This window comes from Mobula birostris, chromosome 15, assembly GCF_030028105.1.
Source record: "Mobula birostris isolate sMobBir1 chromosome 15, sMobBir1.hap1, whole genome shotgun sequence".
Classification (NCBI taxonomy): domain Eukaryota; kingdom Metazoa; phylum Chordata; class Chondrichthyes; order Myliobatiformes; family Myliobatidae; genus Mobula; species Mobula birostris.
In genome coordinates, this window is record NC_092384.1 from 85,065,301 (window position 1) to 85,137,389 (window position 72,089).

General features: G+C 41.4%; 1 protein-coding gene across 3 annotated transcripts; it reads left to right on the forward strand.

Moving 5' to 3' along the window:
- The first annotated feature begins 2,186 nt into the window (after nucleotides 1–2,186).
- On the forward strand, nucleotides 2,187–34,293 carry fbxo31 (F-box protein 31). Of its 3 annotated transcripts, XM_072280057.1 has the most exons (10): nucleotides 2,187–2,461; nucleotides 6,089–6,160; nucleotides 7,271–7,357; nucleotides 12,711–12,787; nucleotides 14,174–14,341; nucleotides 17,219–17,293; nucleotides 24,582–24,691; nucleotides 27,253–27,406; nucleotides 29,514–29,866; nucleotides 33,293–34,293. In XM_072280057.1, exons 1-10 carry the CDS (start codon nucleotides 2,230–2,232, stop codon nucleotides 33,513–33,515), a joined length of 1,551 nt encoding a protein of 516 aa, XP_072136158.1. In that variant the 5' UTR covers nucleotides 2,187–2,229; the 3' UTR covers nucleotides 33,516–34,293. The 3 variants fall into 3 exon arrangements, with proteins under 3 accessions (XP_072136158.1, XP_072136159.1, XP_072136160.1); XM_072280058.1 differs by lacking the exon at nucleotides 17,219–17,293; XM_072280059.1 differs by lacking the exon at nucleotides 7,271–7,357.
- Nucleotides 34,294–72,089: the final 37,796 nt, after the last annotated feature.

Here is a 72,089-nt window from a genome sequence, read left to right on the forward strand (position 1 = left end):
TCTGGATGATAATGTGGTAAATTGGATCAGCAAGTTTGCTGATGATACAAAGATTGGAGGTGTAGTAGACAGTGAGGAAGGTTTTCAGAGCCTACAGAGGGACTTGGACCAGCTGGAAAAATGGCAGATGGAGTTTAATACAGACAAGTGTGAGGTATTTCATGTTGGAAGGACAAACCAACGTAGAACATACAGGGTTAATGGTAAGGCACTGAGGAGTGCAGTGGAACAGAGGGATCTGGGAATACAGATACAAAATTCCCTAAAAGTGTCGTCACAGGTAGATAGGGTCGTAAAGAGAGCTTTTGGTACATTGGCCTTTATTAATCAAAGTATTGAGTATAAGAGCTGGAATGTTATGATGAGGTTGTATAAGGCATTGGTGAGGCCGAATCTGGAGTATTGTGTTCAGTTTTGGTCACCAAATTACAGGAAGGATATAAATAAGGTTGAAAGAGTGCAGAGAAGGTTTACAAGGATGTTGCCGGGACTTGAGAAACTCAGTTACAGAGAAAGGTTGAATAGGTTAGGACTTTATTCCCTGGAGCGTAGAAGAATGAGGGGAGATTTGATAGAGGTATATAAAATTATGATGGGTATTGATAGAGTGAATGCAAGTAGGCTTTTTCCACTGAGGCAAGGGGAGAAAAAAACCAGAGGACATGGGTTAAGGGTGAGGGGGGAAAAGTTTAAAGGGAACATTAGTGGGGGCTTCCTCACACAGAGAGTGGTGGGAGTATGGAATGAGCTGCCAGACGAGGTGGTAAATGCAGGTTCTTTTTTAACATTTAAGAGTAAATTGGACAGATACATGGATGGGAGGTGTATGGAGGGATATGGTCCGTGTGCAGGTCAGTGGGACTAGGCAGAAAATGGTTTGGCACAGCCAAGAAGGGCCAAAGGGCTGTTTATGTGCTGTAGTTTCTATGGTTCTATATCTTATGATCTATAACCTCATCCTTAACAATTGACTCCAACATCTTCCCAATCACTGAGGTCAGGCTAACTGATCTATAAGTTCCTTTTTGCTGCCTTCCTCCTTTCTTAAAAAGTGGAGTGACATTTCTTCACTTGTAGATCCCAGTATCTTCAGCAATATCCTTCTCAACCTGCCTTTGGCCATGTGAATTCCTCTCTTGATATTTTCATAAGCCCTACAGTTAACATCATTACTATTTTTCTATGTTCCTTATATAGATGTCTTTTCTTCAATAATTTTTATGTAAATCTTTATTCATCCATGTAGTTGATCTTTATTGCTTCTCCCAATCTTGGGTATGAGCATTACCTGCACTGTGTGTATTACCTCTTTAAAATAACCCCACTGTTCCTCATCTGACTCGAGCAGTCCCTTCCAGTTTACCTTCTGGGGTCTTTGCCACATCTGCACAAACGTTGCCTTTCTGAAATTCTATTATAATGGCTTTGGTTTTTATTGATATGCTCTCCCAAAAACTTTGAGACTAACAATGTTATGATCATTTGTTCCTAAAGGCTCAACAACTTTGGTATTCAAAATTCTACACTGATTGTTACAGCATCAAATCTAGACAGGCCTACCCTCTTGTTATTGCATTAATGTACTGGGTCAAAAAACCATTCTTCAATAACTGAATGAATTCACTTTCCTGTAACTCATTAGTCAATATTTCCCACTTGATATTTGGGAAATTAAAGTCCCTCATAATTATAACATCACCCTCAGAACTCAACTGAAATCAAATTAAGTTTTTCATGTACATACCCAGTAAGAGTATTTGGATTATCAAAAGGTTCCATACTACAGGCTGTGAACAGAGTTAGAGTTTCAGTCACACTTCAACCCCGGACACATCACAGCCCTGGCCTCAGCTCACATCTTAATCTTGACCACTGCCCCAGATCCTGTCCCCTGGACACACACAGGTCCTGACACCTGACCCTGACCATTGACCTGTAAGGCACACCCAGGTCGGACCGCTGATCACATCACAGCCCTGGCCCTGACCACTGGCCTATGACTATGAAGCAACTGGCTCTGACCCCTAGTTACACTGCCGCCCTGACCCACATCCTAACCCTGTCCACTGGCCACTCCACGGCACCAATGGCCAACTATGAGGCACGGAACAAACGTACCCGCTCTCGATGATGACGTAAAGAGGCCGCGGGCGCGGTTTTGGAGAACACATTCGCGCGCACGGGTGTGACGTCACGGCGCGGCGGGCGCGCTCCCGAGACAGTACCGGGATGGAGCAGAGGGCGGCGGTGGGCCCCAGATCGGTAGCGGCTACTTCGGACTCCCGGTCCTCGGCTCCGGGCGCCGGGCCGCCACGCAACGTGCTGGATCTGCCGCCGGAGCTGTTGGTGGAGATCTTCTGCTTCTTGCCCGGGGTCAGTCTGCCTGGCCTGGCCGCCGCCTGCAGGAAATTCCACCAGATCCTCAGCACCGACACCATCTGGAGGAGGCGGTGCCGCGCAGGTCCGGGCTGGCGGGGAGAAGACGGTGGGACAGTGTCGGGGCCGGCCCGGGGAGCTGGTGGGAGAGGGTCGGGTCCGGGCCGGGGGGAAAGCAGGGGAGCTGCTGGGAGAGTGTCGGGGCCGGGCCTCCCGGAGTGGGAGCGGGTCCGTGGGGATGTTGTTGGGTCGGGAGAGAGGGGTTTTGGTGGGGAGCGGCAGTGATTTTTGGGGAGGGACGTGTTGGGTGGAGGTGGGGAGGGAGGAGCTTTTTCAAGTTTAAATGTCATTCACCCATGCACGAATATAGGCAAACAAAACAAGATTTGCAGGTGGTGCGAACCGAAGTGAAGAGACAGAGGATGGGGCGGTTGGCGCATAAGTAGAGACAGCTTGTAGGGAGTTTGTGAGGAAGGATAGACAGATGATAGAGCAAAGATGCACTAGCCAGGGAGTTTGAGATGTGTCTAGGAGCATCATAAGCAGGGATGATGAACTTCAAGCGTGGATCAGTACGTGGAACTATGATGTGACCATTACATAGACTTGGATGTCTCAGGGGCAGGAATGGCTGCCGAGTGTGCCGGGCCTTAGATGAGCACATAGGGAAGCAGACTCTGGAACGGTGCAAAAATAACAGGGTTGTTATCATGGGTGATTTTAACTTCCCTCATATTGATTGGCACATTATTAGTTCCAAGGATTTAGATGGGGCAGAGTTTGTTAAGTGTGTCCAGGATGGATTCCTGTCACAGTATGTGGACAGGCCGACTAGGGGGAATGCCATACTAGATCTAGTACTAGGTAATGAACCGGGTCAGGTCACAGATCCCTCAGTGGGTGAGCATCTGGGGGACAGTGACCACTGCTCCCTGGCCTTTAGCATTAACATGGAAAAGGATAGAATCAGAGGGGACAGGAAAATTTTTAATTGGGGAAGGGAAAATTATGAGGCTATAAGGCTAGAACTTGCGGGTGTGAATTGGGATGAAGTTTTTGCAGGGAAATGTACTATGGACATGTGGTCGATGTTTAGGGATCTCTTGCAGGATGTTAGGGATAAATTTGTCCAGGTGAGGAAGATAAAGAATGGTGGGGTGAAGGAACCATGGATGACAAGTGAGGTGGAGAATCTGGTCAGGTGGAAGAAGGCAGCATACATGAGGTTTAGGAAGCAAGGATCAGATGGGTCTATTGAGGAATATAGGGTAGCTAGAAAGAAGCTTAAGAAGTGGGCATGAGAAGGCCTTGGCGAACAGGATAAAGGAAAACTCCAAGGCATTCTTCAATTATGTGAAGAAAAAAAGGATGACAGGAGTGAAGGTAGGACCGATTAGAGATAAAGGTGGGAAGATGTACCTGGAGGCTGTGGAAGTGAGCGAGGTCCTCAATGAATAGTTCTCTTTGGTATTCACCAATGAGAGGGAACTTGATGGCGATGAGGACAGTATGAGTGAGGTTGATGTTCTGGAGCATGTTGATACTAAGGGAGAGGAGGTGTTGGAGTTGTTAAAATACATTCGGACAGGTAAGTCCCCGGGGGACTGACGGAATATTCCCTGGGCTGCTCCAAGAGGCAAGGGAAGAGATTGCTGAGCCCCTGGCTAGGATCTTTATGTCCTTGTTGTCCATGGGAATGGTACCGGAGGACTGGAGGGAGGCGAATGTTGTCCTCTTGTTCAAAAAAGGTAGTAGGGATAGTCCGGGTAATTATAGACCAATGAGCCTTACGTCTGTGGTGGGAAAGCTGTTGGAAAAGATTCTTAGAGATAGGATCAATGGGCATTTAGAGAATCATGGTCTGATCAGGGAGAGTCAGCATGGCTTTGTGAAGGGCAGATCGTGTCTAACAAGCCTGATAGAGTTCTTTGAGGAGGTGACCAGGCATATAGATGACGATAGTGCGGTGGATGTGATCTACATGGATTTTAGTAAGGCATCTGACAAGGTTCCACACGGTAGGCTTATTCAGAAATTCAGAAGGCATGGGATCCAGGGAAGTTTGGCCAGATGGATTCAGAATTGGCTTGCCTGCAGAAGGCAGAGGGTCGTGGTGGAGGGAGTTCATTCGGATTGGAGGGTTGTGACTAGTGGTGTCCCACAAGGATCTGTTCTGGGACCTGTATTTTTCGTGATTTTTATTAACGACCTGGATGTGGGGGTAGAGGGGTGGTTTGGCAAGTTTGCAGATGACACAAAAGTTGGTGGTGTTGTGGATAGTGTAGAGGATTGTCAGAGAGTGCAGAGAGACATTGATAGGATGCAGAAGTGGGCTGAGAAGTGGCAGATGGAGTTTAACCCAGAGAAGTGTGAGCTGGTGCACTTTGGAAGGACAAACTCCAAGGCAGAGTACAAAGTAAATGGCAGGATAGTTGGTAGTGTGGAGGAGCAGAGGGATCTGGGGTTACGTGTCCACTGATCCCTGAAAGTTGCCTTACAGGTAGATAGGGTAGTTAAGAAAGCTTATGGAGTGTTAGCTTTCATAAGTCGAGGGATAGAGTTTAAGAGCCACGGGGTAATGATGCAGCTCTATAAAACTCTGGTTAGGCCACACTTGGAGTACTGTGTCCAGTTCTGGTCACCTCACTATGGGAAGGATGTGGAAGCATTGGAAAGGGTACAGAGGAGATTTACCAGGGTGCTGCCTGGTTTAGAGAGTATGCATTATGATCAGAGATTAAGGGAGCTAGGGCTTTACTCATTGGAGAGAAGGAGAATGAGAGGAGACATGACAGAGGTGTACAAGATGTTAAGAGGAATAGATAGAGTGGACTCTATACAAGAGGACATGGCTTTAAGGTAAGGGGTGGGAAGTTCAAGGGGGATATTAGAGGAAGGTTTTTTACTCAGAGAGTGGTTGGTGTGTGGAATGCACTGCCTGAGTCAGTGGTGGAGGCAGATACACTAGTGAAATTTAAGAGACTACTAGACAGGTATATGGAGGAATTTAAGGTGGGGGTTATACGGGAGGCAGGGTTTGAGGGTCGGCACAACATTGTGGGCCGAAGTGCCTGTACTGTGCTATTCTATGTTCTATGCTCTATTTCTATGTTCTATGTTAATCCAGAGGTAAGGTGTAAAACACAGTACCAATAGTCTCTCACAGCACAAGGCACACAGAGCACATACGGTATAAGACAGCAAGCGAATATGAGAAAATCAGTAAAATACAGTCACTCACAAATATATATAGTCCAAGCCCCAAGTTGGGGATTTGGCTGCCAGGAGTTCTCCCAGGATGTAACCAGTGGTTGGATGAAGGAAACCAGGGAAGGTATGGATTTCCAGCAGCTCCTTGCTTTTTGAATGAGAGGAGGCTATACGGCCTAGCGAGTCAATGATCGTGCCACAGTGATCCTTTGACGATGGATTTGCCTTGATCACCTCCCCCAAAAATAACCAGGGAAGAGCAAGCAGAACAGTTAACAATACTGAAGGGTCTCGGCCCAAAGCATTGACTGTACTCTTTTCCCACTGATGCTGCCTGGCCTGCTGAGTTCCTCCAGCATTTTGTGTGTGTTGCTTGGAATTCCAGCATTTTGTGCTGATTTTCTGTTGTTTTTAAAAATACATTTCATCGTAGTAGCTCTTAGATGGTATAACTGTGAGACACTTCCAGACAATTTTAATTTCACCTGTAAACTTTTTATAGAATATGGAGTTTCGGAAAATCTACGGCAGCTGGAGACAGTGGGGATCGCTTGCCGTGACTTGTACATTAAACGTAAGTAGTGATCAAATCTCATTTTAAGGATTGGTTCCTCTGAATACTTCCTGAGCCTGAGGCAGTGGACATCTTGACATCTTCCAGAGCACGATGACCATTACCTTGGCCTGATTACTCTAGGTCTAGTATGGCAATTGGCTGTCAAATCTTTCGAAGCTGACGAGTGAGGGAATGTGGTTAAATTTGTTGCTTTCTGTTACATTGAGGATTGGAGAAACCCTAAATCCTTTGGTCAGTTCTACCAAGACTATCCTGAGTGACCTTGTCGTGTCGAGTCGAGCTGAGAGGGTGGTTGCATTGTGAGTTCACTGCTGGAGGTGCAGGAGGCTGGTGCTCTCAACATCAGACCGTCACTTCAGGCACCCAGGCTCGGTAGACTTAGTGCTGGGGAATGGGGTGAGTGTAGCTGGGTACAGGATGGTTAGCATAGAGATGGTGTGCTGAATGGCCTGTTACTGTTTTGTGTGATTTGATAAAACATTTACTTCAAAAATGTAGCAGAAAATAGCCACTGTTGCTTCCTTCCGTAAGTCACATAGATGTCTAGTGATGTGGCAAAAGGAAACAGTTCTCTTTTTGGTTTGGATATTCTCTGAGCTATTGGATGTCGTGATCATAATGTATATGGGTCTTCATATCCGAAAGTGCTTCATGAGGCAGTGTAGTGTCCCGTTCAGTCCACTTGGTCTATGTCGACAAGTTGTGTCAAATGCTTGGTCCTCATGCTGACAGGTCTGTGATTGAATGACTGTAGTATGAATGTTATTGTCCACACCTGGGAGATAGTAGGGTGCAGTTGCTTCTGCTTTCCGCCAAGTTTATTTTCTTAGCTCTTGGTTGTAGAGCATGTGTTTCTGAAGATGTAGTGGCATGGAGAGCCCATGACCTTTCACCTTCACTTTGAGTTCAGCTTTGTTACAAGTGGTATTGTGGAAGGGTGAGTTATTTCAGACCTTCTGAGGTGGAGCTTGCATCAGCTTTTGAAGAGAATTTCTCGAGGTGTTTGAGTGCAAGTATGCTGAGTTTGTGGGTTCAGTAGTTTGACTGGAGATGTGAGAATGTTAGTGGAACAGAGTTCAGTCTAGTCTCATTAACCTGTGTGTTTAGGTGTTGATCCGCGGCTCAAATCGGCAAGGTTCGTCAAGTTGCTTCCTGACTGTGTGAAGGTGGATCACCGCGATGTGTACACTCACTGTATGTACCATAGTTTCATTGGTTAATGAGCACTGCATGACAGTTAGTCATCCTGTTTCACTGCTGTGTGTAATGCTGCACTAACAGTAGATGCATGCAGCAAGACTTCCCTCTCTCAGATACTGGGCAGGATACCTGATCCGAAAGAAAGGCACTAACCCACCGGTCATTGCAGTTGTTCCAAAGGTGCCTTTCTGTACAGCCCACTGTTCCATCAAGGCGCCAGTCTTCACCTCTCATTGCGACTTTGGGCGGTAACAGGTCTATTATGGGGTGGTTGAAGATAGTGATCTCCACTCTTCCTGTTGGAGCAGGAGAAGGCATTAAGGCATTCATCATCATCATCAGGTGCTGTACCCAGTTTGAGCTTTGACTGCCATGACCCATACACTCCTGTTTCGGGTCAAGTGGATCAATTCATTGGTATTCATTTCCAGTTCTCTGGCTGCTGTCTCCATCACCATTTGTTGTTGTCTTCCTCTTGCTTTCTTCCCTTCAATCTTCCCCATAATTACCGTGCATTCTAACTCCTCTTTCCTAATCACATGTCCAATGAAGTCACGTTGCCTTTTTTTCATGTTTGCTCTGTTCATGACATCCTCATCAGATATTCGTTTCATCCATGAAATTCTTTGCATCCTCCTCAAAAACCACATCTCTGCTGCTTCAATTCATTTCCTCATGTTACTAGATATTGTCCAACATTCTGAGCCATATAACATAACTGGATAAACGTAACATTTCAGTACTCTAAGGCGGGTTGTCATGCCTAGTTTAGTATTGGTCAGTATGGTCTTCATTCTCGTAAAGGTGTCTTTTGCCATCCCTATTCTTCTTTTGATGTCCATGTCACACCTGCCATCTGATGTCACCCAGCTTCCTAAGTAGCAGAAGTTCTGTACTTGTTTTATGTCTTTCCTGTTTATTCTCAGCCTGCAGATAGGATTCTCCTTCTTTTTGGATATCACCATACATTCTGTCTTTGCAATTGATAGATAGACCCATTTTTGCACTTTCTTCAACAACTACATCAATTAAGTTTTGTAGTTCTTCCTTAACTTGCAATTAACACAGTGTCATCTGCATGTCTGAAATTATTGATGTTTTCACCGCTAACTTTGATTCCCAAGATGTCTCTTATTTTTTGTAATATTGTTTCATTGTACACATTAAATAAATCAGGGGAGAAAACACACCTTTGTCTAATGCCTCTCTTGATTTTCGTAAACTGACTCACTTCTCCATCTATTCTTACAGCGGCAGTTTGTTCCCAGTACAGATTTCTGATTAGGCGGAGGTCTTTCGAATCTAGATCTAGAGTTTTCTGTAATATTTCAAATAACTTATTGTGCTTCACTTTATCAAATGCTTTTATGTAGTTGATAAAGCAAACAAATCTTTTTGCACTTGAATAGCTTGTTCTGATAGTATTGTTAACATCAATATTGCGTTTCTTGTACCTTTGTCTTAAACAAAACCACGTTGTTCTTTACCTATTTCAGCTTGTATCTTACTTTTAGCTCTTGTCATCAAAATTCTTAGAAGTATCTTGGTGATATGACTCATTAAACTTATGGTCCTATGTAATTCACATTCTATTGCTCCAGCTTTCTTGGGAAGATTGATAAATGATTTTTTTCATCTCTTCTGGTATTATTCCTGTCTCAAACATCATTGATTAAATCAGTAAATTTTTCAATTCCATAATCTTCAAGGGCAATAATTTGTTCTATTACTAATTCATCAGGACCTGCTACCTTTCTTTTCTTCATCTTATTTATTGCATTACGAACTTCAGATTTAAAAATACTTGGACCTTCAATGTTTTTCTTAATTTCTGGTTTTTCACCTCGATCGTCTTCAAACAATTCCTGAATATACTCAGTCCATCTGTTCATAATCTCATCTTTTTCCATGATAATGGTACTGTCCTTTGCTTTCAAACATCCACCTGAAGAACAGAGGAGCTTTTTACCAGTGATATTCTTGATTTGTTGATGTAACCTTTTTGGATCAGTAATAGGGATTCTTTCTATTTGCTCACATTCCTGGTTTAACTGTTCTTCTTTGACTTTTTGACATAGGCTTTCAACTTTTTTATCTAATGACTTATATTCCATAGGATTTGCTTTCTTCCGTCTCCTTTCTTCCATTAGATTTTTGATTTCATCTGTCGTCCATTTATTCTTTGTGCTTTTTTCTTTTTTAGGAATCACTGACTTTGCTGATTCTACCAAGGCATCTTTCAGAGAGTTAAATTTCATTTCTACATGAGTGCTATCATCTTCAACAGATTCTATTTCTAGACTTTGAAATCTATTCCATACTCCAATTGTAAATTTTTGTCTTAAGTTTTCTTATTTAATTGCGAGTAGTCAAGGGATTGTTCAGATTTTTGCTTCTTTAGTTTTTTAAGTTTTACTTTTACATGACATACTACTGGGTTATGGTCACTATTACAATCTGCACCTGGATATGTTTTAATAGAACATAGAATAGTATAGCACAGTACAGGCCCTTCGGCCCACAATGTTGTGCCGACCCTCAAACCCTGCCTCCCAGAAAAGCCCCCACCTTAAATTCCTCCAAATACCTGTCTAGTAGTCTCTTAAACTTCACTAGTGTATCTGCCTCCACCACTGACTCGGGCAGTGTATTCCACGCACCAACCACTCTCTGAGTAAAAAACCTTCCTCTAATATCCCCCTTGAACTTCCCACCCCTTACCTTAAAGCCATGTCCTCTTGTATTGAGCAATGGTGCCCTGGGGAAGAGGCGCTGGCTATCCACTCTATCTATTCCTTTTAATATCTTGTACGCCTCTATCATGTCTCCTCTCATCCGCCTTCTCTCCAAAGAGTAAAGCCCTAGCTCCCTTAATCTCTGATCATAATGCATACTTTCTAAACCAGGCAGCATCCTGGTAACACACATGAAAGTTGCTGGTGAACGCAGCAGGCCAGGCAGCATCTCTCGGAAGAGGTGCAGTCGATGTTTCAGGCCGAGACCCTTCATCATCCTGGTAAATCTCCTCTGTACCCTTTCCAATGCTTCCACATCCTTCCTATAGTGAGGTGACCAGAACTGGACACAGTACTCCAAGTGTGGCCTAACCAGAGTTTTATAGAGCTGCATCATTACCTCACGACTCTTAAACTCTATCCCTCGACTTATGAAAGCTAACACCCCATAAGCTTTCTTAACTACCCTATCCACCTGTGAGGCAACTTTCAGGGATCTGTGGACATGTACCCCGAGATCCCTCTGCTCCTCCACACTACCAAGTATCCTGCCATTTACTTTGTACTCTGCCTTGGAGTTTGTCCTTCCAAAGTGTACCACCTCACACTTCTCCGGGTTGAACTGCATCTGCCATTTCTCAGCCCACTTCTGCATCCTATCAATGTCTCTCTGCAATCTTCGACAATCCTCTACACTATCTACAACACCACCAACCTTTGTGTCGTCTGCAAACTTGCCAACCCACCCTTCTACCCCTACATCCAGGTCGTTAATAAAAATCACGAAAAGTAGAGGTCCCAGAACAGATCCTTGTGGGACCATTGAGTCACTGAGTTTCTAAATCTTTGGTTTTGATTTCTGGTGCTATCACCTGGACTTTTCCAGCTCTACAAGCATCTTGGATGGTTTTCAAAGTAGGTATTCATAATGACTTGATTATTCATCTTGCACCATTCTACCCATTTCTCACCTCTTTCATTTCTTTCCCCAGTCCAAATTTTCCTGTGGTATTTCCATCAGCACCTTGTCCTACTTTAGCATTTAGATCTCCCATGACAATAACAATATCTTGAGATTTGCATTCATTCTTTGCTTGTTCAAGCTCTTCATAGAATTTATCTATATCCTCATATGTTCCATCTGTTGTGAGTGCATATACCTGTATAATTGCTAAATCAAATGGTTGTCCTGTGAATCTAACAAGGAGCACTCTTTCTGATATTGCCCAATGTCCTAAAACACTTTTTGCCATGTTTTCATCCATATGAATTCCTACTCCATTAGTATGGGATGTTCCACAAGAATAAATTAAGTGTTTTATTTCTATTCTGACAGGTTCCAGCACCTATCCAACGAACTTTGCTAATTCCCATGATGTTAATCTTTAGTCTTTCCATTTCATTTATCACATTGTCCAATCTTCCTGCTTGATATTGGGTTCTTACATTCCAAGAGGCAATAATTTTCTTTTGTGTTACTTGAGCTAAGGCATTACAGTGACTTTAGTTCCCCTTGAGTTTAAAAGTCAGCTTGGCTGCTTGTACGCTGAGTGATTTTAGGGGATTTAGGTTGAGGGAATTGGATTAACTGTTTGTGCCCAGCTCTTTTGCTGACCGTTTTCCACTGTGTGTAATTGCAGGAAATCACCCTTTGCTGATTCTGTTATCTCCAAGGATATGCTGGATGCAGTGTTGTGGTGTGGGTGCTCCCTGCACTATTGTGACAGGGAATACCCAGGGACTGTGCTGGGTGTAACTGAGAAAGATATTGGTGGGGAGAGAGCTCGGTGAACAGGGCGGTGGGGAGAGAGCTCGGTGAACTTGGCATTGCAAGTAAGTTGGGTGCAGCTTGACACTCTCCCTATCAGCAGGCTCTTGAAGATCTTTATGTCTTGTAATCTCCCCAGATGGCAAGGAGCAGGAGCAATCAAATTCAAAATAAATTTATTATCAAAGTGCATATATATTATCAAAGTCAGATACATTTTCTTGCAGGAGCTTATAGGAAAAATACAGAAATAAAAAAATTCCTTAAAACTATACATAAACAAAAGACTGACAAACAACCAATGTGCAAAAGAGGATAGACAGTGCAGATTAAAAAATAATACTGAGAACAAGTTGTAAAGAGTGAGTCTGTAGGTTGTACTCTGAGTGGTGATTGAAGTTACCCACACTAGGCAGCCAATCACGTTTGCTGAAAGACTCTCGTTGGGTAATAAGTGCTTTGTGATTGGATGAGGAATTGGTGATGTGCTCCCATTGCCAAGCAACAGTGCATCCTGCAAAACATTGAAGATTTAAGCTGCATCCTGTCATATGGTAACTGTTGAGGTTGAATTAAGTTCTTAGTGATACTAAACCTTAAACTTACTGGCAGCTTTGCGCAGAAATAACCATTAGTCCAATTAACAGCACGGAAGGCATGGCCCAGGGCTGAGGGCCTAAGCTAATCTGCACAGAGCTTAGTGCCTGTGACAAAATCCCACTTCACTGACGGTGCCAATCAGACCTGATTCTAGTGCATTTCTCCTTGCTGGCTCCAGTTAGTGATATGTGACCGGGTGCATCGTAGGTTTGGTGAGTTCTGGGGCCACTCTTTTGTGTTTCAGTGCTGCATCCGTACCGGAACATCCTGGGTCTGTGGCAGCCGGACATCGGACCATATGGAGGGCTACTCAATGTCCTTGTAAGTACATGATTTCACATCTTATCACCCAGTTCTTGATTTCAATCACAATCCTTTCAGAATCAGTTGAATTGTTTCTTTATAGAACATTGACCAGCACAGCTTAGTACAGACCTTTTGACTCATAATGTTGTGCTGACACTCTAACCTGCTATAGGATCAATCTAATCCTTCCCACTTACATAGCCCTCATCCATGTGCCTATCTCCTTAATGTATTTGCTTTTACCACTACCCCTGGTAGGGTGTTCCACGCACCCACCACTCTCTGTGTTTATAAAGAAAAAACTTACCTCTGACATCCACCTGTACTTCCCTCCAATCACCTCATAATTAGCCATTTCCACCCTGAGGGAAAAAATTCTGGCTGTCCACTCTATCTCTCCAATTCTAAGATCAAAATTCTTGTTGAAACTCATCCATGCACATTTGCCTTAAATTTGTACATGTTACAGGCATACTCTGAGGTGATTTCAGACCACGTTCCATGTAGCTTCACTGTTCCTGCAGGGATTACAGATAAAATCTTCAGACTGGGAGACTGACGAGAAATCATCTCGTGCTCACTTCCAGTTTTCAAATTGGTATTCCCTCTTTCTAATCGGCTCTCTGTAGTCTTCCTAGATATTCCACTCTCTCTGGAGTCATGATCGTTCAATAACCCATTTCCCCCATCACTAATCCCACTCTTCCCATTGTACTTGTTTTCCTTTCTGTATAAGAGTCTGAGCTTCTTGATCACGTATCTAATATTTCTCTGTGGTTTAGTGACAAATTTAGTCAAAGGCTGCTTTGAACCATTTTCACCTTGTTTTTGGATTGCACCATGGTTTGCCGTAACATTCTGTCTGCTGAGCTCTCTACAATTCTACTTCAACGACTCTGTGGTTGGCAGTTGTACTCTTGGCTGACAAGATCCTCTACTAGTTGAGCAGAAGCAGAGATAAGATATAGCAGCAGAATCAGGCCATTCGCCCCATCAAATCTATGCCATTTCATCATAGCTGATCCGTTTCCCCCTCAGCCCCAATCCCCTGCCTCCCCCCCCCACCCGTATCCCTTCATGCCCTGACTAATCATAACACCCTGCGTTAGATGTGGGGCAGTTGGTTCCCCCTCTGATCACTGTAGTGGTCTTGCTGTAGTGTGTATACATTGAGCAATTAATGCATTGAGTTTGAATTTGCATTTGCTTTTGTCTTTATGTGCTGTACTATTTGACCAGATTTAGTGGTGAGATTAGAGGACAATTAGTACTTGTGGCCTGAGACTGGGGTGGGAATGTGGGTAGTGTGTTTATAGACTGAGGTGATAAGTAACCATGCCAGGGACGGGGACAATATAATGTCATGGGATTCTGACTGCAGTTTGTCTGATGAATTCGCAGGTCGATGGGTTGTTTATCATTGGATGGATGCATCTGCCTCCTCATGATCCCCATGTCAACGACGCCATGCGTTGTAAGCCCTTGTTTCGAATTCACCTGTGGGAAAAGAATAAGGCGCAAGTGGAATGTATGTACGGTCACAAAGGTTCTCACAAGGGAGACATACAGGTAGGAGTAAAACACAGTGATTGCCAACCTCTTTTTGTTCATGCATCCAAACCCTTCCTGTTCTAACCTCTCCTCAGCCCATCTCATAGAGAATTGGGAGTTCTGTATCTGAACAGAGAAGGTGGTGACTTGGTTATGTGTGATTTAGGAGCAGGAGGAGGCAGCTAGGTCACTTGAGCCTGCTTTACCGTTCAGTAATATCATAGTATCTAACTGTATTCCTCTTTCCTCAGTAACCTTTCACCCCTTTGCTTATACAGAATCTATCTGCCTCTTTCTTTAAAGTGCACAAATTGTTGTCTTCCACTGCTCGTTGAAGAAATCCTCTAGTTCTGGATTCTGTACTCCCCCCGATCCACCCTGCCGGGATCCACAAGGATCTTGAACACTTCAGCCGAGCCCGTCCAATCTTCCCTCATGAGGCAGCATGGCCATTCCAGCTGTTAAGCTTCACTTGACTGATCAATTTTATTTGTATTAAATTTTCAACTGTTTGTATTGAGCAGCACAGGAGTGTAGTGGTTAGCACAATGCTTTGCAGTGGCAGTGACCCGAGTTCAATTGCCACCTCTGTCCGTAAGGAGTTTGTATGTTCTCCCCATGACACCGTGGGTTTCCTGTGGGTGCTCTGGTTTCCTCCCACGTTCCAACAATAGATTAATTGGTCGTTGTAAATTGTTCCATAATTAGGAAAGGTTTAAATCAGGGGTTGCTGAACAGTGCAGCTCGTCGGGCCAGAAGGGCCTATTTGGCAGTATAACCCAATCAAATAAAATAAAATAAGACATAGCAGCAGAATTAGGCCATTTGCAACCAATAGGTATTCTTATACTAATTTTACCATTACCATGCACTCTCGATGGCCACCTGGTGCCTCCTGTACCTAATAAAGTGGCCACCGAGTATATGTTCGTGATCTTCTGCTGCTGTAGCCCGTCCAGTTCAGTTGTGTGTTCAGAGATGCTCTTCTGCACACCACTGTAATGCATGGTTATTTGAGTTACTGTCGAATTCCTGACAGCTTGGACCAGTCTGGCCCTTTTCGGACCTCTGTCATTGAGAAGGTGCCTTCACCCACAGAACTGCCACCCACTAGATGTTTTATTTTGTTTTCTGCATCATTCTTTGTAAACTCTGTGCATGAAAATCCCAGGCGGTCAGCAGTTTCTGAGATACTCAAACCACATCATTTGGCACCAACAATCATTCCACGGTCAAAGTCACTTAGATAGAAACGTAGAAAACTTACAGCACAATACAGGCCCTTCAGCCCACAAAGCTGTGCCGAACATGTCCTTACCGTAGAACTACTTAGGCTTACCCATAGCCCTCTATTTTTCTAAGCTCCATGTACCCATCCAGGAGTTTCTTAAAAGACCCTATCGTATCCGCCTCCGCTGCCACTGGCAGCCCATTCCACGCACTCACCACTCTCTGCGTAAAAAACTTACCCCTGACATCTCCTCTGTATCTACTTCCAAGCACCTTAAAACTATGCCCTCCCGTGCCAGCCATTTCAGCCCTGGGTAAAAGCCTCTGACTATCCACGTGATCAATGCCTCTCATAATCTTATACACCCCTATCAGGTCACCTCTCATCCTCCGTCACTCCAAGGAGAAAAGGCCGAGTTCACTCAACCTGTTCTCATAGGACATGCTCCCCGATCCAGGCAACATCCTTGTAAATGTCCTCTGCACCCTTTCTATGGTGACATTTCTTCCCCATTCTGATGTTTGGTCTGAACAACAACTGTACCTGTTCAGCATGTCTGCATGCTTTTATGCATTGCGTTGCTGCCACATCATTGGCTGATTAGATATTTGCATTAACGAGCAGGTGTACCTAATAAAGTGGCCACAGAGTGTGTAACAACTATTAGTGGGGATAGTGTTAGGTGTTGCTCAGTGAGGTTATATGGGTAGAACAAATTCAGGGTATGATCACTTTGGGATTGTACTACGCACCCTCCCACACGAATCTGCAGGAACAAGACATACAAATACATAGGAAGATGAGGTAAGGATAGATGTGGGAATAATATGTTTGTAATAGTAGATGATTTCAACTTCCCTTATTTTGACTGGGATATTTGTAGTTCAGAGTCTTGGCTGGGGTGGAATTGGTGTAGATGACCCAACAAGAGAGGAGGTAAAGGTGGGACAAGTGATTGAGAGTCACAGGGAGAGCTCTTTGGGGCCAGTGGCCATAATTCTATTAGTTTAAGAAAAAGATAGGACTGGTCCACAGATTAAAATACTGATTTATGCCAAGGAAATGGTGAAAGCATTCAACGGGAACTTGCAAAGGTTGATTGGGAGAGGCTGTTTTTTTTAAGTAAAGGGACAGCTGATAAGTGGGAGACTTTTAACGATAAGCAGAAAGATTGGTGTTTCAGCCCTTCCTGATCCAGGTTCTCCCATTGATTAGAAGAGGGGAGAGAGAGAGAGAGAAGATCCCAGCAGCTCCAGACAGTACACATGGATTTCACAGCAAAGTCTTGGTAAATGGACCAAATAGTATGCCTAGCTCGTTCCTTAGTCCAGTTATTCCTCTTTGTTACATCCCCAATAATAGATCCAACCAAAGTTCATGTGAACTGACTACCGTTGATTGAATCATAAATCTGCCTGCGCACTCCATCATATCATTAACTAACTGTTATACGAACCCATGTCTTGGCCACTCTTTGGCACAAGGGCGTTCCTTGGTCTCGGGCCACTCATTCTTTGCTTTTTTTTTCTGTTATAGCCTGTTGTTTCCTGACTCTAGAATAGGGGGGTCTTTTGTTGACCTGTGTTATATGATGTGAACAATTGAGGGTACCTTTTCTGTCAGTTCCAGAATACTGTATCCAACAAATATTCTTCTGTTTGCAGATAGTGAAGAAAGATGAGTTTTCTACTAAGTGTGATCAGACAGATTTTCACCGGATGTCTGGAGGGAGGCAGGAGGTAGGTGTTAGAACATAGAAATCTACAGCACATACAGGCTCTTTGGCCCCAGTGTTGTGCTGACCATGTAACCTACTCTAGAAACTGCCAAGTCTCTACCCTACTGCATTGCCTCTATTTTTCTAAGCTCCATGTACCTATCTAAGAGTCTCTTAAAAGATCCTACTGTATCCCCCTCCACCACTGTCGCCGGCAGTGCATTCCACGCACCCATCACTCTCTGTGAAAAACTTACCTTCGACGTCCCATCGGTACCTACTTCCAAGCACTTTAAAACTATGCCCCGTTGTGTTAGCCTCTAGCTATCTACATGGCCAATGCCTCTCGTCATCTTATACACCTCTATCAGGTCACCTCTCATCCTCTGTCGCTCCAAGGAGAAAAGGCCAAGTACTCTCAACCTATTCTCATAAGGCATACTCTCCAATCCAAGCAACATCCCTGTAACACACATCAAAGTTGCTGGTGAACGCAGCAGGCCAGGCAGCATCCATAGGAAGAGGTGCAGTCGACGTTGCAGGCCGAGACCCTTCGTCAGGACTAGTCTGCCTGGCCTGCTGCGTTCACCAGCAACTTTGATGTGTGTTGCTTGAATTTCCAGCATCTGCAGAATTCCTGTTGTTAACATCCCTGTAAGTCTTCTCTACACTATCTCTATAAGCATCCACATCCTTCCTGCAGTGAGGTGACCAGAACAGAACACCGTATCCAAATGGAGTCTGACCAAGATTTTATATAGCTGTAACGTTACCTCAGGGCTCTTGAACTCAATCTCATGGTTGATGAATGCCACACACACCATACGCTTTCTTAACAACACTGTCAGCCTGTGCAGCAGCTTTGAGTGACCTATGGACATGGACCCCTTGATCCTCCACACTATCAGGAGTCTTGCCATTAATATTCTGTCTTCAAATTTGACCTACCAAAATGAACCACTTCACATTTATCTGGGTTGAACTCCATCTGCCACTTCTCAGCCCAGTTCTGCATCCTATCGATGTCCCGTTGTAACCCCTGACAACCCTCCAGAGTATGCACAACACCCCCAAGATTTGAGTCATCAGCAAACTTACTAACCCACCCTTCTACTTCCTCATCCTGGTAATTTAGGAAAAAGCACAAAGAGGAGAGGTCCCAGAACAGATCCCTGCAGAACACCACTGGTCACCGTTCTCCGTGCAGAATACAAACCATCTACAACCACCCTTTGCATTTTGTGAACAAGCCAGTTCTGGATGCACAAAGCAAGGTCTCCTTGGATCCCATGCCTCCTTACTTTCTGAATGAACCTTACATGGGGAACCCTATCAAACGCCTTACTGAAATTCACATACACTACATCCACTGCTCTACCTTCATCAATGTGTTTTATTACATCCTCAAAGAATTCAGACTTGTAAGGCACGACCTGCCCTTGACAAAGCTATGCTGGCTATCCCTAATCAGATTATGTCGCTCCAAATGCTCATAAATCCTGCCCCTCAGGATCTTCTCCAACAACTTGCCCAACACTGAAGTAAGACTCACTTGTCTATAATTTCTTATGCTATCTCTAGTCCCTAATCCTCCAATCCTCCGGTACTTCTGCCGACCCTGTTGCTGCAAAGATCATCGCCAGAGGCTCGGTAATCTCTTCCTTCATTTCCCTCAGTAGCCCTAACAGGGGGAAGCTGCAGTGACCGGGCCTCTGGCTCTGTGGCTCAGAGGGGAAGGGAGTAGAAGAGCCCTGCTGTAGTGATAGGGAAGTCCATAATTAGAGGACATAAGATTCTCTGGACGCAAGGGAGACCCGGATGGCATGTTTCCTCCCGGGTGCCAGGGTCAGGCACATCTTGAATCAGGTCCATGGCATACTAAAAGGGGAGGGTGAACAGCCAGAAATCTTGATGCCTATTGGCACCAATAACATTGGTAGAAACATGGAAAACATACAGACCCTTCAGCCCACAAAGCTGTGCTGAACATGTCCCTACCTTAGAACTACCTAGGCTTTACCCATAGCCCTCTATTTTTCTAAGCTCCATGTAGCCATCGAGGAGTCACTTAAAAGACCCTGTTGTTTCTGCCTCCATCACCACCGCCAGCAGCCCATTCCACACACTCACCACTCTCTGGATAAAAAAACTTACCCCTGACATCTCCTCTGTACCTACTTCCAAGCACCTCAAAACTATGCCCTCTTGAGCTAGCCATTTCAGCTCTGGGGAAAAGCCTCTGACTATCCACATGATCAATGGCTCTCATCATCTTGTACATCTCTATTGGGTCACTTCTCATCCTCCGTCGCTCCAAGGAGAAAAGGCTGAGTTCACTCAACCTATTCCCATAAGGCATGCTCCCCAATCCAGGCAACAGCCTTGTAAATCTCCTCTGCACCCTTTCTATGGTTTCCATGTCCTTCCTATAGTGAGGCGACCAGACTTGAGTAGAAAAAGTGAGGAGGTCCTGAAGACAGAATATAGGGAGTTAGGCAGAAAGCTGAAAAACAGGACCTTCAGGGTAGTAATCTCTGGATCGCTACCTGTGCCACATGCAGATGTGGCTAAGAATAGGGTGTTTTGGCAGATGAATGCATGGCTGAGGAACTGATGCAGGAGACAGGGTTTCAGATTTCTGGATCTTTGGGATTTCTTCTGGGGAAGGTATGACCAGTACAAAAGGGATGGGCTACAGCTGAACACAAGGGGGAACCAATATACAGGTTTGCTAGAGCTGTAGGGGAGGATTTAAAGTAATTTGGCAGGGAGGTGGGAACCAGAATGATGGGGCTGAGGACAGGGCAGTTGGTGTACAAGCAGAGGCAGTGTGTGGTGAGACTGACAGGAAGGACAGGCAGATTGCAGTCAGTGGGATGAGTTGCAATGTAAAAGTGACAAAATCAGAAAGGGTGATGAATACAAGGCTGCAGGTGTTGAATGTGTGCAGTGTATGGAATAAGGTAGATGATACTGTAGTGCAGTTAGAGATTGGCAGGTATGACACTCGACATCTGTGTCATGGCTGAATCATTATTATAGTTGGGAGCTTAACATCCAAGGATGCACCTTCACTTGAAAGGACAGGCAAGTAAACAGAAGGCATGGGGTGCTCTTTTGGTTACAAAAAATATAAAATCAAATCCTTTGAAAGAGGTGACATGAGATCAGAAGCTGTAGAATTACGGAAATGCAAGAGGCCTCCAAACAGCCTCCAGGATGTGGGTTGCAAATTACAATGGGAGATAGAAAATACATATCAAAAGGGTAATGTTATGATAATCATGGGCTATTTGAATACGCAGGTAGATTGGGAAAATCTGTTTGGTACTGGATCCCAAGAGAACTTCCTCTGAACTCTCTCCAATTCCAGCAATTCTTTCCTCAGATGAGTCCAAAACTATTCAGAATACTCAAGGTGAATCCTCACCAGTGCCTTATGAAGCCTCAGTATCACATCCTTGCTGTGCACTCTAGACCTCTTGAAATGAATGCTAGTATTGCATTTGCATTCCTCACCACCAACTCAACCTGCAAGATAACCTTGAGGGCGTTCTGAACAAGAACTGCCAAGTACCTTTGCATCTCAGATTCCTGGATTTTCTCCCTACAAGAAAATACTCTGCACATTTATTTCTACTACCAAAGTGCATGACCATGCATTTTCCAACATTGTATTTCATTTGCCACTCTCTTGCCCATTCTCCTAATCTAAATCCTTCTGCAGCCTACCTGTTCCCTTAACTATACCTGCACCTCCTCCAATCTCTGCATCATCTACAAACTTGGCAACAAAGCCATCTATTCCATCATCTAAATCATTGATATACAGCATTCAAAGAAGCGGTCCCAACACCGACCCCTGCAAACACCACTAGACACAGGCAGCCAACCAGAAAAGGATCCTTTTATTCCCACTCGCTGCCTCCTACCAATCAGCCAATGCTCTAACCATGCTGGTAACTTTCCTGTAATATCATGGGCTCTTAACTTGGTAAGCAGCCTCATGTGTGGCATCTCGTCAAAGACCTTCTGAAAGTCCAAATATCCAACATCCACTGCATCCCCTTTATCTATCGTATCTGCTCAAAGGATTCCAAAAATGTTCGTCAGGCAAGATAGAAAGTGGTAGTTGACTTTGTCTTGTCCTGGCTCCAAGTACTCCATAACCTCATCCTTAACAGCTGACTCCAACATCTTTCCAACCACTGAGGTCAGGCTAACTGGTCTATAATTTCCTTTCTACTGCCTTCCTCCTTTCTTAAAGAGTGGAGTGACATTTGCAATTGTCCAATCCTCTGGCACCATGCCAGAGTCCAGTGATTTTTGAAAGATCATTACTAATACCTCCACAATCTCTGCCACTACTTCTTTCAGAAAGAACCCTAGGGTGCATTTTATCTGATCTGGGTGACTTGTGTACCCATAGGTCTTCCGGCTTTTTGAGCACCTCTCCTTTGTAATAGTAACTGCACCCACTTCTCTTCCCTCACACCCTTTAACACCTGGCATTTTGTTTGCTTGCATCAGTCTTCACCATGGAAGACACGAGCAGTATGCCAGGAGTTTGAGTGTCAGGGAGAGAAGTGAGTGCTATTTCTATTACTAGGGAGAAAGTGCCTGGGAAATTGCAAGGCCTGAAGGTGGATAAGTCACCTGGACCAGATGGACTACACCCTAGGGTTCTGAAAGAAATAGCTGTGGAAGATTTTGAAGGTATTAGTAGTGACCTTTAAGAATCACGAGAATCTGGCATGGTTCTGGATGACTGAAAAATTGCAAATGTTACTCCTCTCTTCAAGAACGGAGGGAGACAGAAGAAAGGAAATTATAGGCCAGTTAGTTTGACCTCAGTGTTTGGAAAGATATTAAGATCGATTGCTAAGGATGTGGTTTCGGGGTACTTGGACGCATGTGATAAAATAGGCCGAAGTCAGTACCGTTTAAGGGAAAATCTTAACAGACAAATCTGTTGGAATTCTTTGAGGAAATAACAAGCAGGATAGACTGATGAGAATCAATTGATGTTGTGTACTTGGATTTTCAGAAGGCCTTTGACAAGCTCGTGCATGACGCTGCTTAACAAGATGAGAGCCTAAGGTATTGCAAGAAAGATGGGAGCATGGATAGAGCATTGGCTGGTTGGCAGGTGGCAGTGTGGGTATAAATGGAACCTTTCTTGATTGGCTGTATGGTTCGGTGTTAGGACTGCTTGTCAATGATTTGAATGATGGAATTGATGGCTTTGTGGCCAAGTTTGCAGATGATACAAAGCTAAGTAGGGACAGGTAGTGTTGAGGAAGCAAGTAGGCTGCAGAAGGACAAACGGGTTGGGAGAATGGACAAAGAACTGGCAGATCGAATACAGTATCGGAAAGTGTACATTGGTGGAAGGAACAAAAGCATGGACTATTTTCTAATCGGTGAGAAAATTCAAAAACCTGAGGCGTATATGGATTTGGGAGTCCTCTGCAGGATTCCTTTAAGGTTACGTGCAGTTTGAGTCGGTGTTGTGGAAAGCAAATGCAACATGAGCATTCATTTTGAGAGGGGTAGGATATAACAAGGATGTAATGTTGAGGCTTTCTAAAGCACTGGTGAGTCCTCACTTGGAGTATTGTGAGCAGTTTTGGGCCCCTTATCAAAGAACAGTTGCACTGACATTGAAGAGGGTTCAGAGGAGTTTCATGAAAATGATTCTGGGATGGAAAGGCTTACATGAGCAGCAATTGATGGCTCAGGGCCTCGACTCACTGAGATTTAAAAGAATTGGAAAAGAGGAGGGAGTGATTTAATTGAAACCTATTGAATGTTGAAAGGCCTAGTCACAGTGGATTTGGAGAGGCTGTTTCCTATAGTGGAGGAGTCGAGGACCAGAGTACACAACCTCAATAGAGGAACGTCCATGAGGAATTCCTTTAGCCAGAGGGTGGTAAATCTGGAATTTGTTGTCACAGGCAATTGTGGAGGCCAGGACAGTGGGTATATTTAAGACGTAGGTTGATAGATTCCCAGTAAGTCAGGGCATGTAAGGTTACAAGGAGAAGATCAGCCATGGTGAAATGGCAGAGCAGACCGGGGCTGAATGGCTCATTCTGCTGTGATGTCTTGTGGTCTATATTGGAGCACCCCGACTCCTCCACTGCACAGTTGTTTCTCTTCAGAATTTCAGCCAGTTCCCTAATGGGCTCAACAATGAGCTGCTGCTAAAAGCCACCTTGTAGCATTCTAGAAATTACCCCTCTTGGAATCCAGCATCAACCTGATGTTCCCAATCTACCCGGCATATTGAAGTCCCCATGACTATTGTGACATTACCCTTTCGGCATGCATTTTCTATCTCTCGTTGTAATTTGTAGGGCACATTCTTACTACTGTTTGGGAGTCTGTATACAACGCCCATCATGGTCTTTTACCCTTGAATTCCTTAGCTCTATTCACGATGATTCAACACCTTCTGATCCATGTCGCCTTTTTCTAATGATTTTTTACCAACAGAGCAATGCCGCCCCCTCTGCTTTCCTTACTATCCTTTTGATACAATGTGTAACCTTGGACATTAAGCTCCCAGCTGTAATCTTCCTTCAGCCGTGATTCAGTGAATGCTACAACATCATACATGCAGTCTGTAACTGTGCTACAAATTCATCTGCCTTATTCCATATACTGTGCACATTCGGATACAATACCTTCTCTCCTGTATTCACCCACTTCGATTTTGTCCACCTTTTAAATTGCAACTCATCCTGTTGACTGCCCTATCAACGGCATCTCTTCACTGCACATTGCCTCTGTTTGTAAACCAGCTACCTCATCTTCAACACTATCATCCACCTTTGCTACGATACTTCTTGCATTGATATATACGCAGCTCAGGACACTAGTCGCCCCATGCTCAACTTACTGATTCCTGACTTTGAGGTCTTACTGACATCTGCCTCCACAACCTCTCCACTAACTGTTCTAGCACTCTGGTTTTCATTTCCCTGCAACTCTTGTCTTGTATACCCTCAACCTCATGGGAAAAATTCTGTTCATCTCCCTCATAATTCTCTATACTTGTCATGATCTTCTGCACTTTCAAATCTCCTCTCCCCAGATGTTGGCTGTTTGTGCTGTCTCTGACTTCACTGAGTCCATTGTTTCTCTCCTCCTCTTGCAATGTCGTACAGGTGTGGCCGTGCTTCAGAGCAGCCCCTTTGTTCCTCGAGAACCAGATTGGTAACGTCTTTCCCTCGGAGAGTAGGTTGTCCTTGGATGGATCGTGTACATCTCAGGATGTCTCTGGTTAAATTGTCTTCTTCTCACAGGAATTCCGGACCTGGCTAGCAGAGGAGTGGGGTCGGACCCTGGAGGATATTTTTCATGAGCATATGCAGGAGCTGATCTTGATGAAATTTATCTACACCAGTCAGTACGAGTGAGTTTCTGTCCAGGGAGAACTCCAGTATGCCTAGCATGACTGCAGGAGTATGCAAAGATCTGCCCTACTTCCACTGAGTCACCAGCTGAGGAGGGAGTGAGTAATTGGGAAGGGCTGTGATATGGCAGAGGAAGGGGATGCTGGGGAGAAAGGCAGGTACCTGGGTCATTGAGAGACCTAAAATTATTGCTAAGTGCTGGGGGTTTGGCTCGTTTCTTGGTGCTGACCAGGAAGTTAAAATAAGAACTAATGGGCACATCAGCTTCTTGTCTGTTGGCAAGATGCTAGAGTTTATAATCAAGGAAGTAATTTGGAGATGCTGAACACAATCAAAACAAGCAAATTTAGTTTTTCAAAATGTTTGTAAAATCTGCTTGAGTTTCACGAGGATATAAAGAGAAGAGTTGATGAAAAATGAAGAAGCGAAATACAGAACCCAGTGGCCTGTAGCATCAGGAGGACACATCACAGGCAAACAGCTGGACTGTTCCGGCAGTACAGCACATCCCAGGCAAACATCTGCTCAGCCAGTCCAGCTGTTTGCCCTGGGATGAGCTCTACTGCTGTAACAGTCCAGCTGTTTCCCTGGGATGAGCTCTACTGCTGTAACAGTCCAGCTGTTTCCCTGGGGTGAGCTGTACTGCTGTAACAGGCCAGCTGTTTCCCTGGGAAGCACTCTACCGATGTAACAGGCCAGCTGTTTGCCCTGAGATGTGTCCTACTGCTGTAACAGGCCAGCTGTTTCCCTGGGGTGAGCTGTACTGCTGTAACAGGCCAGCTGTTTGCCCTGAGATGTGTCCTACTGCTGTAACAGGCCAGCTGTTTGCCTGGGATGAGCTGTACTGCTGTAACAAGCCAGCTGTTTGCCCTGGGATGTGTCCTACTGCTGTAACAGGCCAACTGTTTCCCTGGGAAGCACTCTATCGATGTAACAGTCCAGCTGTTTGCCCTGAGATGTGTCCTACTGCTGTAACAGGCCAGCTGTTTGCCTGGGATGAGCTCTACTGCTGTAACAGGCCAGCTGTTTGCCTGGGAAGCACTCTACTGATGTAACAGGCCAGCTGTTTGCCTGGGATGAGCTCTACTGCTGTAACAAGCCAGCTGTTTGCCTGGGATGAGCTCTACTGCTGTAACAGGCCAGCTGTTTGCCTGGGATGAGCTCTACTGCTGTAACAGGCCAGCTGTTTGCCTGGGATGAGCTCTACTGCTGTAACAGGCCAGCTGTTTGCCTGGGATGAGCTGTACTGCTGTAACAAGCCAGCTGTTTCCCTGGGGTGAGCTGTACTGCTGTAACAGGCCAGCTGTTTGCCCTGGGATGTGTCCTACTGCTGTAACAGTGCAGCACATCTCAGGGCAAACAGCTGGACTGGCTGAGCAGACATTTGGGCCACCCAGCCTCTGGAGTGTGTGTGCTGATGATCATCAGAGGTACAAAGTTCAGGTCCTGTCTTTGCGGCTTGGATATACCCTGTATGAATGGCTAAATGTGGTGAAAGATCCAACTGAGGAATGGAATTAGGAAGGCATTGACTAGGAGTGAACCCATACTTGGTATGGCGGGGGGGTGCTAAGGAGTATGGCTATGAGCCCCGAGCCATCTCCGTCCTTTTTGTTCAATTGTTCAATAAAAACTCTTGGCTTGCACCTTGGCAGGCAGTACCGATATTGGCCACTGAATGATCTAAAACAATGAGCTAGAATACATTTGATAAGGTGCTGCGTGAAAATCTGGTGCCTAGGATTAGATATTGGAGAATTGAGTTATTGTGGATTGAGGATGTTAGAACAGGTCATCTTCAGACTAGAAGATTGTAACAACGGAGAGCTCCAGGATTCAGTTCTTGGTCCACAATTACATCAATGACTTGGAGAAGGAAACAGGAGGGTAGGGTGTCTACATTTGATAATATCTGGGAAAATAGGTGGGAAGGCATGGGGCAGGGAGGATATAGGGTTCTGTAGGATATGGGTAGATCCAGTGAGTGAGCAAATAGTTTAACGTGGGAAAGTGTGAGAACTTGCTGTATAGTTTGACAGAGGAGAATATTGTTTAAATGTAGAGAGACCGGAAATGAGTGATGTACAAAGTGTTTATGTGCATAAATTACAAGTTAGCAGGCACGTTCAGCTAGTGGTTAGGAATGCAAATAGTCTTTTATTGCAAGAGGGTTGGCGCTCTAAAGTAGAGAAGTATTGTTAAACTTAGTGAGTCTGCACCCTGTCAAGTTTTAGTCCACTTCTTCAAGGAAGAAGTTAGACTAGATTGAAGGTAGTCCAGAAGAGAGTCATTGAAGTAGTTGCTGGGATAAGAAGTAGTCTTATAATAGCTGAATAATCTGGGTCCTTTTCTTCAGTGATCAGAATGAGGGGTGATCTTATTGAAACACGAGGAGATCAGTTATGTGCCAAACACGAGCAAATGGGACTAGCTTCAATGGACATCTTAGTCGATGTGAGCCAGTTGAGCTGTTTCTGTCTTCGCTGTGGTGTTTCTATCTGTTTGGCTTTAAACAGACAATAGCTGCACTTTCATCTCTGGTGTTTGCCTTGTGTTTCAGTAACTGTCTGACATATCGTAGGATCTACCTCCCACCCTCCAGTCCCGAGGATCTGATCCCACCAGGCCTCTTCAAAGGAACCTATGGGAGTCATGGCCTGGAGATTGTGATGTTGAGTTTTCATGGAACCCACATTAAAGTGACAAAGATTACTGTAAGTTTAGTCATCTAGAAACAGTTGTGCAGAGTGAGTGGAGATGCTGGCTGCTGGAATTCACTGCTGTTGAAACAGCGTGCAAAGTCTGGAGTATTGGTATAGCCTCTCACTCCTCAGTGTAAAAGCCAAACATTTGCAAGTTGTTCCGACAGTTTGTCCATCACTGGGAGATCTCTGTAAAGTGCCCAGAGTGCAGTGCCATGTTGATGGCAATACCAGAAGCCTGCTCTTCAACCCACCAAATCTGTACCAGCCATCAGCTGCCCATCTGCAGTAACCCCATTTTATTTTCCCCACGTTCTCATCATCTCACCCACACCCCAGGCAATTTCTGATGGCCAGGCTTGGGTTGTGGGAGAAGTAGGTGCAAGTAGTGGAAGCTCACGCGGCCGCGGGGCGAACTCGGGGAGACAACTCGGCCGCGGGGCGAACTCAGGGAGACAACGCGGCCGCGGGGCAAAGTCGGGGCCACAGGGCAAACTCGGGGAGACAACGAGGCCACGGGGCGAACCCGGGGAGACAACGGAGCCACAGGGCAAACACGAGGAGCCCGCGGGGCGAACACGAGGAGACAACGCAGCCGCGGGGCGAACACGGGGAGACAACGCGGCCGCGGGGCAAACACGGGGAGACAACGGGGCCACGAGGCAAACTCGGGGAGACAACGGGGCCACGGGGTGAACCCGGGGAGACCACGGGGCGAAAACGGGGAGCCTGCGCGGCTGTGGGGCCAACTTTGGGAGACAACACGGCCGCGGGGCGAACTCAGGGAGACAACGGGGCCGCAGGGCAAACTCGGGGAGACAACGGGGCCACGGGGTGAACCCGGGGAGACAACGGGGCGAACACGGGGAGCCGGTGCGGCCGCGGGGCGAACTCGGGGAGACAACGGGGCCGCGGGGCGAACTCGGGGAGACAACGGGGCCGCGGGGCGAACACGGGGAGACAACGGGGCCGCGGGGCGAACACGGGGAGGTCGCGCACAGAGCAAAGGTCAAGGTTGAAAAGTGGTAATTGGCACTGCAAGGTACCAGTTCTACCAGATGTGCCACCCACAGTGGTAAATTTCATGTTTGCTTTAGATTTAAGGGATATGATCTGTGTTGCGTTTTAGAAGTCCTCAGTCCTGGGACATATTAGCCCATGTCTGTTGAAGTGGACCGATCTCATCTACAGGGACAGAAGGGAATGTGGAGTTGGCATCACAGCTATGATAGCACAGAATTATTCAGCATAGGAACAAGCCCTTCAGCCATCTTGTTAATGCCAACCTTAATCCTAATCTTGTTTGCTCCTGTTAGGCTGTATCCAGCTATGCTATTCCTATCCAACGACTTGTCCAAACACCTTCTAAACAGAATTGTATCTGCTTTTAGCATCTCATCCCAGATAACCATACCTTCTGTGTGGAAAAACCTACTTCTCACATTCCCTGTAAATTTCTGCTGTCCCATCTTATACCTCCATCTTGACTCTCTACCCATCAATTCTGCTCTGCCATTTTGTCATGGCTGATTTAGTTTCACCCTCAACCCTATTCTCCTACCTTCTGTCATAATACTTGACACCCTGACTAATCAGGAAAGGCTAAGTGACCTGCTACTTCGGGTGTTTATATTCTTAGTGGAGAAATAAGACCATAAGATATAGGAGCAGAATTAGGCCCTTTGGCCCATCCAGTCTGCTCCACCATTTCTGCAAGGCTGATCCATTTTCCCTCTCAGCCCCAAGCTCCTGTCTTTTTTCCATATCCCTTCATGCTGTGACTAATCAAGAATCCAAAGAGGATGTGTACCTGGTCTTAAACTCCCCTACCATAGGGAACATCCTCTCCACATCTATCAAAGCCTTTCAACATTTGACGGTTTCTATGAGATTTTCCCCCTCATTCTTCTGAATTCCATTATGAGTGTGGAGTGATTGAGTGCTCATTCTGTAGTTAGTGCTCAGATTGGTTTTCCTCATTGTCTGTGTGACAGATTGAGTACTGTGGCTTTTTGGGTGCATTGGCAGATGAAATTAAGGAATGATCTATTTGGTGTGATCGGTAATGGCTCTGAAGAAAACATAGAAACTAATGAATTTGTTGTTCACATGGATGTAGGGAGACCCAAATGTTCCTGCCGGACAGCTGACTCTGCACATCGACATGACCCGTCGTGTTCACTTGCCTGACATTGAGCACTTGCAAAACTTTGACAAACTTTCTCGAATCATCCTGGAGATTCACCAGCAGGTGCAGTGTGCCGACACACAACACCATGAGGACGACTCACAGCCCGCGTGTAACGGTGTGCCGGAGCTGAAGGACCAGGGGGCAAATGCTGCAGGGATGAATAGACACGCTGAGGCAGAGGGAGCGGCTGCAGGGGAGCCTGCTGTAGAAGGGCAGCCCTTTGTGCTTCCTCTGGGAGTAATGGCTCGAAACGAGGTTTATCCAAGGACTTGTCATGCCTGGTAAGTGAAGCAATCGAATAACAGCAACTTACTGTCTCCTGTGCAGTTCAGAATAACAAGTAGTGTGAAGGCAGAGGTGGAGGGGTATTGGCAGTATCACTTGTGAACTCTGATTCTGTGAAGGTTGAGGCAAGTGGATTTTGTGTTAGAGCAGAGGAATGGGAAAAGATACTGAGGTGGGTTAAATACCCTGACATCATTAAAGTTGGAACCATTCTGAGGAAAGATCACTAATGTGAAGCTTGAACTCATTATAAGGATTAGGAGTGGGAGTCGGCTGTCTGGCCCACCAAGCCTGCTCTGCCATTCAATAAGAACATGAGGACTAGAAGCAGGAGTTGGCCATCTGGCCCGGCAAACCTGCTTGAACATTAAATAAGAACATAAGGACCAGAGTCATAGAAAAGTACAGCAGAGACACAGGCCCTTTGGCCCATCTAGTCTGTGCTAAACCATTTAAACTGGCTACTCCCATGGACCTGCACTGAGAACATAGCCCAACGTGCCCCTACCATCCACATACCTATCCAAGGTTCTCTTAAATGTTGAAATTGTGTTTGCATGCACCACTTGCACTGGCAGCTCGTTCCACACTGATAGGACCCTCTAAGTGAAGATGTTTCCCTCATGTTCCCCTTAAACCTTTCCCTTTCACCCTTAACCCATGACCTCTAGTTGCAGTCCCACACAACCTCAGTGGAAAAAGCCTGCTTGCATTTACCCTATCTATGCCCCTCATAATTTTGTATACCTCACCTCAATCTTCTACATTCCAAGGAATAAAGTCCTAACCTATATTCAATCTTTCCTTATAACTCAGGTCCTCCAGACCCAGCAAGCTCCTTGTAAATTTTCTCTGCACTCTTTCAATTTGCTTTTCATCAGCCAAAGAACTCTTCCATCTTCCTGATGGAATCAATTCTGTCCAGATGTCTTGCTATTTTTTGTTTAATGATGGCTTTAAGCATTTTCCTGAGTGCAGACGTTAAGCTAACTAGCCTATAGTTACCTACCTTTTGCCTAAATCCTTTTAGAAACAGTAACTGTGACATTTGCTGTCTTGCCCAGAGTGCAGAGAATTTTGATAAATTATCACAAATACTTCTGCTATAACTTCCAGTATTTCTTTCCGTACCCTGAGATGCATCCCATCAGGATCAGGGGACTGACTTGTCTACATTCATGCCCACTAGTTTGCCCATCACTACTTCTTTAGTGGCAGTAATTGTATCAACTTCCTCACTTCCCATCGCATTCAGAACATCTCTCTCTGACATGTTGGACATGTCCATCACTGTGAAGACTGACACAAAATAGCCGTTCAAGGCATGGCCATTTTCACATTACCCACTGTTAATTCCCCCTTCTCATCTATGTCCACTGTAGCTACCCCTTTTCTGCTTGATTATAACAGCTTTTTCGTTTAGTTTTAAATTTCTTTGTTAGCTTACTTTCATAATCTTATCTTCACTTTTTTTGTTGTTTAGTACAGCGATCCCCAACCACTGTGCTACTGGGCCGTGAGGAAACGATATGAGTCAGCTGCACCTTTCCTCATTCCCTGTCACGCACTGTTGAACTTGAACATAGGGTTGCCAACTGTCCAGTATTTGCCGGGACATCCCGTATATTGGGCTAAATTGGTTTGTCCCATACAGGACCGCCCTTGTCTCGTATTTCCCCCGCTAAGGTAGAACGCTCCTATGAAACCGTTCGTGCCGAAGTGGCGTAAAGCGCAGAAACAATTTCCATTAATTTATATGGGAAAAATTTTTGAGCGTTCCCAGACCCAAAAAATAACCTACCAAATCATAACAAATAACACATAAAACCGAAAATAACACTGACATATAGTAAAAGCAGGAATGATATGAAATATACAGAGCCTATATAAAGTAGAAATAATGTATGTACAGTATAGTTGGGAAGATTAAGCCAAAACCAATTTGTGGGAGAAAAATCGGCACGTATGCGCATGCGCACACAGGTGCCCACGCGAGGCTTCATGGTCATGGTAGTCTTTCCTGGGGTAAACACAAGTGTCCTGGGATTTGACTGCTACTTTTGTCCCTTATTTGGGAGTGAGAAAGTTGGCAACTCTAACTGTAAAAGACATGCTGAGGTGAGTTTAACCCTACTTGAACACCCCTGGCCGGTCCGCAAGAATATTGTCAATATTAAACCGGTCCATGGTGCAAAAAAGGTTGGGGACCCCTGGTTTAGGATTTCTTTGTTGCTGTTTAAAGTTTTCCCAATCTACCAGTTTCCCATTGTTCTTGGTGACTTTGTATACACAAGTTTTTAGTTTGATACCTTCTTTTATTTCCTTCATTACCCAAGGCAGACTGTCCCTATACTCAATCTCATTTTACAGATTAGTGTATCATGTGATAACAGAAGCTGTGATCACAATCACCCAACCTTTGGATATCAGAATGGTGGGTGAAAGAGAGGTGGGAGCGGGAATACACTCAGACTAGTCAGCCTAACATGAGTGATGGGGAAACTGAGGAATCCCTGTCCATGAAACCATTAGTCCATATGGAAGAGCATGGGACAGGCAGCACAAGATTGTTAAAGGCAAACTGTAACCGATCTGGTTGAAATCAGTAGACTTTCAATAAACTTGAGATTAGAAACATGTATGTTAATGGGACATCAGCACACAGAGTCTGTGGAATAAGTTACTACTGGAGAATAGTTGAAACATATAAAAAAAATGCTAGAAATACTCAGTAGGTGTTGCACATCTGCCTGTATTTGCCCATCGCCCTCTAAACTTCTACCTACCTACTTGCACGTTATCAATGTGTTTACCTCATTACAAATACCACCTTTTTGAGGAAACTTCCCTAATGTCTTTATTATTTAAACCTCTGCCCTTTTGTTTTTAGCACCCCCTCTTCATGGGGGGCGGGGGGGAATTGTGCTTTCACCGTATCTCTGACCTCTTGATCTTGTATACCTCCATCAGGTCACCCTTTAATCGCCTATATTCCAGAGAATAAAATCCTGGTGTACATCACCTCTCCTTGTGACTCGGGGCCCCAGGTCCAGACAACTCCCTGGTTTCAAGTTTAATAACATCTTTCCTATAACAGGGTGACCAAAACAGTACACAGTACTCCAAGTGGCGCCTTGTATAACTGCAACATTATGACCCAAATCCTGTTCTCAGTGCCTTGACTGCTGAAGGCTAGTGTGCTACACAGCTTTCTCCACCGTCCTCTTTACCTGTGAGGCCCCTTTCACTGAACTGTGCACTGTTCCCTAACACTCTGCAGAGCTGGCCCGTTCACCGTATCGTTTAGCTGTTTATCAATGTTTTGTAATCCAGTGTGTTTACATCGATGGATTGTCACGTAGAGTGACTTTGCTCAGCTGCTTGCAGTGATCAGAATGTCTGTGTTTCTGGTCTGGTGCTAGCTTCTATGGCACTGGGCTGATTGCAGGGCACGGCTTCACCAGTCCTGAGAGGACACCTGGTCTCTTCGTTCTCTTCAATGACCAGTGTTTTGGTTTCATCTGGCTAGACCTGAAATCCTTCAGCCTGTACAGTCGAATTGAAGACACACTGAAAAATGCGCAAGCCCCTCACAGAGAAGCTTTCGAACTGATGCTGAAGAACATGCAGTCATGGACATCCTGATCGATGTCCGCCCTGAAGGAATGGAGCGCTCAGAACCGTAGGTCTGCAGTTCCTCCTCGCCCACTGAAGCAGGCCTGTCAATGTCCGCCCCCAAAGAACGGAGTGCTCAGAACCGCAGGTCTGCAGTTTCTCCTCACGCCCACTGAAGCATGCACGCTGGGAAAGAAGGACCAGAACCATGTAATGGCTCCTGCTCACCTTGGCCCCTCTCCCTCTCACCTGAGCTACTACCTTAAGTAATCTTGTTGCAATGGTTTTGTAATAGTTTCTTTTCAATGCACTTGGTGTGGTCAGAGCAGAGAATAGAGCCTAAAGAGGAGTATTGAAAGCCTCCCGGCATTTTGTGGAAGGTAACAAAGAATGACGATTGGAAGAAGCTTTAACTTTACGCACTAATGTTTGACTGTGCCCTGTCTTTAAGGGAGTTTGTTTAATTCTGTTGAAAATCATTGCACACGTTTAATTTTGTGTTGTTTAGAATGGAGTAGAAAGAGGAAAAAAGTGATAGTAATTCATATCGCAGAAAGCAAACCTTATCTGGGCTGAATGTATAATAAACCTTCTCACCTTCAAACTCTACACCAGCCAGCTGAGGCAGTGAGACAATATCAGGAAATAAAGTATTATTTAAATTTGAGTTTATATGGTTAAGATTGAAAGATTTTAATATTTATGTTAAGAAAATTTATAAAGAGATTTTCAGTTTATTGTTTTATGTTTGAAAAAGAATAATTTAAGTTTTATGATCTTGAACTTGATTAAAAGAAACTTTTGGAAATGGTGTGTTTTCTTTTTCCCTGACAACATTGCAAACCGAGTGGGTCCCAGATGCTTTGGCCAGAGTTGCTCTGCATAGGCTGTTCGTGAAGCAGACCTTCTACAGATGTGGCAGGCAGTGGTCACAGGAGGGACTGACTGACAGAGAGGGTGGGGGGAAGGATTGCACAGTATGGGAGCATGTGACTCATCGCAAGCTGCTGTCTGCAGATCTTCACATTTATTTGGTGCAGCACAACGTATTGTCCATCCCTCATTGCCCTCAGCCAAACGTGGTGGAATGGACTAGTAGTGTCAGTCAGACTGGGGCGGGGGGGTGGGGTTCATAGCAAGCAAAACTCTGTCATTTTAAATTTTAATGAATTCATTGTGAAAACAAATGAGATTCTGCAGATGCTGGAAGTTCAGAACAATGCACACAAAATGCTGGAAGAAAGGAATAAAGAGTTGATGTCTCAGGCCGAAACTTTAAAACTTGCTGGGATTTGAGCATGGAATTTCAGGATTATCACACTGCCAGAATCTTGTTGGGGGAAGAGCTTAGTGGTTGTGGTCATGGTTATTACAACCTATCAGAAGAGCTGAGAAATTCCAAGTGGAAAGAGCCACATTTCAGGCTATATAAGAGTATCCAGATAAGAGCTTCAAAACCCACATGGCAGCACAATTGATGTTGGGGAAATGGAAATTCCTCCTTGCAGTATTCACAACTTTGTCTTACATGGAAGAAAATTCACTCTCTCAGATTGTGGGGGAAATAAAAACTAATGTTCTGGATCAGAATCAGACTTCTTGTCACTGACAAAAAATGACAAAATTTGATTTGTGGTAAACTTGTTTCTTGATGCTGAGGCAGCTCTGCAGTTTTACATTATGTAGAAGTGTGCTGCAGACTGTTAACAGTGCTGCTCAAACTGCAGGGTCAACTGAATTAGTTCTGAGGTTCTGGAACAGACTTCACACGACCACTGTGTCAAGCGATGCGTATGTTTCCATGGTTCTTTAGCGGAAAACGGGTGAGAAGAGTCACAGGGTTAACTTGGCTCTCGGCAAGATGGGCAGCATCCGTGGGGGGAAATATAAATGATCTGCTGAGTTCCTCCAGCATCTTTTGTGTTTGAGTTAATTTGGCAGCTGTTTTTCTAATTTATGAGTACCATCTACTGGCTGTCTTCAGTTGATCAATGAGTGCAGTCTTTGGAAGAGGGACTTGTGCTATCAAGGGTGCAGCAAGTTCTCTGCACTGGGAACTGGTTTTCACCACACCGGGCGGGTCCTGAAAAGCATTCCTGTTGACTCAGCTCTGTGGTAGGTGGTAAATCAACAATATCCAGAAATAAAAAGACTTGTTTTTGCCAACCCATCTGTGAGAATATTGATAGGAATGATCACTTTTTAGTTGTGGAGGCAAAGTCCATCTTTACATGAAAGGATGCTTTACATAATTTGTGGCGTTACCATCGTCTTACAGGGATATTCAGATGTCTGACTTGGGCCATCCAAGCAGCGGTGCTGTGTATATCACAGCATTGCTGTTTGACAGAGACCTTATCGTGTGGGTTCAGGCAAGCTAGGTAGTGTATATCCTGCTATGACAAGGTGCTTTCCTGGGTACAACAGTAGTGATTAACAGATTATCACACAAGATTCTGCAGGATGGAAATCTTGAGCAATACACAAAATGCTACAGCACAGATGGTTTAAACTTCAGGGTGGGCATATCTCAAAAAGACTTCACATAAGAGCAAATCATAGACACAGGATCCTGCAGATGCTGGCAATGTATAAAGTTTTGTTTTGCTTTATAAAGATAAGATGTTGCAATATTTAGAAACAATATCAAAACATTGATTTTAATAAAGAAGAATTTGTGTATTTCAGTGAGAAATATCTTAACATCACAATAGAAGTTTTTATAAGTATCAACAAAGCTGGTTGCAGGGCTTTGGTGAATTTTGAACAGGAAGGGACACTTAACTGGACAATGATAAAAACTGGAACATCAGGTTCAGAGACCATGCAGTCCATTCCCACTTTTATCAACATTTATCAGAATATCAATTTGGAACCAAAGGAGACAAATATGCTTGCTATCCAATGAAATAACATCAACACTAATGTAATTGTAATGTCAACTCCAAATTCCCAAATATGTTTTCGTAACCTTTCACAGCTGGATCAAGTATCTAACAACCAAAAACAAAAAAAAACTGCTACCGTTATCGTTTGAACAATGGAGTTTCCAAAGTTAGATTTCACCCGTGAGGGTCTGGACGTTTATGAGAATGATGCAAAGAATGAAAAGGTTGATGTATGAGGAGCTTTTGATGATTCTCGGCTTCTACTGAGTGAGTTTAGAAGAATGGGGGAGGGGAATCTCACTGAAACCAATTAAATATTGAAGAGTCCAGTCAAAGTGGATGTGTCCTATACTGAGGTAATCATAGACGAGATAGCACAGCGTCAGAATACAAGAATGCCCTTTTAGAAAGTTCAAAGTAAATGATATCAGGGTACATAAATGTCACCAAATACATATGGGCATATGCAACAAACCTACAGAATACTAACTAGAACAGGATTCAAGGAGAGAGGGAACGGTGACTAACAGAATTCAATGAGACAAGGAGTAGTGACTGTAACAGGATTCAATGAGATGGAGCAGTGACTGTAACAGGATTCAATGAGAGAAGGAAAACTGACTAACAGGATTCAATGAGAGAAGGAAAAGTGACTAACAGGATTCAATGAGATGGAATAGTGACTGTAACAGGATTCAATGAGATGGAATAGTGACTGTAACAGGATTCAATGAGATGGAATAGTGACTGTAACATGATTCGATGAGAGAAGGAATAGTGACTAACAGGATTCAATGAGATGGAATAGTGACAGTAACAGGATTCAATGAGAGAACGAATAGTGACTGTAACAGGATTCAATGAGATGGAGTAGTGACTGTAACAATTCAATCACAGAAGGAGTACTGACTAACAGGATTCACTGAGAGAAGGAGTAGTGACTGTAACAGGATTCAATGAGATGGAATAGTGACTAACAGGATTCAATGAGATGGAGCAGTGACTGTAGCAGGATTCAATGAGAGAAGGAATAGTGACTGTAACAGGATTCAATGAGATGGAATCGTGAATGTAACTGGATTCAATGAGATGGAATAGTGACTGTAACAGGATTCAATGAGTGAAGGAATAGTGACTGTAACAGGATTCAATGAGATGGAATAGTGACTGTAACAGGATTCAATGAGATGGAGTAGTGACTGAAACAGAATTCAATCAGAGAAGGAGTACTGACTAACAGGATTCACTGAGAGAAGGAGTAGTGACTGTAACAGGATTCAATGAGATGGAATAGTGACTGTAACAGGATTCAATGAGATGGAATAGTGACTGTAACAGGATTCAATGAGAGAAGGAACAGTGACTGTAACAGGATTCAATGAGATTGAATAGTGACTGTAACAGGATTCAATCAGAGAAGGAAAAGTGACTGTAACAGGATTGAATGAGATGGAATAGTGACAGTAACAGGATTCAATGAGATGGAATAGTGACTGTTACAGGATTCAATGAGATGGAATAGTGACTAACAAGATACAATGAGAGAAGGAATAGTGACTAACAGGATTCAATGACATGGAATAGTGACTGTAACAGGATTCAATGAGATGGAATAGTGACGGTAACATGATTCAATGAGATGGAGTAGTGACTGTAACAGAATTCAATCAGAGAAGGAGTACTGACTAACAGGATTCAATGAGATGAAATAGTGACTGTAACAGGATTCAATGAGAGAAGGAAAAGTGACTGTAACAGGATTCAATGAGATGGAATAGTGACTGTAACAGGATTCAATGAGAGAAGGAAAAGTGACTAACAGGATTGAATGAGATGGAATAGTGACAGTAACAGGATTCAATGAGATGGAAAAGTGACTGTTACAGGATTCAATGAGATGGAATAGTGACTAACAAGATACAATGAGAGAAGGAATAGTGACTAACAGGATTCAATGACATGGAATAGTGACTGTAACAGGATTCAATGAGAGAAGGAAAAGTGACTGTAACAGGATTCAATGAGATGGAATACTGACTGTAACAGGATTCAATGAGAGAAGGAAAAGTGACTGTAACAGGATTCAATGAGATGGAATAGTGACTGTGACAGGATTTAATCGGAGAAGGAGTACTGACTAACAGGTTTCACAGAGAAGGAGTAGTGACTGTAACAGGATTCAATGAGATGGAATACTGACTGTAATAGAATTCAATGAGATGGAATAGTGACTGTAACAGGATTCAATGAGATGCAATAGTGACTAAAACAATTCAATCAGAGAAGGAGTACTGACTAACAAGATTCAATGACAGAAGGAATAGTGACTAACAGGATTCAATGACATGGAATAGTGGCTGTCACAGGATTCAATGAGATGGAGTAGTGACTAACAGGATTCAATGAAAAGGAATAGTGACTGTAACAGGATTCAATGAGATGGAAGACTGACTAACATGATTCAATGAGAGAAAGCATAGTTACTAACAGGATTCAATGAGATTGAATACTGACTGTAACAGGATTCAATGAGAGAAGGAATAGTGACTGTAACAGGATTCAAAGAGATGGAATACTGACTGTAACAGGATTCAATGAGAGAAGGAATAGTGACTGTAACAGGATTCAATGAGATGGAATAGTGGCTGTAACAGGATTCAATGAGATGAAATAGTGACTGTAACAGGATTCAATGAGATGGAGTAGTGACTGTAACAGGATTCAATGAAAGAAGGAACAGAGACTGTAACAGGATTCAATGAGATGGAATTGTGAATGTAACAGAATTGAATCAGATGGAATAGTGACTGTAACAGGATTCAATGAGAGAAGGAAAAGTGACTGTAACAGGATTCAATGAGATGGAATAGTGACTGTAACAGGATTCAATGAGAGAAGGAAAAGTGACTAACAGGATTCAATGAGATGGAGTAGTGACTGTAACAGAATTCAATCAGAAAAGGAGTACTGACTAACAGGATTCACTGAGAGAAGGAGCAGTAACTGTAACAGGATTCAAAGAGATGGAATAGTGACTGTAACAGGATTCAATGAGATGGAATAGTGACTGTAACAGGATTCACTTAGATGGAATAGTGACTGTAACAGGATTCAATGAGATGGAGCACTGACTGTAAAAGGATTCAATGAGAGAAGGAAACGTGACTCTAACAGGATTCAATGAGAGAAGCAAAAGTGACTGTAACAGGATTCAATGAGATGGAATAGTGACTGTAACACGATTCAATGAGATGGAGTAGTGACTGTAACAGAATTCAATGAGAGAAGGAGTACTGACTGACAGGATTCACTGAGAGAAGGAGTAGTGACTGTAACAGGATTCAATGAGATGGAATAATGACTGTAACAGGATTCAATGAGGTGGAATAGTGACTTTAACAGGATTCAATGAGATGGAATAGTGACTGTAACAGGATTCAATCAGATGGAATAGTGACTGTAACAGGATCCAATGAGAGAAGGAATACTGACTAACAGGATTCAATGAGATGGAATAGTGACTGTAACAGGATTCAATGAGAAAGGGAAAAGTGACTGTAACAGGATTCAATGAGATGGAATAGTGACTGTAACAGGATTCAAAGAAAGAAGGAAAAGTGACTGTAACAGGATTCAATGAGATGGAATAGTGACTGTAACAGGATTCAATGAGATGGAATAGTGACTAACACGATTCAATGAGATGCAATAGTGACTGTAACACGATTCAATCAGAGAAGGAGTACTGACTAACAGGATTCAATGAAAAGGAATAGTGACTGTAACAGGATTCAATGAGATGGAATACTAACTGTAACAGGATTCAATGAGAGAAAGCATAGTTACTAACAGGATTCAATGAGATGGAATAGTGAATGTAACAGGATTCAATGAGTGAAGGAATAGTGACTGTAACAGGCTTCAATGAGATGGAATAGTGGCTGTAACAGGATTCAATGAGATGAAACAGTGACTGTAACAGGATTCAATGAGATGCAGTAGTGACTGTAACAGGATTCAATAAGATGGAGTAGTGACTGTAACAGGATTCAATGAAAGAAGGAACAGAGACTGTAACAGGATTCAATGAGATGGAATCGTGAATGTAATTGGATTCAATGAGATGGAATAGTGACTGTAACAGGATTCAATGAGTGAAGGAATAGTGACTGTAACAGGATTCAATGAGATGGAATAGTGACTGTAACAGGATTCAATGAGATGGAGTAGTGACTGTAACAGAATTCAATCAGAGAAGGAGTACTGACTAACAGGATTCACTGAGAGAAGGAGTAGTGACTGTAACAGGATTCAATGAGATGTAATAGTGACTGTAACAGGATTCAATGAGATGGAATAGTGACTGTAACAGGATTCAATGAGATGGAATAGTGACTGTAACAGGATTCAATGAGAGAAGGAACAGTGACTGTAACAGGATTCAATGAGATTGAATAGTGACTGTAACAGGATTCAATGAGAGAAGGAAAAGTGACGGTAACATGATTCAATGAGATGGAGTAGTGACTGTAACAGAATTCAATCAGAGAAGGAGTACTGACTAACAGGATTCAATGAGATGGAACTGTGACTGTAACAGGATTCAATGAGAGAAGGAAAAGTGACTGTAACAGGATTCAATGAGATGGAATAGTGACTGTAACAGGATTCAATGAGAGAAGGAAAACTGACTGTAACAGGATTGAATGAGATGGAATAGTGACAGTAACAGAATTCAATGAGATGGAATAGTGACTGTTACAGGATTCAATGAGATGGAATAGTGACTAACCAGATACAATGAGAGAAGGAATAGTGACTAACAGGATTCAATGACATGGAATAGTGACTGTAACAGGATTCAATGAGATGGAATAGTGATGGTAACATGATTCAATGAGATGGAGTAGTGACTCTAACAGAATTCAATCAGAGAAGGAGTGCTGACTAACAGGATTCAATGAGATGGAATACTGACTGTAACAGGATTCAATGAGATGGAATAGTGACTGTAACAGGATTTAATCAGAGAAGGAGTACTGACTAACAGGTTTCACTGAGAGAAGGAGTAGTGACTGTAACAGGATTCAATGAGATGGAATACTGACTGTAATAGAATTCAATGAGATGGAATAGTGACTGTAACAGGATTCAAGGAGATGCAATAGTGACTAACACAATTCAATCAGAGAAGGAGTACTGACTAACAAGATTCAATGAGAGAAGGAATAGTGACTAACAGGATTCAATGACATGGAATAGTGGCTGTCACAGGATTCAATGAGATGGAGTAGTGACTAACAGGATTCAATGAAAAGGAATAGTGACTGTAACAGGATTCAATGACATGGAAGACTGACTGTAACAGGATTCAATGAGAGAAAGCATAGTTACTAACAGGATTCAATGAGATGGAATACTGACTGTAACAGGATTCAATGAGAGAAGGAATAGTGACTGTAACAGGATTCAATGAGATGGAATAGTGACTGTAACAGGATTCAATGAGATGGAGTAGTGACTGTAACAGGATTCAATGAAAGAAGGAACAGAGACTGTAACAGGATTCAATGAGATGGAATTGTGAATGTAACAGAATTGAATCAGATGGAATAGTGACTGTAACAGGATTCAATGAGAGAAGGAAAAGTGACTGTAACAGGATTCAATGAGATGGAATAGTGACTGTAACAGGATTCAATGAGAGAAGGAAAAGTGACTAACAGGATTCAATGAGATGGAATAGTGACTGTAACACGATTCAATGAGATGGAATAGTGACTGTAACAGGATTCACTGAGATGGAATACTGACTGTAACAGGATTCAATGAGATGGAGCAGTGACTGTAACAAGATTCAATGAGAGAAGGAAAAGTGACTTTAACAGGATTCAATGAGAGAAGGAAAAGTGACTGTAACAGGATTCAATGAGATGGAATAGTGACTGTAACAGAATTCAATGAGATGGAATAGTGACTGTAACAGGATTCAATGAGATGGAATAGTGATTGTAACATGATTCGATGAGAGAAGGAATAGTGACTAACAGGATTGAATGAGATGGAATAGTGACTGTAACAGGATTCAGTGAGAGAACGAATAGTGACTGTAACAGGATTCAATGAGATGGAATAGTGACTGTAACAGGATTCAATGAGATGGTGTAGTGACTGTAACAGAATTCAATCAGAGAAGGAGTACTGACTAACAGGATTCACTGAGAGAAGGTGTAGTGACTGTAACAGGATTCAATGACATGTAATAGTGACTGTAACAGGATTCAATGAGATGGAATAGTGACTGTAACAGGATTCAATGAGATGGAATAGTGACTTTAACAGGATTCAATGAGAGAAGGAACAGTGACTGTAACAGGATTCAATGAGATTGAATAGTGACTGTAACAGGATTCAATGACAGAAGGAAAAGTGACTGTAACAGGATTGAATGAGATGGAATAGTGACTGTAACAGGATTCAATGAGATGGAATAGTGACAGAAACAGTATTCAATGAGATGGACTAGTGACTGTAACAGAATTCAATCAGAGAAGGAGTACTGACTAAGAGGATTCACTGAGAGAAGGAGTAGTGACTGTAACAGGATTCAATGAGATGGAATAATGACTGTCACAGGATTCAATGAGATGGAATAGTGACTAACAGGATTCAATGAAAGAAGGAATACTGACTGTAACAGGATTCAATGAGATGGAATAGTGACTGTAACAGGTTTCAATGAGAGAAGGAATAGTGACTAACAGGATTCAATGAGATGGAATAGTGACTGTAACATGATTCAATGAGAGAAGGAAAAGTGACTGTAACAGGATTCAATGCGATGGAATAGTGACTGTAACAGGATTCAATGAGATGGAATAGTGACTGTAACAGGATTCAATGAGAGAAGGAACACTGACTGTAACAGGATTCAATGAGATTGAATAGTAACTGTAACAGGATTCAATGACAGAGGGAAAAGTGACAGAAACCGGATTCAATGAGATGGAATAGTGACTGTAACATGATTCAATGAGATGGAGTAATGACTGTAACAGAATTCAATCAGAGAAGGAGTACTGACTGACAGGATTCACTGAGAGAAGGAGTAGTGACTGTAACAGGATTCAATGAGATGGAATAATGACTAACAGGATTCAATGAGATGGAATAGTGACTGTAACAGGATTCAATCAGATGGAATAGTGACTGTAACAGGATTCAATGAGATGGAATAGTGACTGTAACAGGTTTCAATGAGAGAAGGAATAGTGACTAACAGGATTCAATGAGATGGAATAGTGACTGTAACAGGATTCAATGAGAGAAGGAAAAGTGACTGTAACAGGATTCAATGAGATGGAATAGTGACTGTAACACGATTCAATGAGATGGAATAGTGACTGTAACAGGATTCAATGAGATGCAATAGTGACTGTAACACGATTCAATCAGAGAAGGAGTACTGACTGACAGGATTCACTGAGAGAAGGAGTAGTGACTGTAACAGGATTCAATGAGATGGAATAATGACTGTAACAGGATTCAATGAGATGGAATAGTGACTGTAACAGGATTCAATGAGATGGAATAGTGACTGTAACAGGATTCAATGAGATGGAATAGTGACTGTAACAGGATTCAATGAGAGAAGGAATAGTGACTAACAGGATTCAATGAGATGGAATAGTGACTGTAACAGGATTCAATGAGAGAAGGAAAAGTGACTGTAACAGGATTCAATGAGATGGAATAGTGACTGTAACACGATTCAGTGAGATGGAATAGTGACTGTAACAGGATTCAATGAGATGCAATAGTGACTGTAACACGATTCAATCAGAGAAGGAGTACTGACTAACAAGATTCAATGAGAGAAGGAATAGTGACTGTAACAGGATTCAATGACATGGAATACTGGCTGTCACGGGATTCAATGACATGGAGTAGTGACTAACAGGATTGAATGAAAAGGAATAGTGACTGTAACAGGATTCAATGAGATAAAATACTAACTGTAACAGGATTCAATGAGAGAAAGCATAGTTACTAACAGGATTCAATGAGAGAAGGAATAGTGACTGTAACAGGCTTCAATGAGATGGTATAGTGGCTGTAACAGGATTCAATGAGATGAAATAGTGACTGTAACAGGATTCAATGAGATGGAATAGTGACTGTAACAGGATTCAATGAGATTGAATACTGACTGTAACAGGATTCAATGACAAAAGGAAAAGAGACTGTAACAGGATTGAATGAGATGGAATAGTGACTGTAACAGGATTCAATGAGATGGAATAGTGACAGAAACAGTATTCAATGAGATGGACTAGTGACTGTAACAGAATTCAATCAGAGAAGGAGTACTGACTAACAGGATTCACTGAGAGAAGGAGTAGTGACTGTAACAGGATTAAATGAGATGGAATAATGACTGTAACAGGATTCAATGAAAGAAGGAACAGAGACTGTAACAGGATTCAATGAGATGGAATCGTGAATGTAACTGGATTCAATGAGATGGATTAGTGACTGTAACAGGATTCAATGAGAGAAGGAAAAGTGACTGTAACAGGATTCGATGCGATGGAATAGTGACTGTAACAGGATTCAATGAGAGAAGGAAACGTCACTTTAACAGGATTCAATGAGATGGAAAAGTGACTAACAAGATTCAATGAGATAGAATACTTACTGTAACAGGATTCCATGAGATGGAGTAGTGACTAACAGGATCCAATGAAAGAAGGAATAGTGACTGTAACAGGATTCAATGAGATGGAATAGTGACTGTAACAGGATTCAATGAGAGAAGGAATAGTGACTGTAACAGTATTCAATGAGATGGAATAGTGGCTGTAACAGGATTAAATGAGATGGCGTAGTGACTGTAACAGGATTCAATGAGATGGAGTAGTGAATAACAGGATTCAATGAAAGAAGGAACAGAGACTGTAACAGGATTCAATGAGATGGAGCAGTGACTGTAACAGGATTCAATGAGATGGAATAGTGACTGTAACAGGATTCAATGAGATGGAATAGTGACTTTAACAGGATTCAATGAGAGAAGGAACAGTGACTGTAACAGGATTCAATGCGATTGAATAGTGACTGTAACAGGATTCAATGACAGAAGGAAAAGTGACTGTAACAGGATTGAATGAGATGGAATAGTGACTGTAACAGGATTCAATGAGATGGAATAGTGACAGAAACAGTATTCAATGAGATGGACTAGTGACTGTAACAGAATTCAATCAGAGAAGGAGTACTGACTAAGAGGATTCACTGAGAGAAGGAGTAGTGACTGTAACAGGATTCAATGAGATGGAATAATGACTGTCACAGGATTCAATGAGATGGAATAGTGACTAACAGGATTCAATGAAAGAAGGAATACTGACTGTAACAGGATTCAATGAGATGGAATACTGACTGTAACAGGTTTCAATGACAGAAGGAATAGTGACTAACAGGATTCAATGAGATGGAATAGTGACTGTAACATGATTCAATGAGAGAAGGAAAAGTGACTGTAACAGGATTCAATGCGATGGAATAGTGACTGTAACAGGATTCAATGAGATGGAATAGTGACTGTAACAGGATTCAATGAGAGAAGGAACACTGACTGTAACAGGATTCAATGAGATTGAATAGTAACTGTAACATGATTCAATGACAGAGGGAAAAGTGACAGAAACCGGATTCAATGAGATGGAATAGTGACTGTAACATGATTCAATGAGATGGAGTAATGACTGTAACAGAATTCAATCAGAGAAGGAGTACTGACTGACAGGATTCACTGAGAGTAGGAGTAGTGACTGTAACAGGATTCAATGAGATGGAATAATGACTGTAACAGGATTCAATGAGATGGAATAGTGACTGTAACAGGATTCAATGAGATGGAATAGTGACTGTAACAGGATTCAATGAGATGGAATAGTGACTGTAACAGGTTTCAATGAGAGAAGGAATAGTGACTAACAGGATTCAATGAGATGGAATAGTGACTTTAACAGGATTCAATGAGAGAAGGAAAAGTGACTGTAACAGGATTCAATGAGATGGAATAGTGACTGTAACACGATTCAATGAGATGGAATAGTGACTGTAACAGGATTCAATGAGATGCAATAGTGACTGTAACACGATTCAATCAGAGAAGGAGTACTGACTGACAGGATTCACTGAGAGAAGGAGTAGTGACTGTGACAGGATTCAATGAGATGGAATAATGACTGTAACAGGATTCAATGAGATGGAATAGTGACTGTAACTGGATTCAATGAGATGGAATAGTGACTGTAACAGGATTCAATGAGATGGAATAGTGACTGTAACAGGATTCAATGAGAGAAGGAATAGTGACTAACAGGATTCAATGAGATGGAATAGTGACTGTAACAGGATTCAATGAGAGAAGGAAAAGTGACTGTAACAGGATTCAATGAGATGGAATAGTGACTGTAACACGATTCAATGAGATGGAATAGTGACTGTAACAGGATTCAATGAGATGCAATAGTGACTGTAACACGATTCAATCAGAGAAGGAGTACTGACTAACAAGATTCAATGAGAGAAGGAATAGTGACTGTAACAGGATTCAATGACATGGAATACTGGCTGTCACAGGATTCAATGACATGGAGTAGTGACTAACAGGATTCAATGAAAAGGAATAGTGACTGTAACAGGATTCAATGAGATAAAATACTAACTGTAACAGGATTCAATGAGAGAAAGCATAGTTACTAACAGGATTCAATGAGAGAAGGAATAGTGACTGTAACAGGCTTCAATGAGATGGAATAGTGGCTGTAACAGGATTCAATGAGATGAAATAGTGACTGTAAGAGGATTCAATGAGATGGAGTAGTGACTGTAACAGGATTCAATGAGATGGAATAGTGACTGTAACAGGATTCAATGAGATTGAATAGTGACTGTAACAGGATTCAATGACAGAAGGAAAAGAGACTGTAACTGGATTGAATGAGATGGAATAGTGACTGTAACAGGATTCAATGAGATGGAATAGTGACAGAAACAGTATTCAATGAGATGGACTAGTGACTGTAACAGAATTCAATCAGAGAAGGAGTACTGACTAACAGGATTCACTGAGAGAAGGAGTAATGACTGTAACAGGATTCAATGAGATGGAATAATGACTGTAACAGGATTCAATGAAAGAAGGAACAGAGACTGTAACAGGATTCAATGAGATGGAATCGTGAATGTAACTGGATTCAATGAGATGGATTAGTCACTGTAACAGGATTCAATGAGAGAAGGAAAAGTGACTGTAACAGGATTCGATGCGATGGAATAGTGACTGTAACAGGATTCAATGAGAGAAGGAAACGTCACTGTAACAGGATTCAATGAGATGGAAAAGTGACTAACAAGATTCAATGAGATAGAATACTTACTGTAACAGGATTCCATGAGATGGAGTAGTGACTAACAGGATCCAATGAAAGAAGGAATAGTGACTGTAACAGGATTCAATGAGATGGAATAGTGACTGTAACAGGATTCAATGAGAGAAGGAATAGTGACTGTAACAGTATTCAATGAGATGGACTAGTGGCTGTAACAGGATTAAATGAGATGGCGTAGTGACTGTAACAGGATTCAATGAGATGGAGTAGTCAATAACAGGATTCAATGAAAGAAGGAACAGAGACTGTAACAGGATTCAATGAGATGGAGCAGTGACTGTAACAGGATTCAATGAGATGGAATAGTGACTGTAACAGGATTCAATGAGATGGAATAGTGACTTTAACAGGATTCAATGAGAGAAGGAACAGTGACTGTAACTGGATTCAATGAGATTGAATAGTGACTGTAACAGGATTCAATGACAGAAGGAAAAGTGACTGTAACAGGATTGAATGAGATGGAATAGTGACTGTAACAGGATTCAATGAGATTGAATAGTAACTGTAACAGGATTCAATGACAGAGGGAAAAGTGACAGAAACCGGATTCAATGAGATGGAATAGTGACTGTAACATGATTCAATGAGATGGAGTAATGACTGTAACAGAATTCAATCAGAGAAGGAGTACTGACTGACAGGATTCACTGAGAGAAGGAGTAGTGACTGTAACAGGATTCAATGAGATGGAATAATGACTGTAACAGGATTCAATGAGATGGAATAGTGACTGTAACAGGATTCAATGAGATGGAATAGTGACTGTAACAGGATTCAATGAGATGGAATAGTGACTGTAACAGGTTTCAATGAGAGAAGGAATAGTGACTAACAGGATTCAATGAGATGGAATAGTGACTGTAACAGGATTCAATGAGAGAAGGAAAAGTGACTGTAACAGGATTCAATGAGATGGAATAGTGACTGTAACACGATTGAATGAGATGGAATAGTGACTGTAACAGGATTCAATGAGATGCAATAGTGACTGTAACACGATTCAATCAGAGCAGGAGTACTGACTGACAGGATTCACTGAGAGAAGGAGTAGTGACTGTAACAGGATTCAATGAGATGGAATAATGACTGTAACAGGATTCAATGAGATGGAATAGTGACTGTAACAGGATTCAATGAGATGGAATAGTGACTGTAACAGGATTCAATGAGATGGAATAGTGACTGTAACAGGATTCAATGAGAGAAGGAATAGTGACTAACAGGATTCAATGAGATGGAATAGTGACTGTAACAGGATTCAATGAGAGAAGGAAAAGTGACTGTAACAGGATTCAATGAGATGGAATAGTGACTGTAACACGATTCAGTGAGATGGAATAGTGACTGTAACAGGATTCAATGAGATGCAATAGTGACTGTAACACGATTCAATCAGAGAAGGAGTACTGACTAACAAGATTCAATGAGAGAAGGAATAGTGACTGTAACAGGATTCAATGACATGGAATACTGGCTGTCACGGGATTCAATGACATGGAGTAGTGACTAACAGGATTGAATGAAAAGGAATAGTGACTGTAACAGGATTCAATGAGATAAAATACTAACTGTAACAGGATTCAATGAGAGAAAGCATAGTTACTAACAGGATTCAATGAGAGAAGGAATAGTGACTGTAACAGGCTTCAATGAGATGGTATAGTGGCTGTAACAGGATTCAATGAGATGAAATAGTGACTGTAAGAGGATTCAATGAGATGGAGTAGTGACTGTAACAGGATTCAATGAGATGGAATAGTGACTGTAACAGGATTCAATGAGATTGAATACTGACTGTAACAGGATTCAATGACAAAAGGAAAAGAGACTGTAACAGGATTGAATGAGATGGAATAGTGACTGTAACAGGATTCAATGAGATGGAATAGTGACAGAAACAGTATTCAATGAGATGGACTAGTGACTGTAACAGAATTCAATCAGAGAAGGAGTACTGACTAACAGGATTCACTGAGAGAAGGAGTAGTGACTGTAACAGGATTCAATGAGATGGAATAATGACTGTAACAGGATTCAATGAAAGAAGGAACAGAGACTGTAACAGGATTCAATGAGATGGAATCGTGAATGTAACTGGATTCAATGAGATGGATTAGTGACTGTAACAGGATTCAATGAGAGAAGGAAAAGTGACTGTAACAGGATTCGATGCGATGGAATAGTGACTGTAACAGGATTCAATGAGAGAAGGAAACGTCACTTTAACAGGATTCAATGAGATGGAAAAGTGACTAACAAGATTCAATGAGATAGAATACTTACTGTAACAGGATTCCATGAGATGGAGTAGTGACTAACAGGATCCAATGAAAGAAGGAATAGTGACTGTAACAGGATTCAATGAGATGGAATAGTGACTGTAACAGGATTCAATGAGAGAAGGAATAGTGACTGTAACAGTATTCAATGAGATGGAATAGTGGCTGTAACAGGATTAAATGAGATGGCGTAGTGACTGTAACAGGATTCAATGAGATGGAGTAGTGAATAACAGGATTCAATGAAAGAAGGAACAGAGACTGTAACAGGATTCAATGAGATGGAGCAGTGACTGTAACAGGATTCAATGAGATGGAATAGTGACTGTAACAGGATTCAATGAGATGGAATAGTGACTTTAACAGGATTCAATGAGAGAAGGAACAGTGACTGTAACAGGATTCAATGAGATTGAATAGTGACTGTAACAGGATTCAATGACAGAAGGAAAAGTGACTGTAACAGGATTGAATGAGATGGAATAGTGACTGTAACAGGATTCAATGAGATGGAATAGTGACAGAAACAGTATTCAATGAGATGGACTAGTGACTGTAACAGAATTCAATCAGAGAAGGAGTACTGACTAAGAGGATTCACTGAGAGAAGGAGTAGTGACTGTAACAGGATTCAATGAGATGGAATAATGACTGTCACAGGATTCAATGAGATGGAATAGTGACTAACAGGATTCAATGAAAGAAGGAATACTGACTGTAACAGGATTCAATGAGATGGAATACTGACTGTAACAGGTTTCAATGACAGAAGGAATAGTGACTAACAGGATTCAATGAGATGGAATAGTGACTGTAACATGATTCAATGAGAGAAGGAAAAGTGACTGTAACAGGATTCAATGTGATGGAATAGTGACTGTAACAGGATTCAATGAGATGGAATAGTGACTGTAACAGGATTCAATGAGAGAAGGAACACTGACTGTAACAGGATTCAATGAGATTGAATAGTAACTGTAACATGATTCAATGACAGAGGGAAAAGTGACAGAAACCGGATTCAATGAGATGGAATAGTGACTGTAACATGATTCAATGAGATGGAGTAATGACTGTAACAGAATTCAATCAGAGAAGGAGTACTGACTGACAGGATTCACTGAGAGAAGGAGTAGTGACTGTAACAGGATTCAATGAGATGGAATAATGACTGTAACAGGATTCAATGAGATGGAATAGTGACTGTAACAGGATTCAATGAGATGGAATAGTGACTGTAACAGGATTCAATGAGATGGAATAGTGACTGTAACAGGTTTCAATGAGAGAAGGAATAGTGACTAACAGGATTCAATGAGATGGAATAGTGACTTTAACAGGATTCAATGAGAGAAGGAAAAGTGACTGTAACAGGATTCAATGAGATGGAATAGTGACTGTAACACGATTCAATGAGATGGAATAGTGACTGTAACAGGATTCAATGAGATGCAATAGTGACTGTAACACGATTCAATCAGAGAAGGAGTACTGACTGACAGGATTCACTGAGAGAAGGAGTAGTGACTGTGACAGGATTCAATGAGATGGAATAATGACTGTAACAGGATTCAATGAGATGGAATAGTGACTGTAACTGGATTCAATGAGATGGAATAGTGACTGTAACAGGATTCAATGAGATGGAATAGTGACTGTAACAGGATTCAATGAGAGAAGGAATAGTGACTAACAGGATTCAATGAGATGGAATAGTGACTGTAACAGGATTCAATGAGAGAAGGAAAAGTGACTGTAACAGGATTCAATGAGATGGAATAGTGACTGTAACACGATTCAATGAGATGGAATAGTGACTGTAACAGGATTCAATGAGATGCAATAGTGACTGTAACACGATTCAATCAGAGAAGGAGTACTGACTAACAAGATTCAATGAGAGAAGGAATAGTGACTGTAACAGGATTCAATGACATGGAATACTGGCTGTCACAGGATTCAATGACATGGAGTAGTGACTAACAGGATTCAATGAAAAGGAATAGTGACTGTAACAGGATTCAATGAGATAAAATACTAACTGTAACAGGATTCAATGAGAGAAAGCATAGTTACTAACAGGATTCAATGAGAGAAGGAATAGTGACTGTAACAGGCTTCAATGAGATGGAATAGTGGCTGTAACAGGATTCAATGAGATGAAATAGTGACTGTAAGAGGATTCAATGAGATGGAGTAGTGACTGTAACAGGATTCAATGAGATGGAATAGTGACTGTAACAGGATTCAATGAGATTGAATAGTGACTGTAACAGGATTCAATGACAGAAGGAAAAGAGACTGTAACTGGATTGAATGAGATGGAATAGTGACTGTAACAGGATTCAATGAGAGAAGGAATAGTGACTGTAACAGTATTCAATGAGATGGAATAGTGGCTGTAACAGGATTAAATGAGATGGCGTAGTGACTGTAACAGGATTCAATGAGATGGAGTAGTCAATAACAGGATTCAATGAAAGAAGGAACAGAGACTGTAACAGGATTCAATGAGATGGAGCAGTGACTGTAACAGGATTCAATGAGATGGAATAGTGACTGTAACAGGATTCAATGAGATGGAATAGTGACTTTAACAGGATTCAATGAGAGAAGGAACAGTGACTGTAACTGGATTCAATGAGATTGAATAGTGACTGTAACAGGATTCAATGACAGAAGGAAAAGTGACTGTAACAGGATTGAATGAGATGGAATAGTGACTGTAACAGGATTCAATGAGATGGAATAGTGACAGAAACAGTAATCAATGAGATGGACTAGTGACTGTAACAGAATTCAATCAGAGAAGGAGTACTGACTAAGAGGATTCACTGAGAGAAGGAGTAGTGACTGTAACAGGATTCAATGAGATGGAATAATGACTGTCACAGGATTCAATGAGATGGAATAGTGACTAACAGGATTCAATGAAAGAAGGAATACTGACTGTAACAGGATTCAATGAGATGGAATACTGACTGTAACAGGTTTCAATGACAGAAGGAATAGTGACTAACAGGATTCAATGAGATGGAATAGTGAATGTAACATGATTCAATGAGAGAAGGAAAAGTGACTGTAACAGGATTCAATGCGATGGAATAGTGACTGTAACAGGATTCAATGAGATGGAATAGTGACTGTAACAGGATTCAATGAGAGAAGGAACACTGACTGTAACAGGATTCAATGAGATTGAATAGTAACTGTAACAGGATTCAATGACAGAGGGAAAAGTGACAGAAACCGGATTCAATGAGATGGAATAGTGACTGTAACATGATTCAATGAGATGGAGTAATGACTGTAACAGAATTCAATCAGAGAAGGAGTACTGACTGACAGGATTCACTGAGAGAAGGAGTAGTGACTGTAACAGGATTCAATGAGATGGAATAATGACTGTAACAGGATTCAATGAGATGGAATAGTGACTGTAACAGGATTCAATGAGATGGAATAGTGACTGTAACAGGATTCAATGAGATGGAATAGTGACTGTAACAGGTTTCAATGAGAGAAGGAATAGTGACTAACAGGATTCAATGAGATGGAATAGTGACTGTAACAGGATTCAATGAGAGAAGGAAAAGTGAGTGTAACAGGATTCAATGAGATGGAATAGTGACTGTAACACGATTCAATGAGATGGAATAGTGACTGTAACAGGATTCAATGAGATGCAATAGTGACTGTAACACGATTTAAATCAGAGAAGGAGTACTGACTGACAGGATTCACTGAGAGAAGGAGTAGTGACTGTGACAGGATTCAATGAGATGGAATAATGACTGTAACAGGATTCAATGAGATGGAATAGTGACTGTAACAGGATTCAATGAGATGGAATAGTGACTGTAACAGGATTCAATGAGATGGAATAGTGACTGTAACAGGATTCAATGAGAGAAGGAATAGTGACTAACAGGATTCAATGAGATGGAATAGTGACTGTAACAGGATTCAATGAGAGAAGGAAAAGTGACTGTAACAGGATTCAATGAGATGGAATAGTGACTGTAACACGATTCAATGAGATGGAATAGTGACTGTAACAGGATTCAATGAGATGCAATAGTGACTGTAACACGATTCAATCAGAGAAGGAGTACTGACTAACAAGATTCAATGAGAGAAGGAATAGTGACTGTAACAGGATTCAATGACATGGAATACTGGCTGTCACAGGATTCAATGACATGGAGTAGTGACTAACAGGATTCAATGAAAAGGAATAGTGACTGTAACAGGATTCAATGAGATAAAATACTAACTGTAACAGGATTCAATGAGAGAAAGCATAGTTACTAACAGGATTCAATGAGAGAAGGAATAGTGACTGTAACAGGCTTCAATGAGATGGAATAGTGGCTGTAACAGGATTCAATGAGATGAAATAGTGACTGTAAGAGGATTCAATGAGATGGAGTAGTGACTGTAACAGGATTCAATGAGATGGAATAGTGACTGTAACATGATTCAATGAGATTGAATAGTGACTGTAACAGGATTCAATGACAGAAGGAAAAGAGACTGTAACAGGATTGAATGAAATGGAATAGTGACTGTAACAGGATTCAATGAGATGGAATAGTGACAGAAACAGTATTCAATGAGATGGACTAGTGACTGTAACAGAATTCAATCAGAGAAGGAGTACTGACTAACAGGATTCACTGAGAGAAGGAGTAGTGACTGTAACAGGATTCAATGAGATGGAATAATGACTGTAACAGGATTCAATGAAAGAAGGAACAGAGACTGTAACAGGATTCAATGAGATGGAATCGTGAATGTAACTGGATTCAATGAGATGGATTAGTGACTGTACAGGATTCAATGAGATGGAATAGTGACTAACAGGATTCAATCAGATGGAGCAGTGACTGTAACAGGATTCAATGAGAGAAGGAAAAGTGACTAACAGGATTCAATGAGAGAAGTAAAATTGACTAACAGGATTCAATGAGATGGAATAGTGACTGTAACAGGATTCAATGAGATGGAATAGTGACTGTAACAGGATTCAATGAGATGGAGTAGTGACTGTAACAGAAGTCAATCAGAGAAGGAGTACTGACTAACAGGATTCACTGAGAGAAGGAGTAGTGACTTTAACAGGATTCAATGAGATGTAATAGTGACTGTAACAGGATTCAATGAGATGGAATAGTGACTATAACAGGATTCAATGAGATGGAATAGTGACTGTAACAGGATTCAATGAAAGAAGGAACAGTGACTATAACAGGATTCAATGAGATTGAATAGTGACTGTAACAGGATTCAATGAGAGAAAGAAAAGTGACTGTAACAGGATTGATTGAGATGGAATAGTGACTGTAACAGGATTCAATGAGATGGAATAGTGACTGTTACAGGATTCAATGAGATGGAATAGTGACTAACAAGATACAATGAGAGAAGGAATAGTGACTCACAGGATTCAATGACATGGAATACTGACTGTAACAGGATTCAATGAGAGAAGGAAAAGTGACTGTAACAGGATTCAATGAGATGGAATAGTGACGGTAACATGATTCAATGAGATGGAGTAGTGACTGTAACAGAATTCAATCAGAGAAGGAGTACTGACTAACAGGATTCAATGAGATGGAATAGTGACTTTAACAGGATTCAATGAGAGAAGGAAAAGTGACTGTAACAGGATTCAATGAGATTGAATAGTGACTGTAACAGGATTCAATGAGAGAAGGAAAAGTGACTGTAACAGGATTCAGTAAGATGGAATAGTGACTGTAACAGGATTCAATCAGAGAAGGAGTACTGACTAACAGGTTTCACTGAGAGAAGGAGTAGTGACTGTAACAGGATTCAATGAGATGGAATACTGACTGTAATAGAATTCAATGAGATGGAATAGTGACAGTAACAGGATTTTATGAGATGCAATAGTGACTAACACGATTCAATCAGAGAAGGAGTACTGACTAACAAGATTCAATGAGAGAAGGAATAGTGACTGTAACAGGATTCAATGACATGGAATAGTGGCTGTCACAGGATTCAATGAGATGGAGTAGTGACTAACAGGATTCAATGAAAAGGAATAGTGACTGTAACAGGATTCAATGAGATGGAATACTGACTGTAACAGGATTCAATGAGAGAAAGCATAGTTACTAACAGGATTCAATGAGATGGAATAGTGGCTGTAACAGGATTCAATGAGATGAAATAGTGACTGTAACAGGGTTCAATGAGATGGAGTAGTGACTGTAAGAGGATTCAATGAAAGAAGGAACAGAGACTGTAACAGGATTCAATGAGATGGAATTGTGAATGTAACAGTATTCAATCAGACAGAATGGTGACTGTAACAGGATTCAATGAGAGAAGAAATAGTGACTGTAACAGGATTCAATGAGATGGAATAGTGACTATAACAGGATTCAATGAGAGAAGGAAAAGTGACTGTAATAGGATTCGATGAGATGGAATAGTGACTGTAACAGAATTCAATGAGATGGAATAGTGACTGTAACAGGATTCAATGAGATGGAATAGTGATTGTAACATGATTCGATGAGAGAAGGAATAGTGACTAACAGGATTGAATGAGATGGAATAGTGACTGTAACAGGATTCAGTGAGAGAACGAATAGTGACTGTAACAGGATTCAATGAGATGGAATAGTGACTGTAACAGGATTCAATGAGATGGTGTAGTGACTGTAACAGAATTCAATCAGAGAAGGAGTACTGACTAACAGGATTCACTGAGAGAAGGTGTAGTGACTGTAACAGGATTCAATGACATGTAATAGTTACTGTAACAGGATTCAATGAGATGGAATAGTGACTGTAACAGGATTGAATGAGATGGAATAGTGACTTTAACAGGATTCAATGAGAGAAGGAACAGTGACTGTAACAGGATTCAATGAGATTGAATAGTGACTGTAACAGGATTCAATGACAGAAGGAAAAGTGACTGTAACAGGATTGAATGAGATGGAATAGTGACTGTAACAGGATTCAATGAGATGGAATAGTGACAGAAACAGTATTCAATGAGATGGACTAGTGACTGTAACAGAATTCAATCAGAGAAGGAGTACTGACTAAGAGGATTCACTGAGAGAAGGAGTAGTGACTGTAACAGGATTCAATGAGATGGAATAATGACTGTCACAGGATTCAATGAGATGGAATAGTGACTAACAGGATTCAATGAAAGAAGGAATACTGACTGTAACAGGATTCAATGAGATGGAATAGTGACTGTAACAGGTTTCAATGAGAGAAGGAATAGTGACTAACAGGATTCAATGAGATGGAATAGTGACTGTAACATGATTCAATGAGAGAAGGAAAAGTGACTGTAACAGGATTCAATGCGATGGAATAGTGACTGTAATAGGATTAAATGAGATGGAATAGTGACTGTAACAGGATTCAATGAGAGAAGGAACACTGACTGTAACAGGATTCAATGAGATTGAATAGTAACTGTAACAGGATTCAATGACAGAGGGAAAAGTGACAGAAACCGGATTCAATGAGATGGAATAGTGACTGTAACATGATTCAATGAGATGGAGTAATGACTGTAACAGAATTCAATCAGAGAAGGAGTACTGACTGACAGGATTCACTGAGAGAAGGAGTAGTGACTGTAACAGGATTCAATGAGATGGAATAATGACTGTAACAGGATTCAATGAGATGGAATAGTGACGGTAACATGATTCAATGAGATGGAGTAGTGACTGTAACAGAATTCAATCAGAGAAGGAGTACTGACTAACAGGATTCAATGAGATGGAATAGTGACTTTAACAGGATTCAATGAGAGAAGGAAAAGTGACTGTAACAGGATTCAATGAGATTGAATAGTGACTGTAACAGGATTCAATGAGAGAAGGAAAAGTGACTGTAACAGGATTCAGTAAGATGGAATAGTGACTGTAACAGGATTCAATCAGAGAAGGAGTACTGACTAACAGGTTTCACTGAGAGAAGGAGTAGTGACTGTAACAGGATTCAATGAGATGGAATACTGACTGTAATAGAATTCAATGAGATGGAATAGTGACAGTAACAGGATTTTATGAGATGCAATAGTGACTAACACGATTCAATCAGAGAAGGAGTACTGACTAACAAGATTCAATGAGAGAAGGAATAGTGACTGTAACAGGATTCAATGACATGGAATAGTGACTGTAACAGGTTTCAATGAGAGAAGGAATAGTGACTAACAGGATTCAATGAGATGGAATAGTGACTTTAACAGGATTCAATGAGAGAAGGAAAAGTGACTGTAACAGGATTCAATGAGATGGAATAGTGACTGTAACACGATTCAATGAGATGGAATAGTGACTGTAACAGGATTCAATGAGATGCAATAGTGACTGTAACACGATTCAATCAGAGAAGGAGTACTGACTGACAGGATTCACTGAGAGAAGGAGTAGTGACTGTGACAGGATTCAATGAGATGGAATAATGACTGTAACAGGATTCAATGAGATGGAATAGTGACTGTAACTGGATTCAATGAGATGGAATAGTGACTGTAACAGGATTCAATGAGATGGAATAGTGACTGTAACAGGATTCAATGAGAGAAGGAATAGTGACTAACAGGATTCAATGAGATGGAATAGTGACTGTAACAGGATTCAATGAGAGAAGGAAAAGTGACTGTAACAGGATTCAATGAGATGGAATAGTGACTGTAACACGATTCAATGAGATGGAATAGTGACTGTAACAGGATTCAATGAGATGCAATAGTGACTGTAACACGATTCAATCAGAGAAGGAGTACTGACTAACAAGATTCAATGAGAGAAGGAATAGTGACTGTAACAGGATTCAATGACATGGAATACTGGCTGTCACAGGATTCAATGACATGGAGTAGTGACTAACAGGATTCAATGAAAAGGAATAGTGACTGTAACAGGATTCAATGAGATAAAATACTAACTGTAACAGGATTCAATGAGAGAAAGCATAGTTACTAACAGGATTCAATGAGAGAAGGAATAGTGACTGTAACAGGCTTCAATGAGATGGAATAGTGGCTGTAACAGGATTCAATGAGATGAAATAGTGACTGTAAGAGGATTCAATGAGATGGAGTAGTGACTGTAACAGGATTCAATGAGATGGAATAGTGACTGTAACAGGATTCAATGAGATTGAATAGTGACTGTAACAGGATTCAATGACAGAAGGAAAAGAGACTGTAACTGGATTGAATGAGATGGAATAGTGACTGTAACAGGATTCAATGAGAGAAGGAATAGTGACTGTAACAGTATTCAATGAGATGGAATAGTGGCTGTAACAGGATTAAATGAGATGGCGTAGTGACTGTAACAGGATTCAATGAGATGGAGTAGTCAATAACAGGATTCAATGAAAGAAGGAACAGAGACTGTAACAGGATTCAATGAGATGGAGCAGTGACTGTAACAGGATTCAATGAGATGGAATAGTGACTGTAACAGGATTCAATGAGATGGAATAGTGACTTTAACAGGATTCAATGAGAGAAGGAACAGTGACTGTAACTGGATTCAATGAGATTGAATAGTGACTGTAACAGGATTCAATGACAGAAGGAAAAGTGACTGTAACAGGATTGAATGAGATGGAATAGTGACTGTAACAGGATTCAATGAGATGGAATAGTGACAGAAACAGTAATCAATGAGATGGACTAGTGACTGTAACAGAATTCAATCAGAGAAGGAGTACTGACTAAGAGGATTCACTGAGAGAAGGAGTAGTGACTGTAACAGGATTCAATGAGATGGAATAATGACTGTCACAGGATTCAATGAGATGGAATAGTGACTAACAGGATTCAATGAAAGAAGGAATACTGACTGTAACAGGATTCAATGAGATGGAATACTGACTGTAACAGGTTTCAATGACAGAAGGAATAGTGACTAACAGGATTCAATGAGATGGAATAGTGAATGTAACATGATTCAATGAGAGAAGGAAAAGTGACTGTAACAGGATTCAATGCGATGGAATAGTGACTGTAACAGGATTCAATGAGATGGAATAGTGACTGTAACAGGATTCAATGAGAGAAGGAACACTGACTGTAACAGGATTCAATGAGATTGAATAGTAACTGTAACAGGATTCAATGACAGAGGGAAAAGTGACAGAAACCGGATTCAATGAGATGGAATAGTGACTGTAACATGATTCAATGAGATGGAGTAATGACTGTAACAGAATTCAATCAGAGAAGGAGTACTGACTGACAGGATTCACTGAGAGAAGGAGTAGTGACTGTAACAGGATTCAATGAGATGGAATAATGACTGTAACAGGATTCAATGAGATGGAATAGTGACTGTAACAGGATTCAATGAGATGGAATAGTGACTGTAACAGGATTCAATGAGATGGAATAGTGACTGTAACAGGTTTCAATGAGAGAAGGAATAGTGACTAACAGGATTCAATGAGATGGAATAGTGACTGTAACAGGATTCAATGAGAGAAGGAAAAGTGAGTGTAACAGGATTCAATGAGATGGAATAGTGACTGTAACACGATTCAATGAGATGGAATAGTGACTGTAACAGGATTCAATGAGATGCAATAGTGACTGTAACACGATTTAAATCAGAGAAGGAGTACTGACTGACAGGATTCACTGAGAGAAGGAGTAGTGACTGTGACAGGATTCAATGAGATGGAATAATGACTGTAACAGGATTCAATGAGATGGAATAGTGACTGTAACAGGATTCAATGAGATGGAATAGTGACTGTAACAGGATTCAATGAGATGGAATAGTGACTGTAACAGGATTCAATGAGAGAAGGAATAGTGACTAACAGGATTCAATGAGATGGAATAGTGACTGTAACAGGATTCAATGAGAGAAGGAAAAGTGACTGTAACAGGATTCAATGAGATGGAATAGTGACTGTAACACGATTCAATGAGATGGAATAGTGACTGTAACAGGATTCAATGAGATGCAATAGTGACTGTAACACGATTCAATCAGAGAAGGAGTACTGACTAACAAGATTCAATGAGAGAAGGAATAGTGACTGTAACAGGATTCAATGACATGGAATACTGGCTGTCACAGGATTCAATGACATGGAGTAGTGACTAACAGGATTCAATGAAAAGGAATAGTGACTGTAACAGGATTCAATGAGATAAAATACTAACTGTAACAGGATTCAATGAGAGAAAGCATAGTTACTAACAGGATTCAATGAGAGAAGGAATAGTGACTGTAACAGGCTTCAATGAGATGGAATAGTGGCTGTAACAGGATTCAATGAGATGAAATAGTGACTGTAAGAGGATTCAATGAGATGGAGTAGTGACTGTAACAGGATTCAATGAGATGGAATAGTGACTGTAACATGATTCAATGAGATTGAATAGTGACTGTAACCGGATTCAATGACAGAAGGAAAAGAGACTGTAACAGGATTGAATGAAATGGAATAGTGACTGTAACAGGATTCAATGAGATGGAATAGTGACAGAAACAGTATTCAATGAGATGGACTAGTGACTGTAACAGAATTCAATCAGAGAAGGAGTACTGACTAACAGGATTCACTGAGAGAAGGAGTAGTGACTGTAACAGGATTCAATGAGATGGAATAATGACTGTAACAGGATTCAATGAAAGAAGGAACAGAGACTGTAACAGGATTCAATGAGATGGAATCGTGAATGTAACTGGATTCAATGAGATGGATTAGTGACTGTACAGGATTCAATGAGATGGAATAGTGACTAACAGGATTCAATCAGATGGAGCAGTGACTGTAACAGGATTCAATGAGAGAAGGAAAAGTGACTAACAGGATTCAATGAGAGAAGTAAAATTGACTAACAGGATTCAATGAGATGGAATAGTGACTGTAACAGGATTCAATGAGATGGAATAGTGACTGTAACAGGATTCAATGAGATGGAGTAGTGACTGTAACAGAAGTCAATCAGAGAAGGAGTACTGACTAACAGGATTCACTGAGAGAAGGAGTAGTGACTTTAACAGGATTCAATGAGATGTAATAGTGACTGTAACAGGATTCAATGAGATGGAATAGTGACTATAACAGGATTCAATGAGATGGAATAGTGACTGTAACAGGATTCAATGAAAGAAGGAACAGTGACTATAACAGGATTCAATGAGATTGAATAGTGACTGTAACAGGATTCAATGAGAGAAAGAAAAGTGACTGTAACAGGATTGATTGAGATGGAATAGTGACTGTAACAGGATTCAATGAGATGGAATAGTGACTGTTACAGGATTCAATGAGATGGAATAGTGACTAACAAGATACAATGAGAGAAGGAATAGTGACTCACAGGATTCAATGACATGGAATACTGACTGTAACAGGATTCAATGAGAGAAGGAAAAGTGACTGTAACAGGATTCAATGAGATGGAATAGTGACGGTAACATGATTCAATGAGATGGAGTAGTGACTGTAACAGAATTCAATCAGAGAAGGAGTACTGACTAACAGGATTCAATGAGATGGAATAGTGACTTTAACAGGATTCAATGAGAGAAGGAAAAGTGACTGTAACAGGATTCAATGAGATTGAATAGTGACTGTAACAGGATTCAATGAGAGAAGGAAAAGTGACTGTAACAGGATTCAGTAAGATGGAATAGTGACTGTAACAGGATTCAATCAGAGAAGGAGTACTGACTAACAGGTTTCACTGAGAGAAGGAGTAGTGACTGTAACAGGATTCAATGAGATGGAATACTGACTGTAATAGAATTCAATGAGATGGAATAGTGACAGTAACAGGATTTTATGAGATGCAATAGTGACTAACACGATTCAATCAGAGAAGGAGTACTGACTAACAAGATTCAATGAGAGAAGGAATAGTGACTGTAACAGGATTCAATGACATGGAATAGTGGCTGTCACAGGATTCAATGAGATGGAGTAGTGACTAACAGGATTCAATGAAAAGGAATAGTGACTGTAACAGGATTCAATGAGATGGAATACTGACTGTAACAGGATTCAATGAGAGAAAGCATAGTTACTAACAGGATTCAATGAGATGGAATAGTGGCTGTAACAGGATTCAATGAGATGAAATAGTGACTGTAACAGGGTTCAATGAGACGGAGTAGTGACTGTAAGAGGATTCAATGAAAGAAGGAACAGAGACTGTAACAGGATTCAATGAGATGGAATTGTGAATGTAACAGTATTCAATCAGACAGAATGGTGACTGTAACAGGATTCAATGAGAGAAGAAATAGTGACTGTAACAGGATTCAATGAGATGGAATAGTGACTATAACAGGATTCAATGAGAGAAGGAAAAGTGACTGTAATAGGATTCGATGAGATGGAATAGTGACTGTAACAGAATTCAATGAGATGGAATAGTGACTGTAACAGGATTCAATGAGATGGAATAGTGATTGTAACATGATTCGATGAGAGAAGGAATAGTGACTAACAGGATTGAATGAGATGGAATAGTGACTGTAACAGGATTCAGTGAGAGAACGAATAGTGACTGTAACAGGATTCAATGAGATGGAATAGTGACTGTAACAGGATTCAATGAGATGGTGTAGTGACTGTAACAGAATTCAATCAGAGAAGGAGTACTGACTAACAGGATTCACTGAGAGAAGGTGTAGTGACTGTAACAGGATTCAATGACATGTAATAGTTACTGTAACAGGATTCAATGAGATGGAATAGTGACTGTAACAGGATTGAATGAGATGGAATAGTGACTTTAACAGGATTCAATGAGAGAAGGAACAGTGACTGTAACAGGATTCAATGAGATTGAATAGTGACTGTAACAGGATTCAATGACAGAAGGAAAAGTGACTGTAACAGGATTGAATGAGATGGAATAGTGACTGTAACAGGATTCAATGAGATGGAATAGTGACAGAAACAGTATTCAATGAGATGGACTAGTGACTGTAACAGAATTCAATCAGAGAAGGAGTACTGACTAAGAGGATTCACTGAGAGAAGGAGTAGTGACTGTAACAGGATTCAATGAGATGGAATAATGACTGTCACAGGATTCAATGAGATGGAATAGTGACTAACAGGATTCAATGAAAGAAGGAATACTGACTGTAACAGGATTCAATGAGATGGAATAGTGACTGTAACAGGTTTCAATGAGAGAAGGAATAGTGACTAACAGGATTCAATGAGATGGAATAGTGACTGTAACATGATTCAATGAGAGAAGGAAAAGTGACTGTAACAGGATTCAATGCGATGGAATAGTGACTGTAATAGGATTAAATGAGATGGAATAGTGACTGTAACAGGATTCAATGAGAGAAGGAACACTGACTGTAACAGGATTCAATGAGATTGAATAGTAACTGTAACAGGATTCAATGACAGAGGGAAAAGTGACAGAAACCGGATTCAATGAGATGGAATAGTGACTGTAACATGATTCAATGAGATGGAGTAATGACTGTAACAGAATTCAATCAGAGAAGGAGTACTGACTGACAGGATTCACTGAGAGAAGGAGTAGTGACTGTAACAGGATTCAATGACATGGAATAATGACTGTAACAGGATTCAATGAGATGGAATAGTGACTGTAACAGGATTCAATGAGATGGAATAGTGACTGTAACAGGATTCAATGAGATGGAATACTGACTGTAACAGGATTCAATGAGAGAAGGAACAGTGACTGTAACAGGATTCAATGAGATTGAATAGTGACTGTAACAGGATTCAATCAGAGAAGGAAAAGTGACTGTAACAGGATTGAATGAGATGGAATAGTGACAGTAACAGGATTCAATGAGATGGAATAGTGACTGTTACAGGATTCAATGAGATGGAATAGTGACTAACAAGATACAATGAGAGAAGGAATAGTGACTAACAGGATTCAATGACATGGAATAGTGACTGTAACAGGATTCAATGAGATGGAATAGTGACGGTAACATGATTCAATGAGATGGAGTAGTGACTGTAACAGAATTCAATCAGAGAAGGAGTACTGACTAACAGGATTCAATGAGATGAAATAGTGACTGTAACAGGATTCAATGAGAGAAGGAAAAGTGACTGTAACAGGATTCAATGAGATGGAATAGTGACTGTAACAGGATTCAATGAGAGAAGGAAAAGTGACTAACAGGATTGAATGAGATGGAATAGTGACAGTAACAGGATTCAATGAGATGGAAAAGTGACTGTTACAGGATTCAATGAGATGGAATAGTGACTAACAAGATACAATGAGAGAAGGAATAGTGACTAACAGGATTCAATGACATGGAATAGTGACTGTAACAGGATTCAATGAGAGAAGGAAAAGTGACTGTAACAGGATTCAATGAGATGGAATACTGACTGTAACAGGATTCAATGAGAGAAGGAAAAGTGACTGTAACAGGATTCAATGAGATGGAATAGTGACTGTGACAGGATTTAATCGGAGAAGGAGTACTGACTAACAGGTTTCACAGAGAAGGAGTAGTGACTGTAACAGGATTCAATGAGATGGAATACTGACTGTAATAGAATTCAATGAGATGGAATAGTGACTGTAACAGGATTCAATGAGATGCAATAGTGACTAAAACAATTCAATCAGAGAAGGAGTACTGACTAACAAGATTCAATGACAGAAGGAATAGTGACTAACAGGATTCAATGACATGGAATAGTGGCTGTCACAGGATTCAATGAGATGGAGTAGTGACTAACAGGATTCAATGAAAAGGAATAGTGACTGTAACAGGATTCAATGAGATGGAAGACTGACTAACATGATTCAATGAGAGAAAGCATAGTTACTAACAGGATTCAATGAGATGGAATACTGACTGTAACAGGATTCAATGAGAGAAGGAATAGTGACTGTAACAGGATTCAAAGAGATGGAATACTGACTGTAACAGGATTCAATGAGAGAAGGAATAGTGACTGTAACAGGATTCAATGAGATGGAATAGTGGCTGTAACAGGATTCAATGAGATGAAATAGTGACTGTAACAGGATTCAATGAGATGGAGTAGTGACTGTAACAGGATTCAATGAAAGAAGGAACAGAGACTGTAACAGGATTCAATGAGATGGAATTGTGAATGTAACAGAATTGAATCAGATGGAATAGTGACTGTAACAGGATTCAATGAGAGAAGGAAAAGTGACTGTAACAGGATTCAATGAGATGGAATAGTGACTGTAACAGGATTCAATGAGAGAAGGAAAAGTGACTAACAGGATTCAATGAGATGGAGTAGTGACTGTAACAGAATTCAATCAGAAAAGGAGTACTGACTAACAGGATTCACTGAGAGAAGGAGCAGTAACTGTAACAGGATTCAAAGAGATGGAATAGTGACTGTAACAGGATTCAATGAGATGGAATAGTGACTGTAACAGGATTCACTTAGATGGAATAGTGACTGTAACAGGATTCAATGAGATGGAGCACTGACTGTAAAAGGATTCAATGAGAGAAGGAAACGTGACTCTAACAGGATTCAATGAGAGAAGCAAAAGTGACTGTAACAGGATTCAATGAGATGGAATAGTGACTGTAACACGATTCAATGACATAGAGTAGTGACTGTAACAGAATTCAATGACAGAAGGAGTACTGACTGACAGGATTCACTGAGAGAAGGAGTAGTGACTGTAACAGGATTCAATGAGATGGAATAATGACTGTAACAGGATTCAATGAGGTGGAATAGTGACTTTAACAGGATTCAATGAGATGGAATAGTGACTGTAACAGGATTCAATCAGATGGAATAGTGACTGTAACAGGATCCAATGAGAGAAGGAATACTGACTAACAGGATTCAATGAGATGGAATAGTGACTGTAACAGGATTCAATGAGAAAGGGAAAAGTGACTGTAACAGGATTCAATGAGATGGAATAGTGACTGTAACAGGATTCAAAGAAAGAAGGAAAAGTGACTGTAACAGGATTCAATGAGATGGAATACTAACTGTAACAGGATTCAATGAGAGAAAGCATAGTTACTAACAGGATTCAATGAGATGGAATAGTGAATGTAACAGGATTCAATGAGTGAAGGAATAGTGACTGTAACAGGCTTCAATGAGATGGAATAGTGGCTGTAACAGGATTCAATGAGATGAAACAGTGACTGTAACAGGATTCAATGAGATGCAGTAGTGACTGTAACAGGATTCAATAAGATGGAGTAGTGACTGTAACAGGATTCAATGAAAGAAGGAACAGAGACTGTAACAGGATTCAATGAGATGGAATCGTGAATGTAATTGGATTCAATGAGATGGAATAGTGACTGTAACAGGATTCAATGAGTGAAGGAATAGTGACTGTAACAGGATTCAATGAGATGGAATAGTGACTGTAACAGGATTCAATGAGATGGAGTAGTGACTGTAACAGAATTCAATCAGAGAAGGAGTACTGACTAACAGGATTCACTGAGAGAAGGAGTAGTGACTGTAACAGGATTCAATGAGATGTAATAGTGACTGTAACAGGATACAATGAGATGGAATAGTGACTGTAACAGGATTCAATGAGATGGAATAGTGACTGTAACAGGATTCAATGAGAGAAGGAACAGTGACTGTAACAGGATTCAATGAGATTGAATAGTGACTGTAACAGGATTCAATGAGAGAAGGAAAAGTGACTGTAACAGGATTCAATGAGATGGAATAGTGACTGTAACAGGATTCAATGAGATGGAATAGTGACGGTAACATGATTCAATGAGATGGAGTAGTGACTGTAACAGAATTCAATCAGAGAAGGAGTACTGACTAACAGGATTCAATGAGATGGAACTGTGACTGTAACAGGATTCAATGAGAGAAGGAAAAGTGACTGTAACAGGATTCAATGAGATGGAATAGTGACTGTAACAGGATTCAATGAGAGAAGGAAAACTGACTGTAACAGGATTGAATGAGATGGAATAGTGACAGTAACAGAATTCAATGAGATGGAATAGTGACTGTTACAGGATTCAATGAGATGGAATAGTGACTAACCAGATACAATGAGAGAAGGAATAGTGACTAACAGGATTCAATGACATGGAATAGTGACTGTAACAGGATTCAATGAGATGGAATAGTGATGGTAACATGATTCAATGAGATGGAGTAGTGACTGTAACAGAATTCAATCAGAGAAGGAGTACTGACTAACAGGATTCAATGAGATGGAATACTGACTGTAACAGGATTCAATGAGATGGAATAGTGACTGTAACAGGATTTAATCAGAGAAGGAGTACTGACTAACAGGTTTCACTGAGAGAAGGAGTAGTGACTGTAACAGGATTCAATGAGATGGAATACTGACTGTAATAGAATTCAATGAGATGGAATAGTGACTGTAACAGGATTCAAGGAGATGCAATAGTGACTAACACAATTCAATCAGAGAAGGAGTACTGACTAACAAGATTCAATGAGAGAAGGAATAGTGACTAACAGGATTCAATGACATGGAATAGTGGCTGTCACAGGATTCAATGAGATGGAGTAGTGACTAACAGGATTCAATGAAAAGGAATAGTGACTGTAACAGGATTCAATGACATGGAAGACTGACTGTAACAGGATTCAATGAGAGAAAGCATAGTTACTAACAGGATTCAATGAGATGGAATACTGACTGTAACAGGATTCAATGAGAGAAGGAATAGTGACTGTAACAGGATTCAATGAGATGGAATAGTGACTGTAACAGGATTCAATGAGATGGAGTAGTGACTGTAACAGGATTCAATGAAAGAAGGAACAGAGACTGTAACAGGATTCAATGAGATGGAATTGTGAATGTAACAGAATTGAATCAGATGGAATAGTGACTGTAACAGGATTCAATGAGAGAAGGAAAAGTGACTGTAACAGGATTCAATGAGATGGAATAGTGACTGTAACAGGATTCAATGAGAGAAGGAAAAGTGACTAACAGGATTCAATGAGATGGAATAGTGACTGTAACACGATTCAATGAGATGGAATAGTGACTGTAACAGGATTCACTGAGATGGAATACTGACTGTAACAGGATTCAATGAGATGGAGCAGTGACTGTAACAAGATTCAATGAGAGAAGGAAAAGTGACTTTAACAGGATTCAATGAGAGAAGGAAAAGTGACTGTAACAGGATTCAATGAGATGGAATAGTGACTGTAACAGAATTCAATGAGATGGAATAGTGACTGTAACAGGATTCAATGAGATGGAATAGTGATTGTAACATGATTCGATGAGAGAAGGAATAGTGACTAACAGGATTGAATGAGATGGAATAGTGACTGTAACAGGATTCAGTGAGAGAACGAATAGTGACTGTAACAGGATTCAATGAGATGGAATAGTGACTGTAACAGGATTCAATGAGATGGTGTAGTGACTGTAACAGAATTCAATCAGAGAAGGAGTACTGACTAACAGGATTCACTGAGAGAAGGTGTAGTGACTGTAACAGGATTCAATGACATGTAATAGTGACTGTAACAGGATTCAATGAGATGGAATAGTGACTGTAACAGGATTCAATGAGATGGAATAGTGACTTTAACAGGATTCAATGAGAGAAGGAACAGTGACTGTAACAGGATTCAATGAGAGAAGGAAAAGTGACTGTAACAGGATTGAATGAGATGGAATAGTGACTGTAACAGGATTCAATGAGATGGAATAGTGACAGAAACAGTATTCAATGAGATGGACTAGTGACTGTAACAGAATTCAATCAGAGAAGGAGTACTGACTAAGAGGATTCACTGAGAGAAGGAGTAGTGACTGTAACAGGATTCAATGAGATGGAATAATGACTGTCACAGGATTCAATGAGATGGAATAGTGACTAACAGGATTCAATGAAAGAAGGAATACTGACTGTAACAGGATTCAATGAGATGGAATAGTGACTGTAACAGGTTTCAATGAGAGAAGGAATAGTGACTAACAGGATTCAATGAGATGGAATAGTGACTGTAACATGATTCAATGAGAGAAGGAAAAGTGACTGTAACAGGATTCAATGCGATGGAATAGTGACTGTAACAGGATTCAATGAGATGGAATAGTGACTGTAACAGGATTCAATGAGAGAAGGAACACTGACTGTAACAGGATTCAATGAGATTGAATAGTAACTGTAACAGGATTCAATGACAGAGGGAAAAGTGACAGAAACCGGATTCAATGAGATGGAATAGTGACTGTAACATGATTCAATGAGATGGAGTAATGACTGTAACAGAATTCAATCAGAGAAGGAGTACTGACTGACAGGATTCACTGAGAGAAGGAGTAGTGACTGTAACAGGATTCAATGAGATGGAATAATGACTGTAACAGGATTCAATGAGATGGAATAGTGACTGTAACAGGATTCAATGAGATGGAATAGTGACTGTAACAGGATTCAATGAGATGGAATAGTGACTGTAACAGGTTTCAATGAGAGAAGGAATAGTGACTAACAGGATTCAATGAGATGGAATAGTGACTGTAACAGGATTCAATGAGAGAAGGAAAAGTGACTGTAACAGGATTCAATGAGATGGAATAGTGACTGTAACACGATTCAATGAGATGGAATAGTGACTGTAACAGGATTCAATGAGATGCAATAGTGACTGTAACACGATTCAATCAGAGAAGGAGTACTGACTGACAGGATTCAATGAGATGGAATAGTGACTGTAACTGGATTCAATGAGATGGAATAGTGACTGTAACAGGATTCAATGAGATGGAATAGTGACTGTAACAGGATTCAATGAGAGAAGGAATAGTGACTAACAGGATTCAATGAGATGGAATAGTGACTGTAACAGGATTCAATGAGAGAAGGAAAAGTGACTGTAACAGGATTCAATGAGATGGAATAGTGACTGTAACACGATTCAATGAGATGGAATAGTGACTGTAACAGGATTCAATGAGATGCAATAGTGACTGTAACACGATTCAATCAGAGAAGGAGTACTGACTAACAAGATTCAATGAGAGAAGGAATAGTGACTGTAACAGGATTCAATGACATGGAATACTGGCTGTCACAGGATTCAATGACATGGAGTAGTGACTAACAGGATTCAATGAAAAGGAATAGTGACTGTAACAGGATTCAATGAGATAAAATACTAACTGTAACAGGATTCAATGAGAGAAAGCATAGTTACTAACAGGATTCAATGAGAGAAGGAATAGTGACTGTAACAGGCTTCAATGAGATGGAATAGTGGCTGTAACAGGATTCAATGAGATGAAATAGTGACTGTAAGAGGATTCAATGAGATGGAGTAGTGACTGTAACAGGATTCAATGAGATGGAATAGTGACTGTAACAGGATTCAATGAGATTGAATAGTGACTGTAACAGGATTCAATGACAGAAGGAAAAGAGACTGTAACTGGATTGAATGAGATGGAATAGTGACTGTAACAGGATTCAATGAGATGGAATAGTGACAGAAACAGTATTCAATGAGATGGACTAGTGACTGTAACAGAATTCAATCAGAGAAGGAGTACTGACTAACAGGATTCACTGAGAGAAGGAGTAATGACTGTAACAGGATTCAATGAGATGAAATAATGACTGTAACAGGATTCAATGAAAGAAGGAACAGAGACTGTAACAGGATTCAATGAGATGGAATCGTGAATGTAACTGGATTCAATGAGATGGATTAGTGACTGTAACAGGATTCAATGAGAGAAGGAAAAGTGACTGTAACAGGATTCGATGCGATGGAATAGTGACTGTAACAGGATTCAATGAGAGAAGGAAACGTCACTGTAACAGGATTCAATGAGATGGAAAAGTGACTAACAAGATTCAATGAGATAGAATACTTACTGTAACAGGATTCCATGAGATGGAGTAGTGACTAACAGGATCCAATGAAAGAAGGAATAGTGAC

Bases quoted from the DNA above. Each gene is read 5' to 3' on its own strand.
- fbxo31 (XM_072280057.1), top strand. From the start codon at position 2,230: ATGGAGCAGAGGGCGGCGGTGGGCCCCAGATCGGTAGCGGCTACTTCG. The intron at 14,342-17,218 runs GTAGGAGTAAAA...TTCTGTTTGCAG, and splicing joins CTCACAAGGGAGACATACAG to ATAGTGAAGAAAGATGAGTT. The intron at 27,407-29,513 runs GTAAGTTTAGTC...ACATGGATGTAG, and splicing joins TTAAAGTGACAAAGATTACT to GGAGACCCAAATGTTCCTGC.